General features: G+C 53.5%; 2 protein-coding genes across 4 annotated transcripts in view; one reads left to right on the top strand and one right to left on the bottom strand.

Annotated features, from left to right (window-relative positions):
- Nucleotides 1-18,359: 18,359 nt before the first annotated feature.
- Nucleotides 18,360-43,395, bottom strand: SYNGR1 (synaptogyrin 1). 3 transcript variants are annotated; one of them, XM_080662050.1, is made up of 5 exons: nt 43,196-43,371; nt 27,466-27,703; nt 26,021-26,166; nt 24,674-24,790; nt 22,814-23,465 (listed from the first exon to the last, which is right to left on the bottom strand). In XM_080662050.1, exons 1-4 carry the CDS (start codon nt 43,292-43,294, stop codon nt 24,698-24,700), a joined length of 576 nt encoding a protein of 191 aa, XP_080518176.1. In that variant the 5' UTR covers nt 43,295-43,371; the 3' UTR covers nt 22,814-23,465; nt 24,674-24,697. The 3 variants fall into 3 exon arrangements, with proteins under 3 accessions (XP_080518174.1, XP_080518175.1, XP_080518176.1); XM_080662048.1 differs by lacking the exons at nt 22,814-23,465; nt 24,674-24,790 and adding an exon at nt 18,360-21,815 and having other exon boundaries at nt 43,196-43,362; XM_080662049.1 differs by lacking the exon at nt 24,674-24,790 and having other exon boundaries at nt 22,559-23,465; nt 43,196-43,395.
- A 12,768-nt stretch (nt 43,396-56,163) lies between these two features.
- RPL3 (ribosomal protein L3) overlaps nt 56,164-58,282 on the top strand; it is a 6,584-nt gene continuing 4,465 nt past the window's right edge. The window contains exons 1-3 of the mRNA XM_080661778.1: nt 56,164-56,252; nt 57,186-57,378; nt 58,234-58,282. The exon at nt 58,234-58,282 is cut by the window's right edge and continues 120 nt beyond it. Coding sequence (XP_080517904.1) covers nt 56,250-56,252; nt 57,186-57,378; nt 58,234-58,282 — 245 coding nt within the window. The 5' untranslated portion in view covers nt 56,164-56,249. The remainder of the gene's footprint in view (nt 56,253-57,185; nt 57,379-58,233) is intronic.

Here is a 58,282-nt window from a genome sequence, read left to right as displayed (position 1 = left end):
GTGGGGACGTGTGCGTTCTAGAAGCATCTTCCACCATCCTGCACTTTATGTTAATGAGATGACTGGTGGCTGAAAGCCCCCACATGACTTCAGGGTGGGGGGAGGGGCTGATTGTCAGAGGAACCAACCCTGTGATTAGAGGGTTGGAACTTTCAACCACCAACTCCCACTTCTGGGCAGAAGAGAGGAGCTGGCAATGGAGTTAATCACTGGTGGCCATTGATTTAATCAATCCTGCCTACGTAATGGAACCTCTAAAACAACCCAAGGAAGGGGTTTTGAACGCATCCACATGCCTGGAGGGTGGCACACCCCAAACTCTGCAGGGACAGAAGCTTTTGTACTCTATGGACCCTACCAGATTGTACCCTATTACCCCTTCATCTGACTGTTGGTTTGTGTCCTTTATAATGAACCAAAGTGTTTCCCTGAGTTCTGTGAGCTATTATAGCATACTAGAGGCCCCATGCACAAAAATTCGTGCAAGAGTAGGCCTTCCTTCCCCTGGCTGCCGGCACCGGTTTCCTTCCGGCACCCGGGACCCAGGCACCCAGGACCCAGGCTGCTTCCCTCCTCTGGCCGCCCACAGGCACCCGGGACCCGGGCTGGCTTCCCTCCGGCCCCAGCTTTGTCAGGAAGGATGTCCAGAGTGATGTCTGGAAGATGTCCTGTCTAATGAGCATATTACCCTTTTATTATTATAGATTATGGAATCTGAGGAGGTGGTTGTGGGAACCCCTGATTTGTAGCCAAATTGAACAGAGTGTGGGTAACCTGGGGATCCACTACTTGGGACTGGTGTCTGAAGAGAGGGGCATATGCCCTTAATCTGTGGGGTCTGTACTAACTCTTGGGAGTTAGTGTTAAAATGATTTAAGTTACAGGGCACCAGTAGGTGTCTGCAGAGGACTGAAGAATTGCTTGCTGTGGGAACCCACACATTTGGTGTCAGAAGGGTTTTCTGCCTTGTAGGTAAACACCCCTTAGTTGAAAATTCCCAGGCCTTTCCTGGCAACCCTGGGAGGGAAGCCGACCCTCCAGGCACTTCACCCCTCAGCCTTAGGTTCCCCAAACAGCCACAGTTTCCTGCCTCTGTCTTTGTACCTGTTGTTCCCACACTTGACTACCTGGTGAATGTCTACTCCATCTCCAAGGCTCTTAGCAAATGAAAACCCTTCCCAGAAATTCCTCTTGATTCCCACCCCAAGAATTACTCCCTGTGGGCAGCCGGAGGAGGGAAGCCTGGGTCCCGTTGCCAGAAGGAAGCCGGTGCCAGCAGCCGGGGGAAGGAAGGCCTACTCTTGCACGGATTTTCATGCATCGGGCCTCTAGTGTGCTGTAGTTATGAGCAGCGTCCTCCCCAAGGGCAGGAACTGGGGCAGTCAGCTCTGGTTCTCACAGGCCCCGCGAAGCTGCTCCGCGAATGTGTGTGGCCTCAGATTGGTTGAGAGTCAGGCAGAGGTGAATGGACATGTTGGTAGATGAGGTCAGTTGCAAGGTCCCCAAGTGACTTAAGAGGGGAGCTGGGACTTCAACTTGGGGTTTCCAGACCCCCACCCCTCTTCCCATACCTGATTTCTTAAACAGTGCACTATGGCCAGTCCTTCTTCCAAAATTTCTCAGGTCTCATTTCATTTTTTTCTTTCTTTCTTTTTTTTGTTTGTTTTGTTTGTTGTGAGTCCTCATCTGAGGATATTTTTCCATTGATTTTTAGAGAGAGGAAGGGGGGGGCAGGGAGAGACAGAGAGAAATATCAATGTGAGTGAGGCACATCGATTGATTGTTTTCCCCACACCCCAACCAGGGCCAGGGATCGAGCCTGCAACCGAGGTATGTGCCCTTGACTGGAATCGAACCCGGGACCCTCAGTCTGCAGACCGACACTCTGTCCACTAAGCCAAACTGGCTAGGACTCAGGTCTCATTTTCAAGGTCGTAAGAAGACACTGGGCTCAGCCTGGCACTTGGGAGAACAAGCACTAAGTTGGTGCCTCCTGTTTGCAGGGCACTGAGCTCCCAGGGGATGGGGGTGCATACAAGGAACTGCTGTGGACAGGCCCCCTTCTCCTCTAGGAATAGTGCCTGGGAAACAAGCTGGGAAGTGGATCCTGTTTTCCCAGGACTAGCCCATGGGTCACATGGGTTTGTAATCAATCCAAGACCAGCTTCTGCCAGGGGGACAAAGATACCACAACCATTGACCTTGAAAACCATTTAGAGCTTGAGTGAGCTCCGGGCCCTATCACAGGCGCCCAGATGTGTGAGGTGCACACAAGGCCGGGAACATCAGATAACTCCCTGCCATTGCACCGAGACCTTTCCAAAGCCCAGGCCCCAGAAGAATATACCGCCACGCCGCGTCAGCCACCTTCAGGAAACTGCGAAGGGCTGCAGCCAGGCTTTCTGTGCCTCCAGCCAGCTCCCCCACGGAGCCAGCACATTCCTTCAGTCCTTTGTTCAGCCTCACAGCGGCTGCAGCAACTCTGGTTAGCTACCAACAGCTTGGAAAGATGACGTCAAGGACACGAAAGAATATTCTGAAGGGAGAATAACACATTTGTCCGTCACCCACCATCCTTACTCTCGCCTTCCTTCTTTGCTTTCTCCACTCTGGCCAGAAAGCCAGGCAAGGCTGTGGCAGCCAGTGAGAGCGCAGAGAACACCTTGGACCGGCTCTTGGCCTTTCTGTGTTTTTTCTTGGTCACAAGCATGTTGCCACGTGGCTGTGTGGTCTTCGCGTTGATTCTCTTAGTGGGTGTGTCATAGTCCCTTGACTGGATACATCCTCATTTTCACATGTTAGCTAACAAGCTTGTTTCCAGTTGGGGCTATTATAAATAGCTCTGAGCACACAGTGATTCATGGGTTTAAAAACTACCTACTGAATTTCTTAGCGAAACACGATGAAATACATAGGGGAAAATGACTTGCTTTCCAATGCTTTAGCAAAGAAAAAAATAAAAAGGGGAGAGATGGAACCAATGAGACAAAATCTGTAATGGGGGTGGGGTGGGGAGGGAGGTGGCGGGTGTATGGGGTTTCATGGTGCCGTTCTCTCTCTTTATATGTTTGAAGTTTTTCATAATAAAAAATTAAAATAGAAATGTGAACACAGTCCCTGCCCTCAGGGAGCTCACAGTCCAGTGGGGACACAGAGCAGTGTGACAGGTGCTGGGATGGGGTTAAATGCATAAAATAATATCCATAAGATTACAAAGGAAACCAATGATACTGAAACACATTTATCAAAACATATTTAGCCGAAACCGGTTTGGCTCAGTGGATAGAGCGTCGGCCTGCGGACTGAAGGGTCCCGGGTTCGATTCCGGTCAGGGGCATGTACCCTGGTTGCGGGCACATCCCCAGTGGGAGGTGTGCAGGAGGCAGCTGATGGATGTTTCTCTCTCATCGATGTTTCTAACTCTGTATCCCTCTCCCTTCCTCTCTGTAAAAAATCAATAAAATATATTAAAAAAAAAATCAATGGAAAAAAACATTCTAAAAATTAAAAAAAAAAAACATATTTAAATTGGCCCTAAGAAGGTGTGCGATACATAGAGCAGAGCAGCCCCATGGCCTGGAGCACCCAGCCGCACTCAGCTGAGCCCCACGTCACCCACAGGTGCATGACCATTGCTTCAAGCTGCTGAGTTTTGGAATAGGATGTTCCACACAGAGGCTGTCTCATTCCATGAGGGAGGAGGTCTGCCAACAGAAGCTTACAGTTAAACCTGGAGCAGAAATGGTACTTAAGCACATGAAAAGGTGCTCCACATCCTATGTCATTAGGGAATTGAAATTTAACGAAAATGAGACACCACTGCATACCTATTGGGATGGCTACAATCCCAAGCACTGACACCACCAAGTGCTGGCAAGGATGTGGAGCAGCAGTAGTATATCCATTGCTGGTGGGAATGCCAAATGGTACAGACAATTTGGAAGACTGTTGCTAGTTTCTTAAGAAGCTAAACATAATCTTACTGTATAACCCAGCAGTGGTGCTCCTGAGTTTCCATATGAGTTGCAAATTACATCCACACAAAAACATGCACACAGATGTGTGTAGCCATTTTATTCATAACTGCCACAACCGAAGCAACCAAGATGTCCTTCATAGGTGAATGGGTAAACAACTGTGGTCCATCCAGACATTGGAATATTATCAGAAATAAGAAGAAGTGAGCTATTAAGCCAAAAAGACATGGAGAACCTTAAATGCATAGTACCAAGTGGAAGAAGACCATCTGGAAAGGACACGTACTGCATGACATTCCTGAAAAGGCAAAACTAGAGACATAAAGAATCAGCGATTCCAGGGGTTCAGGAAGAGAGAGGAAGGGATGGATGGGTGAAGTGCAGGGGACTTTTAGGGCAGCGTGATTCTCTGTATGATACTGTAACAGTGGATACGTGAGGTGCGTTTGTCAAAACCCATAGAGCTGGACCACATGAGCGAACCCTGATGTAAACTCTGGACATTACTGGTTTATCAATGGGAACAAAGGTACCACACTCCTGTCGGATGTTAATAAATAGGGTAAACTCTGGGGGCAGGGAGACAGGAAGTATGTGGGAATTCTGTTTATCCTGCTGGATGTTTATGTAAACCTAAAACTGCTCTGAAAAATAAGGTCTATTTTGAAACCAAAAGAATTGGGCTATAGTTATAGACGTGCTTATGAATGCGTTTAACAGCAAGATCTCGTAGCAAGCGGGCTAACGAGGACAGACTTCGCCGTGGTGATGAGTGGCCCAGAGCTCTGCCGTGCCACGGGCATTGCCCATTCTGCTGTGCTTTGCTGCCTTACATTCATGAGCGAGGGAAGAGCTAAATTTCACCGAAAAGAAACATGTAATGTTTTTGTTCCCCATCCAGGCTCACAGATCCTTGTTATACAGTAACCTTTCTTTGACCTTGGGATATATTCCGAGAAATGGTTTTATTGGGTCATAGAGTGTGCATATTTTTTTTCTTTTTTTTTCTTTTTTTTTTTTTGGGTGTGCATATTTTTTAAAATATATTTCTTTATTGATTTCAGAGAGGAAGTGAGAAGGAGAGAGAGATAGAAACATCAATGATGAGAGAGAATCATCGATCGGCTGCCTCCTGCACGCCCCCCACTGGGGATCGAGCCCGCAACCCAGGCATGTGCCCTTGGCCGGAATCGAACCTGGGACCCTTCGGTTCACAGACTGACGCTCTATCCACTGAGCCAAGCCAGCTAGGGCGAGTGTGCATATTTTTAAGGGTTTTGTTAGCAGTTGGAAAGTTGTCATCCAGTTTGGAGCTACAATTTCCACTCACCCAGCAAATAAAAGGGTTTTCCTGTCTCCTACCTGGAGCCAGGGGTCCTCAAATGCTGCACCCCGGGGCCACTCTGCTCTTCCTTTAATACTGACATGCAAACAGCCTGTGTCAGCCCATGAGACCAAAGCCTTCGCAGGTTCACTTCCAAGCAATGCTGCCTGTCCCTTGCTCTGACCAGCCTGCCCGTCACTTCAGCCACCTCCCTTCCTCTGGACAACTGCCGTGCTCCCCAGAAATGAGTCACCTCCTGCCATCTGGTGACATCTCCAGGCTTCAGCTCCCCGGCTGGCTTCTCTGGGCTCAGCGCCCTCCCTGAGTTCCCGGAAGCAGGACTACCACCAGCCTAACTAATCCGCATGCAGGTTTGGGGAGATCAGAAGGTAGATCTACCAGTGAACTGGAGGGCTCCGCTACCAGAGCCCGCAGTCTGAGATTCTCCATCCGGCCGCGCTGGCTGTTTCCTTCTCAGCCCCCATCAGCCTCAGTGCAGACTGGCTGACCTTCCAGTGTGAATGCCCTTGACTGGGTCCTGTTGCAGACCTCCACAGCCCCCACCGCAGGGAGCAGCAATCCGGGCTGCTTCAGCTCCTGATCCTGCCACACTGACTGTGGGAATATTCCTTCTCTTGGGGGAACCCCCACCTTCACCATGGGGCCTGGTAAAGCCAGCTGATCACAGCACATGGCTGCATATTCCAAGGTCAGGCTGGCTCCACCGCCTACAGCCTGACAGCCCAGGGCAGTGGTTCCTTGTTAAACCTGGGCAGATCCCTCCAGGGCCTGCCTCCCTCGGCCATCCCCGTTCGCAGATGGACACACACACACACTTTTCCTGCATAGAGAGGTCCAAAATCCAGATTAGAAAAAAAAGTTCTTCCTTGGCCAGTAGCTCAGTTGGTTAGAGCATCATCCCAATATGCCAAGGTTGTGGGTTTGATCGCCAGTCAGGGCACGGGCCAGAATCAACCAATGAATGCATATATCAGTGGAGCAACAAACTGATGTTCCTCTCTCTCAAATCAATTTTTTTAAAAAGTTCTTTAATCAACAGACCCAGTTTATGTAACTGAATGGAATGGTAGCACCTTAGTCTAAAGCAGCTGGCTTTGGGCGTCCCCAAGAGCAACAGGAGGCTCTTACTTCACAGCTGCCTGACCAAGAGGGCCCCCAAGGTGGTCTTTCCAGAATAATCCAGAACGAGGGGAGGGTCTTCTTTGCAAACAGATTCCCTCTTCTGCCCTGGAATGCAAACGCTGTGTCTAACCGTTAAAATGGCAGTTTCTAGCATCAGCAGTTTTAAGATAGAATCCCATGACATCATCATTTTTTTTTTGAAACGAATGTCTGATGATTTGGCAGATTAAAAATGGTACCTTGCCCTAACCGGTTTGGCTCAGTGGATAGAGCGTCGGCCTGCGGACTCAAGGGTCCCAGGTTCCATTCCGGTCAAGGGCATGTACCTTGGTTGCAGGCACATCCCCAGTGGGAGGTGTGCAGGAGGCAGCTGATCAATGTTTCTCTCTCTCCCTCTCCCTTCCTCTCTGTAAAAAATCAATAAAATGTATTTTTTAAAATGGTACCTCAATTTGATTTATTTGTATTTCTGGGATTACTAGGAAAATTGAACTTCATCCCCCCGTGAGTTGTCTGTTTAGATCGTGAAGCTATATTTCTCTCTGCTAACATGTGGGACATAGTTCCCCCAGTTTTCCATTTTCAATTCACTTCATTTATTTATTTTTGGCATGCTAAGCATTTACGTTTTTACGTAGACAGATCTCTCAGTATTTCCTCTATAGTCTCTGCGCTCTGTGTCATGCAGAGAAAACCCTTCCTGACCCCAGATTCATATAAATATTCATTTAAGTGACTGTATTTACTCCATTTGGAGTTCTAACGCTCTGTAAGGGGTCCAACTTGACTGTTTCCATATACATGGCCAATTTCGTATTAAAGTCTTTTCTTGAATAATCTCTTCTTTCCTCCGATGCTTTGAAATGCTGCCTTTATTAGTTTTGTAAATCTGACGCACCAGTTCCTTTGTTTTTGAAATCCCTACCTCCCAGGCATGTTCTGACGATTAAATGAAGTGGTATTTTCAAAGCCTTTAACACGGGAACATAAGAGTCTGCTCCAGACACGCTGGTCCTCTCCCCTTCTCCTTCTCATTTCCAGACCCATGTCCCACTCCTCTGCCATGCTTCTACCATTTGATTTGACCTTGGGATTCTGGGAACAGATCCAGATCCACAGAAGGTGCTTACTAAGGCCTCACCGTTGGTCTCCCAAACTGCTTTTTGGCCAGTTATTGCCTCAGCCAAGGTGACCTTGCTGGGGGAGCAGCACCCCCCACCCCCAGCCCAAGATGGTAATTACTCAGTGTTGGCAGTCAAGGAAGACTTCACAGGGGAGGTGACCTTGGCGCTGGGTCTAAGAGGGGAGAGGAACTGGGCCGGCAGAAAAGGGAGGAAGGGCATCCCAGGCCAAGGGAACAGCGCGATCAGAGAGCGTGGCGGTGTGGGTGGGAGGCAGAGGCAGGTCCCGTGGGAGCCGTGTAGGCCCTTGTAAAGACTCTGGATTTTTTTTTTTTTAAATATATTTTATTGATTTTTTTACAGTGAGGAAGGGAGAGGGATAGAGAGTTAGAAACATCGATGAGAGAGAGACATCGATCAGCTGCCTCCTGCACACCTCCCACTGGGGATGTGCCCGCAACCAAGGTACATGCCCTTGACTGGAATCGAACCCGGGACCCTTCAGTCCGCAGGCCGACGCTCTATGCACTGAACCAAACCGGTTAGGGCAAGACTCTGGATTTTATGCTGAGAAAGACAGGAACTTTCTGAATAGTTTTGAGCAGAGGAGGACCACGCGCTGACTTGTATTTTAAAAGCTCCGTGGTTAAGAATTCCTTGGTCTTGCCGTAACCGGTTTGGCTCAGTGGATAGAGCGTCGGCCTGCGGACTGAAGGGTCCCGGGTTCGATTCCAGTCAAGGGCATGTACCTTGGTTGCGGGCACATCCCCAGTGGGAGGTGTGCAGGAGGCAGCTGATCGATGTTTCTAACTCTCTATCCTTCTCCCTTCCTCTCTCTAAAATATCAATAAAATATATTAAAAAAAAAAAAAAGAATTCCTTGGTCTTTAGATCCCAATTACACCACTTTCTAGCTGTATGACCTTGGATAAGTTATGGAATTTCTCTGTGCCTCAGTTTCATTAGCTGTAAAATGGGGATCATAATAGTCCTCACTTTGTATGGTTAGTGTAAAGAAGAGTATCTGGCACATCCTACGCACTCGATAGTGGGAGCAGTTGCTATGGTGATAATTATTACCGTGGCTGCTGGTGTCGAGGACACGCTGGACGGGCCAGGGTGGAAGCAGGATGTCACTTGGGAAGCTCCTGCAATGGTCCAGGAGAACGATGAGAGTGGCTTGGACTAGACTGGCCACAGTGGAGGTAGAAAGAACTGCTCAGAATTAGGAAGAGCTGACAGGATTTGCCAATGGATCAGGTGTGAAATATGAGAGAAAGAGGAGCCGGGATGGCTCCAAGGAGATCATATATATATATATATATATATATATATATTTTTTTTTTTCGCCCCACTGATTTCAAAGAGGAAAGGAGAGGGAGAGAGAGATAGAAACATCAATGATGAGAGAGAATCATTGATCGGCTGCCTCCTGCACGCCCCACACCAGGGATCGAGCCCGCAACCTGGGCCTGTGCCCTTGGCCAGAATCGAACCCAGGGCCCTTCAGTCCACAGGCTGACACTCCATCCACTGAGCCAAACCGGCTAGGGCTGGCTCCAAGGATTTTGCCGGGAGTACTTGGAAGATGAAGTTGCCATCTGCTGAGCTGGGAGGCTGGGCGGAGCAGTCGGGGGGAGGAATGTGAGGCGCTCAGCTTTGAGCATGTTACAGGAGAGATGTCAGCTAGGTGGCTCAGTGGGAAGGCAGTTGGATATACAAGTGGCCCAAGCTGGGAATGCAAGGTTGGGAATGGCCAGTACACAGTGAATATTTGAAACCATGAGACCAGATGGCGTCCCCAAGGATGGGCCTGGGAGTCTGCCATGTTGGCAGCGAGTGCTCAACCAGTGCCACCACCCAATTAATGTCACTTTTGACCAGCCTGCAGACTTTTGAAAAAGCTGAAGGACAAGCTTTGGGTTTTGTGGCAGCGCCCTCAAAGGTCGGAGGTAGCATTTCCAGTACATGTAAGAGGGACAGGCTTCGGAAGACACGGAGATGCGTAAGCGCCGAGGAGGATGGGTGGGTAACCAAAGCCGGGGTCTCTGCTGATCCACAGACATGCAGAACCAGGGAATTTTTGCATAAATCAGGCTTTAAGGATATGAGTTTCCAAAACAGTATGACGATACTTTAACAAAAGGCAGTGCAGCAGCTAAGAGCATGGGTTTGGAAGGTGGACGCCCCCAGTGTGACCCTCACTGTACCACTCACTCCTCTCTGGCCCAGCTCCTCGGCTTAGTGCCTCTCCAACAGGTGTTAAAAAAAGGGAACTAGATGATGCTGACAAGCGCTTAGCATAGTGGGCCCTACAAGAAAACACCCTGTTGTCTTGACTATTATTTTCACCAACATTTCTGACACCAGATGTGTGATGTTTCCCCCCATCAACCAGTTCTCGGATACAGGCTGGGTGTCCTACAGTTCAGTTCTGTTCTGACTGTACTTGGAGTTAGTGTTGAGTTCCACAGGTTTAGGGCTCAGTCCCACTAGATGCCCTCACTTCTGATGCTTATCCTGAGTCCTTATTGATCTACCAACTGTCAATCAGGGGTTTCCACGCCCCCTCCCCAGGCTCAATGATTCACTAGAATGGGTCACAGAACCCAGGAAAATGCTTTCTTTATTATTACCTGTTTATTTTCTTTTATTTATTTTTTAAATCCTCACCGAGGATATTTTCCCATTGATTTTTAGGGAGAGTGGAAGAAAGAGGGAAAGACAGAGAAAAATATCGATGTGAGAGAAACACATTGATTGGTTGCCTCCTGCACTCGCCCTGACCAGAGCCCAGGCCAGGGAGGAGCCTACAACCGAGGTATGTGCCCTTGACCTGAATTGAACCCAGGACCTTTCGGTCTGCGGGCCAACGCTCGTCCACTGAGCCTAACTGGCGAGGGCTACCTGTTTATTTTAAAAGGATTTGACTCAGGAAGAGCCAGTGGGAGAAATGCACAGCGCACGGTATGTAGAGGGGACGCAGAGCCTCCCTGTCTTCGCTGGTGCACTGCCCTTCCATCACCCTGATGTGTGCACCAGCCTGGCCGCTCTGTGAGCCCCTTTGGTCAGGATTGTTATGGAGGCTTCATCACACAGGCATGATTGATTAAGTCATTGGCCGTCGGTGCTTGAACTCAGTCACCAGCCTCTCGCCCCTCTCCAGAGGTCACGGGGTAGGGCTAAAAGTTCAGATTCTCTAATTATAAGGGTTGGTTCCCCTGGCAACCAAGCCCCCATCCTTAGGGGCTTTCCAAAAGTCACCTCGTTGCCCTGGCTGGCTTGGCTCAGTCAGTGGATGGAGCATCGGTCCTGGGACTGAAGGGTTGAGGGTTCAATTCTTTTATTAAAAAATATATTTTTATTAATTTTAGAGAGGAAGGGAGAGGGAGAAAGCAAGAGAAACATCAATGATGAGAATCATTGATCTGCTGTCTCCTGCACGCCCCCTACTGGGGAGTGAGCCCTGCAACCCAGGCATGTGCCCTTGACTGGAACCGAACCAAAGACCCTTCAGTCCTCATGCTGATGCTCTATCCACTGAGCCAAACTGGCTAGGGCTCGAGGGTTCAATTCTGGTTAAGGGCTCGTACCTCAGTTGCAGGCTCGATCCCCAGCCTGGGTCTGGGTGTGTGCAGGAGGCAACCAATTGATGTGTCTCTTGCACATCAATGTTTCTCTCCCTTTGTCTCTCCCCATCCGTTCCTCCTTCTCTAAAAATCAATGGAAAAATAACCTCAGGTGAGGATTAACAAAAAAAAAACACAAACAAAAAACAACAAAAGTCACCTCATTAAAATACACTCAGCTGTAGTTTAAAGGGCTTTGTTGTAAGTAACAAAAATGCTCCTCTTAACCCTATCACTCAGAAATTCCAAACATGTTAGGAGCTCTGTGCCAGGAACTGGGACCAGATGAAGACCAAATATATATTTCTTATCATAGCACAACTGGAGGCCCGCTGCATGAATTTGTGCACGTGTGGGGTCCCTCGGGGTGGCCTGTGGGGATTGGGCCGAAACCCACAGTCCAACGCTGCCTGCAGCTCCTACCTGCTGCTCCTGCTCATCCCGGCCCCACTGCACCTGCCACAGGCTTGTGCCCAATCAGTCCCGACTGGGAGAGACTCGAGCCACCGCAGCAATGCTTGCCAGCCATGAGCCCTGCATCTAGCGCCCTCCCGAGGGGAGTGGCCTGCGGGATCGGGATTAAACTGGCTCTCTGACATCCCTCAAGGGGTCCCAGATTGCGAGAGGGTGCAGGCCAGGCTGAGGGACCCCACTGGTGCACGATCGGGGCCGGGGAGGGACCGCAGGAGGTCTCCAGGGTGTGTCTAGCCCATCTCACTCAGTCCCTATTGGCCAGACCCCAGCAGCAAGCTAATCTACCGGTCAGAGCGTCTGCTCCCTGGTGGTCAGTACACATCATTGCAAGCAGTTGAACAGCCTTAGCATATTATTAGCATATTACACTTTGATTGGTTGAACAATCAACTGACCGGACAACCAGAGACTTAGCATATTAGGCTTTTATTATATAGGACTAGAGGCCCAGTGCATGAAATTCATGCATTGGGGGGGGGGTGTCTCTTAGCCCGAACTGCATTCTCTCCAATTCAGGACCCCGTGGGGGATGTCTGACTGCTGGTTTAGGCCTGACTAAACCGGCAGTCAGACATCCCTCTTGCAATCCGGACCACTGGCTCCTAACTGCTCGCCTGCCAGCCTGCCTGATCTCCCCTAACCACCTTTGCCTGCCGACCTGATCACCCCTAACAGCCTCTGCCTGCCGGTGTGATCGCCCCCTAACTGCTCCCCTGCTGGCCTGATTGCCCCCTAACTGCTCCCCCCTGCTGGCCTGATTGCCCCTAACTGCCTCTGCCTCAGCCCCTGCCACTGTGGCTTTGTCCGGAAGGACATCTGGAAGATGTCCAGAAGGTGCCCAGTCTAATTAGCATATTACTCTTTTATTAGTATAGATATTATAGGCCCACAAGTGCAGCTGTCTGATTGACTAGGAGACCAAAAGCAGAGGAAAAAGGCACACAATAGGATAAAGGGGAAATGGGTAGGGGGCTGGAGTCAGTGTTCCAGGCAAGTCTGAGCTCATGGGCATGTGACTGGTGCAATCACACAACACACCGCTCTCAGAATGGACTCAGCTCTGGGTTTAATGCTCTGCCTTCCTGTCTTGAAATACTTAATACTTTGTCTTTGAACTGTGTTTTGTAAGAGAAGCCCAATTCAGCACTAAAGCATGTGTGTGAGCAGAGAAGATACACCAGGTGGCAGCAAACAGGCTCCAGCCAGCAGGAGTGGCGGGGCAGCGGGCAGCATGGGTGCTGAGCAGTTGGCCTGGCCACCCGGCGTGTGCCCACATGGCTGGGCAGTCTGGGACACCGTGGGGCTGCAAGGGGGCAGCCAGGCCAGGATCTGTGCCCAGATTGGCAGTCGCAGCAGATGGCTGCAGTCCTCTGGGGCCGTGGTGAGAGAAGGGACCCCACATGGAAGAGTCTGTCCTATAGCATCTTCACAAATACAAGCCCTGCAGCCTAACTCAGCACTCAGGCGGTAAACCCAGTAAAGTATTACAAAACCAGAGCGTACACGTGGATGTTGCAATAAAGCATATCAGAGAGTTAGAATTCTTCAGTGTTTAGCATCTCTGATCTTGAAAACTGCTGCAACATTGCAAAGCAAAAAAAAAAAAAAAAAAAAATAGTTACAGGCTTTGAAATAAAAATTAAATTTAAAGATCATATTCTAGAGAAAATAATTCTATTTTTATGTGAAGTTTCATTATTAATGAGGAAGGCAATGTTAAATCTAAGTTTTCCTTGTTATCAAAGATACAGCAATCAAATGATAAAGAGGTTATTTAAACTATATACAATTCATGAAGTCACTTTCTTTTTAACAACTTTTAAATTGATTTTTAGAGAGAGAGGGAGGTAGTGAGAGAGAGAGAGATGAGAGAGAAACATCGGTCGGCTGCCTCCTTCATGTGCCCCAACTGGGGATGGAACCCATAACTTGGGTAAGTGCCCTGACTGGGAATCAAACCTGCCACCCTTTGGTGTATGGGATGACACTCCAACCAACTAAGCCACACCGGCCAGACATGAAGTCACTTTCAGTTTCTTGTACCACCTCCACAAGTTACAGAAAACGTTAGAGGAAACGTTACAGTGTCACCATATACACTTACATATAAAATTAAATTCAGATTTATATGAAATTGATTTGTACGGCGAGTTAAATCTATTTATTTATTTATTTATTTATTTATTTTTAAATTCTCACCCAAAGAGTGAGGATATTTTTCCATTGATTTTTAGAGAGAATGAAAGGGAGGGGAGAGGGGGAAAGAAAGAGAGGGGAGAGTGAGGAATATCAATGTGACAGAGACACATCGATTGGTTGTCTCCCACATGCACCCCGATTGAGGACGGGGGTGGGACCTGAAACCCAGTATGTGCCTTTGACCGGGAATCAAACCTGCAACCCTCCGGTGTGCAGGGTGAGAGTTAAATCTTTTTAGAAAAATTGTTCCACAAGAATCATCAGCTAAATTTATATTTTGAAATAATTTATCAGAAATTTCTCCTAATGTGGCAGCCTATGAAATATTCTTAACCACTCCAGTAAGTTGCATCTGCAAAAAGACCCTTCTCCAAGTTAAAAATTATAAGAAATTGCGATCTTGCATTGGCCCGTCATAGCTTTCAATTCCAGGCATACTTCAGAGGCGGTTAGGGGCGATCAGGCCAGCAGGGGAGCAGTTAGAGTGGGCTCGGCTCCAGGCCACTGTAGCAGAGTGACTATTGCAATAAAGTGAGTCATAATCTCTTAATTGGCGGAGGGTCTTGCCTTCAGTTTGTAAGACACACATCTGTGAAGCTCAGTAAAGCAAAGTGCAATGAAATGAGGTAGGCCTGTGTGTCAGCTGAAATGACGTTGGCAAAAGTATACATTTTGATGACCTAATAAGTGAATTCGCAGAAAAATCTAATGTTCAATCAGCTATATTAGTGTATTATTTATTATACTAGAGGTCCGGTGCATGACATTTGTGCACTCGGGAGGTCCCTCAGTCTGGCCTGTGCCCTCTCGCAGTCTGGGAGCCCTCGGGGGATGTCAGTCGGACATCCTTAGTGCTGCTGCGGAGGCGGGAGAGGCTCCTGCCACCGCCCTGCGCTCACCAGCCATGAGCCTGGCTTCTGGCTGAGCGGCGCTCTCCCTGTGGGAGTGCACTGACCACCAGGGGGCAGTTCCTGCATTGAGTGTCTGCCCCCTGGTGGTCAGTGCACGTCATAGCGACCAGTCATTCTACCGTTCGGTCAATTTGCATATTAGCCTTTTATTATATAGGACTAGAGGCCCGGTGCATGAAATTCGTGCATGGTGGGGGGGCGTCCCTCAGCCCGTCCTGCACCCTCTTGTAATCTGGGACCACTAGCTCCTAACCACTCGCCTGCCTACCTGCCTGATTGCCCCTAACTGCTCCCCTGCTGGCCTGATCGCCCCTAACCGCCTCTGCCTCAGCCTCCGCACCCGGGACCCAGGCTTCCCTCCCTCTGGCCAGCCACAGGCACCTGGGACCCAGGCCAGCTTCACCTGGGCCGGCCACAGGCGCCCGGGACCCTGGGCTGCTTTGCTTGGGCCAAGCTTTGTCGGGAAGGGCATCTGGCAGGTCGTCTGGAAGACGTCCAGTCTAATTAGCATATTACCCTTTTATTAGTATAGATTAGGACAAAATATTATTTTGTTGCCATTTTAAGTTTACTATATTACTCATGTCACTATTACCCCATTACATTGTATAAGTAATAAAATATTTTGAAAGGAAAAAGCATTCTATTTTAGTACCTTGAACTGCACTATTTTCTTTTTACTGCTTTTGAATAAGAGGCCCTGCGTTTTCCTTTTGAACGAGGCCCTGCAGATCATGTAGGGCCCCTGATACTGAAAGCTAGTGTTTCTTTGAAAGGGTTTTCATATTTCCCCAAACTTCCTGACTCTGTTAAAACGCTTTTCAGCTATTAATGACTTCCCTCCAGTCCAATGAATGACAATCATGTTGTAAGTTCTGAAGTGATGGCAGTGGGGGTGGCTGGTCCTGTTGGAGGCTGACACTCTCCACTGTGCTGCCTCCCTTTCTGAGAGGCATTCTTCTGAACTGCCCCCACTCCCACCCCCACCTAGTCCTTCAGATGTTGATGTCAAATTTTGTGGGTTTTTTTAAATCCTCACCCGAGGATAATTTTCCATTGATTTCCCCCCCCCATCCCCCCCCCCCCCGCAGGGCCCTGCCTCTCCATTGATTTTTTTTAGAGATTGTGGAAGAGAGAGGGAAAGACAGACAGAATCATTGATGTGAGAGAAACACATCAATCAGTAGCCTCCTGCAGGCGCCCTGACCAGGGCCCAGGCGGGGAGGAGCCTGCAACCCAGGTGCCCTTGACCAGAATCAAACCCGGGACCCTTTGATCCGCAGGCAACACCCTATGCACTGAGCCAAACTGACTAGGGCTGATGTAAAATTTTGAAGTTCTTCTTGGAGGTAACATATGTGACAAGCGCTTCGGTAACGGTGAAGACTGGAGGATATGATAAGGAAGACAGAAGGGGCAATGGAGGGCCACATGACTGTTGTGATCTCCATCCCATTAATCTTCTTGAAGACTGGGGGGAAGGGCTGCTGCAGGTGAGGCCCAGGTGGAGCAGGGGGGAGGCCTGACCCTGTGTTGGGTCTGCTGGGTCCCACCGTGTCCCAGGGGTTTGCTCCTCAGGTGGCAGCAGCCTCAGGGTGGCCCTTCCAAGGTTGGTAGGACTCCTGTTGGTAAGCCTTGCAGCCTTCAGGTTGCCTTACAGCAAAGGGAGTGGAACCGGGTGGCCTGGAACCTGCCGCTCACTCCTCTCTCTCTGAACCCTCACCTCTTCTGGAGTTTCCTCCCTCCTCCCCAAATGCCCAATCCCTCTGCCCCATCATGGAGGGAAGCAATCTGATTGGCTTAATCATGGGGGCCCTCTTGGCACCAAGACATTAGGACCTGTCAGCCTATGAGGGGGCAGCCCATGGATCACGTGTTCACCTCTGTCCAATCAGAGGCCTGGTGGCATTTCCCATGCAGGGTTGAAGGTGGGACTTGCAGATGAGCAGGGACTTGGACACCACCACCACCATGACTGACAGGCCACACAGAGGCCAGAGCTCACCTGCTCCTCCCCACCATCCCCGCTCTGTGGGAGTTCTTACACCCACCTCACCCGCCTTTGCTCAGTCCATCATGTACTGATCCGCTACTTCCTCAAATATATCTTGACTTTTCCTCTTCCCAACGCCATGGCGATCTTCCTGTCTGAGCGATGGGCAGCAACCTCTTGACCACCATTGGGCCACTGGAGTGGCCTTTTAAAAGCTCACACCCAGCTGGCCACTCACCCTTCTGTGGGTTCCCCAATACTTAGTATGAACCAGACCTGCTCGGAGGCCTCAAGGCCCTGAGCGTGGGACCCGAGCACCCTCTGGCCTGCCTCTCCCGCATCACCTCCTGCTGAGCTTTACCCGGGCCGGGGACGTGGTGTCCCCAGCCCGCTTCCTCGCAGGTGAAGCCCTCCTCCTCCCAGAGCTCAGGCTCTGGGTCGCCTGCCCAGAGGAGCTGCGCCCGCGCCCAGGTTTACACAGCATCTGCCCACGTTCGCTCAGCACTTCGCACAGCTGATGTTTTGCTTGCATGTGGGTTTACCATCATCTCCCCGAGACAGCAAGGCTGCCTTGTCCAATGTTGAACTCCTAGGGCCCAGGGCGTGTCGGGCACTTTATAGGGCCTGGGGGCCACTAACTTTAAAAAGTGTCCTGCGGTCCTAACCGGTTTGGCTCAGTGGATAGAGTGTCGGCCTGCGGACTCAGGGGTCCCGGGTTCGATTCCGGTCAAGGGCATATGCCTTGGTTGCGGGCACATCCCCCGTGGGGGGTGTGCAGGAGGCGGCTGATTGATGTTTCTCTCTCATCGATGTTTCTAACTCTCTCACCCTCTCCCTTCCTCTCTGTAAAAAATCAATAAAATATATATTAAAAAAAAAAGTGGTCACAGACAATAGGGGGGTGGGGACATGCGTGGGGAGGGGTTTGGGATGGGAATGGGGGGATGAGGACAAATATGTGATACCTTAATCAATAAAGAAATTAATAAAAAAAAAGTGTCCTGCAGCCTGGTTGGTGTGGCTCAGTGGTTGAGTGTCAACCTATGAACCAGGAGGTCATGGTTTGGTCAGGGCACATGCCTGGGGTTGCGGGCTCGATCCCCAGGAGGAAGTGTGCAGGAGGCAGCCGATCGATGATTCTTTGTCATCATTGATGTTTCTATTTCCCTCTCCCTTCCTCTCTGAAATCAATAAAAATATATTTTTTAAAATAGTGTCCTGAGTGAGACATATGTAATACTTTCAATAATAAAGAATTTTTTTAAAAAACAGTGTCCTGCAAACATATGCAAACACAGAAGCACAGAAATGGTCTGGAAGGAATGAGGTCAAGCTCCTAATCTTGGTTGCGTCGGGAGGTTGGGGAAGGGTCCAGGATAGGTAATGGTAATGTATGTGCATGCACGTGTGTGTGTGCGCGTGTGCACATATGCAAAGTGGGGGGCACTGACTTCAACTGTAATGATTTTACTTTTTACTAAACAAAGATGAACAAAACATGTCCCGGGTCAGGGGAGATGGCGGATGGGCAATCCCAAGCCACTCGAAGAACAAAGAGAACACACGGCCACACGCTGCAACCCGCTGGTGGGTTTGAGTCTTCACTTTATTACTGTCACCGGAAGTCACCACCTTCACTTGGTGCATCACAAATGGACGGATGTCAGAAAGGAGGGGGCCACGGGGCCACGGGATTCACTCTTGAGAGACTTAACCAGGTGGTGGGGGAGTCCAGAGTGGGGCCCAGGAGGGGGACCACCATTCACTGCACACACACACACAGATATATTCGCGGAGCCTTATATTAGACATCTTATATATAGAAAATATATATATTTATACTATACACAGGCAGTAACGCTGCAGGAGGGGCGGGCACCCAGACGAGGGCGTGGGCACCAGGGGACGGGGAGGGTCACATCGAGGCGCAGCGCTGGGAGACGGCCGGACCAGCCCATCCTCCCACAAACTCTTGAGAGGGGAGCACCCCTTCATGTTCCTTAGAGTCAAAAGGGGTCTTGGTTCAAGGTTGGGGGCCCTTAGGGGGTAACAAGTGGGGGTTCTTGGTTACATGGGGGAGGCCTGGGACCCTGTAAAGGTCTTTGAAGATAAAGAATGACCAGGGAAGGTTGGAGGAGGAGGGAATGCCTGTCTCCCGGGAATTAGTCTCCATGTTGCACCCCAGAGTAGACCGAGAGCCACACCCGGGTAGGCGGCCTGGACCCTGAGCCGCTAGCTCTGTGCCTGACTTTGGACAAGGCACTGCCTCCTGGCTGACTCTTGCCTCGAGGGTCCTTGCAACTCTAAACTGGTGTGGAACCAGTTTGCCGGGGCTGTCTGGTGCTCGATGGGAGAAGGAAACCCAAACTCGGCAAGGTCAGGGGCATTTCTCCAAGGAAGGGGGCAACAGGGAGGGAAAGGGGGATACTGCTGGCCTCTCAGCTTGGGCCCCCAGGGGTCCTCAGCCAACAGAAAGAACAGGCTTCCCCAACTTCCCAGTAGGGGAGTCAGGAGCCTTGGGTCCCCTCCACGCCCTGCCCTCTGACATCTCTCGCCCCGTTTCTCAGCTCCACCATGGCCTGGCCCCTACCTGATGGTGGATGTCTGGGCTGTACCCCAAGACCAGTAAGGAAGGCTGAGTGAGAGGAGTCAGTGACCCCACTCCTGCCAGGGGTCTTGTAAACTCTCAGTCCAGGGTGGCAGGGAGTCTGCAATAAACACCCAGGGACTGGGTGAAGCTGAAAGGTACCCTGCCCTCCAGCCCAGCACCACCACAGCTGGGCTCAGGGAGAACAGCTGGGCAGACCCGGGGTCTCCTAGTGCCCGTCAGCAGGGGGTGCTTCTGGTGGGGAGTGAGGACGGGAAGGATTTCTCACTGCCTCCTGCACGGGCTTAGAACTTCTGCCAGAAACACCTCCACCCCACCCACCCCCTTACCTGCTCCGAGACCTCTGGGGAGACAGCCCTTCCTCAGATGCGGAAGCTGGTCAGTGCTGCCCCTGGGGAGGACTTGGTTCCTCTCCCCTCAGTGCTGCCCCGGGGAGGACTTGAACAGACCTGAGTTCGAATCCATGCCCCACTGCTAACTCACACTCCCTGAGCCTCAGTTTCCCCTTCTGTTAAGTGGGGACAATGCTACTTCTCTGGCTAGGAAGTTCCTTCTCCTTCCCTCACCACCGTGCTGACTCCTCCATCCTCAGGACCCTCGTGGGGCCTCAGCCCATCATGCACCCTGGTCCATGGTGGGCCTAGTGCTCCGACTGGCTGTCAGCTCCTGATCCCAGCGCAGGTGCCCCACAGCTGCTATTACCTGCCTCTTAGGGTTCTTCTGTGGGAATCAGGTGCTGGTGGTAAGAACAGCCAACACCTCTCTCCGCTGTTCAAGGCCTCCTTGTCCCTCAAGGCTTAATAAAGAGCCCACCTTGTCCAACAGTCCCCCAATCTTCCTTGTACACTGGGGACACCTGCTACTCTCTCCTCTGCAGCCTGTGGCCTCCCGAGCCTGCCCTGCACCCGGCTCTCACCGTTCCTCTTGGGGCAGTTCAGACCGCGGCAGCCGCTCCTAGGCTGGCCATGGGGGTCCCTGTCCTCTACTCAGCCTCCCACAGGGAGACCGGCCCCTCGAGGGCCTCCTGACGGCCAGGGGCGGGACCTTCCTTCCCTTGGCTACTAGAGCCCCCAGGCCCCTGGCTGACCCCAGAGGAGGGCAAGACGAGACAATGTCCCAGAGCAGTTGTTTCCTGGGAGGTCACAGGGCAGGGAACTGGGCCACCTGCTGGGCGGCTGGGGCCAAGAAACCCAGGCAGCAGGCCCAGCTCTGCCCTCACGCTGTGACCTTGGCCTTGACCAGGTGCGCGCCCCCCCTGGGCCTCCTTTCCACCCGCCATGGGCAGGGTCTTGGCCTCTCCTCGGGCAGGGACACTGGTCAGTCCTTCGGGAGGCCATGGAAAAGGTGCTGAGCTCCCCGCAGGGCACACACAGCAGAGTGGTATGCAGGGGACTCCCACCCTGGGCGGGGCCGGTGGGGACGTGGTGAGGGGCCTGGAGGCAGGGCTGTCCCGTGGGGGAAGAGCAAGGGCGGAATAGGCCCCCAGCTTGCAGCAGAATCGGGGTGTCTCAGGGCTAAGGTCCCGAGGCCTCCCAGAATAACGGGGGCACCAAGCACTGGAGCCCAGGCTGAGGGATGGGGAAGACCAGGACAGGGGACAGCAGGTGCCCTGCCATCAGCAGCCTAGGCTTGGCCCCACCTCCATCACTGGCTGCCTGCGTGACCCTGGACGACTGACCTTGACTTCTCCGGGCCTCAGTTTCTACAACCATAAACGCAGACAGCCCCAGTGCTCCTAGCAGGGCTGTGGTGTCACACCTAGCAGGTGACAGCCCTAGGGTCTTGCGGGTGTTCAGTTACCCTGCAGCCAGACCTGCCCAGCACCACCCGTCTCTCTCACAGTTCCTACCGCTGGCACCAAAAGGCCTCCTCCACATCTCCTCCCCCTCCCCAGACTCCATTTCTCTCACACCCATGCCAAGCATGGGCTCAACACACAGCAGGTGCTCAATGGATGCTCGGTGACACAATGGATGAAGGCAAACACCCCAGGCTCCTGCTGGACACACACATGTAGACATACACCCTGCAACTCCTTACTGCCCTTCCCACCCCAAGCCACCCCGGGCCTCAGTGGAACAGCTGGGAGGCTGACGAGGTGCTGGGCAGGGCAGCCTGGGAGGGAGGGGGCCGGGTGTGGAAGGAGGGGGCAAGGGGCAGTTGGGGCTGGGGCAGGCGGGGACTGGGGGAGGAGGAGGAAGCGGTCACTGCGGCTCAGTAGCCCTGCGACTGGTAGCCCTGGGGCTCGGTGTCGAAGGCGTTGGCTGGCTGCTGGTAGGTGCCGCCCATGCCGGTGGGATCAGGCCCGGCGCTGGGCTCCACGTAGGGGGCGTAAGGCATGCTGGAGTCCTGGCTGGGGTCCATGTAGTCCTGGGAGAAGAGGGCCGAGTCGGCGCCAATCTGGTACCGCTGGAAGGCCAGCACAGCCTGGCCTGCCTGGGGACGAGGGCCGGGGGGGACAAGGACAGGTGGGAGGGGATGGTTAGGGGAGAGACAGACAAGAGCACGGGGTTAGTAGCGGTTAGTTCACCAGACACAGGCAACAGAGGGTTAAATATCCTAAAGCACCAAACACAAACCAAGGTGACCGATGGAAGGAAAGCTGTCCTTGCAGCAGCCCTGGAGAGGCCCAGAACCACATCACCCAGAACTTCAGAAGTCACCTGCCCCGTGTCCCCCAAACCCAGAGGTCGCTCTGGGCCACCAAAAATTCTAGCCTCCACTGCGGAGGGCTAAAATGGCCCAAAGGCCCACAACTTCCTTCTCAGTATGTGTCCTCAGGGCTGTTATGCGGAATGGGGAAAGAAAGTTTCTTGGCGGGACAGAGAACTGTTGCCATCTCCTAACAGCGTCTGCCTCTCTTGCAGCTAGATGCAAGCAAAGAACTAAGTTCTGGCCAAGAGATCACCCCAAGTTCTTTGTTCACCCTTGACCTGATGCCTGGAATGCAGATGTGATGGCTGGGGCTCTAGTTGCTAAAATGGATCATGAGGCCCAGGAGCCAAGGTTCGGGATGAGAGGCCTGGGTCACTAAAGGCCTCTGGAGCCAGCCACCGTGCCAGCCTTGGACCGTCTTCCCAGACTTGGGCTTCGTTTAAGTCACTGTTATTTGCTGCTGAAACTAATTCTAATGGAAACCACTTGGTCCGACGAGTTTGGGAAACTGAGTTAAACAGAGTAAGTTTCAGGAGCAAGGACTTGTCAGAGCCTTGACCATTTAATGTACGCTGGGATTCCCAAGGGGGGATCTACACTCCACATTCACCCACCTTATAGGACCACTGAAGCCCTTTTTTTTTTCAGTTGGCAGCAACTTGTCTCCAGCATCCATGCATCGGTGGGAAATTATTTTTCAGTAAAAGCAACTATATTGTTATTGAGGACAATGACATTGACCACACCAAGCTAGGGAGTAAATTAAATGTCACTGTGAAAGTGGTTTACAGGTTTACTTTGAGAGCTCTCCAGCCAGGTAACCTGCCCGTGATGAGAACCCCACATGCCCATTTCTGAGCTGGGAAGACTGAGGCCTGGAGAAGGGAGCCCTCAAGGCAGGATTAGCGCCAGAACACAGACGTGAGCACAGGCCTTCCCAGGCCACACCTCCTTCTCTTGATCAGCCCCCTGACAAAGCACCAAACCAACCAGGAACCCCAAAGGGCCATCAGGTCTGACGCAGGTGCTTGGTGTTTAATTCCAGAAAGTTCCAGAAGCCCAGTGACTAGGCATTAACTTCCGATTTGTGTCAGTGGAGAAAGCTCCGAGGGGCCGCCCTTTCTGGGAAGTGGCTGTTTAAAGCGAAGTGTCGGGGGCCTGGGAAAGGCAGGCCTGAAGGAGCTGGCTGGGGAAAGCAGGCGGCCCTCTTGTATTTTCTGTGTTGGTGTGAGGTCCTGGCCGCTGGCAGCTCACACGCAGGAGCCTGGAGAAGCAGGGAGGACAGCCCCCCGGGGTAACGCCTGGTCTTCAGCGCCGAGTCTTCGGCAAGCTCGCAGGAGCACGTGGGGAAGGGATGAATGAGTCCCTGGGAGAAACATCTGCAGACCTGGCTCCCCCGGAGCCCCCGGCTGCCCTGTCCAGGCTGCTTTCCTGCAGGGAGACAGAGGGCTGGAGCAACGACCCCTGCGGATCCTTTCAGGGCGGCCTCTGAGCACCGGCACCTACTGCGAACTGTGGGCGCTCCTCTGCCCGCCCTGAGCCAAGGCCCCCAGCCATCCCGTTCAAAGGGCCACCGGCAGGAGCACAGGCGCGCCGTGGCCCCGGCTGGACTGGGTGTGGAGGGGCGGCGGGGGGTTCTGCTCAGAGCCCAGGAAGCTGCTGTCCACGGGCCCTGCTTCTCCAGGTCGGGCGCACGGCTGGCCTCCCCACCGTGCCATAAGCAGCCTGCACTCTGTGTTTCCGGTGTCAGGAGGCTCCCTGTGTGCTCTGCTCTGGGGCCTGCTTGTGCTCCATCACCTCCTCAACTCCTGCAGAGCCTGGAGGGACAGGTGGGTTCCTGCCCAGGCAACGGAGGGTCCCAAGGAGGGAACCTGAGCAGAACTGGAGGCCAAAGTCCTTGAGCAGAACAAGGATTCTCCACATGAGAATCACCCCGAAGTCAAGATTGTGGAAGTGCCCCTGACTCCTTGGACAGAGTGAGTGAGTACATGAATGAGTAAATGATTGAGTGAATGAATGAATGAGGGAACAAATGAAAGAACAAAGAACCTACATTTATTGAGCATCTCTGTGCCAGCCTTTGTTTCACCCATATAATGGCCCTGAGAGATTGGTCCATTATCACTCCTCAGCCCAGGGCATTGGATGGAGGCTCCGGGCGGTGCCTCACACAGGGTCACACAGCACCTGAGAGCAGAGCCAGGACTGGAGTCCTCTGATGTCCGCAGCCAGGCCTCCCTGGGCCGCCTGCCTCCGTTGGGACTGTAAGATCAGCCTTCATGCCACAGCTGTGGCGCAGGCCCTCACACTGTCCACGGCTCAGCACCCCAGCAGCCAACATAGGGAGCCACCTCCCACCCTCTAACAGCCCATGGCAGTCCATTGAGGGAGATTTCGGTTTGGCCGTCTCCCCTTCCCTGCATATGGGCTCCTGGGGCCAGGGACCCCATCTGATTCATCACTAGGCACAAAATAGCTGCTCAATAAATGTTTACTGAATGAATGAACACGTGAAGAGTAAACAAAAGAGGTAACGGATAAGTGGCGGGTCTTAACGGGCCTCTCGAGCCAGCCCTCCACTGCCCTGGATGCCCTGGCATCCTGGCCGTTGCAGGCAGCAGGCTACCCCACACCCTCACCAGGGGGCGGGACGCCGGGCAGGCCTACGGCTGTGCCGAGCTGGGAAACAGTGTGTTGTATTCCTCCTGGAAGGTAAGGTCCTTGAATCTCCGCACGGCCAGGGCTGCGCTCAGGCTCTGCCAGGAGAGAGCAGGGGTGAGGCCAGCCGGGAGGCAGGCTCCAGTGGGCCCCGGGTACCTATCGCCCTCCTCTGCAAGTTCAGTGTCCAATGACCCACTCCTCTGGGAGTGCCCTTCATCTCAGGGCTTGCTGCTCCCTAGCTCTTCCCTGCAGGCCGGACGGCCCCACTTCCAGGGACCTTCTCTGGTCTGAATACCCAGGGTCACCGGGTTTTTCCTCCCAGCCTGGAGGACACAGAGATCTGGAGTGACCATAGCTGGCCTGCTGGGGCCTGAACCACAGGTCTCCCCTTGCAAACTCTAGCTCCCAATATTGTATCAGGGCGAGGGGTCCCTTGAGAAATGAATATCCAGGGGCCCTCCACAAGAGAAAGAAGTCGCCCCAGGGCAGGCCCAGTAGGTTCCTCCGTGCAGAAGGCTCGGCCAAGGGCTGCTCGAAGGCCTGGGGAGAGGGGACCCTTGGGGTGAGAGCGATGCCACCCAGGCGTGTGCAGGAGATGAGAGAAGGGATACACTGAGGTGCCCTGGAGCCTCATTCCAGGGTGGTCTTGCTGTCTCGCTGGTGGCGCTGACGACCACTGGGCTCAGAGCCCACAAGTGCTGCGTCTGGCCAGGCCGCGCAGAGACACGCTCTCCCTGACCCACACGACACTTTTCCTTAACGCGAATACATTGCCAACACACCAAGAGCAGACTCACATAGAAACTCCGATTCCTGGCTTCTCTGGAAAACGGAAGTCCTGGCCTCTGTAGGCCCCCTGCCTACTTCAGAACAGGGCCGAGGAGAGGGTGCCCTGTGGGTCAGGCATGGACATGCAGCCTGGCCTGCCAGGTGGGCACCTGAGTTTGTGACACCCTTCCCCCCAGTCTAACCTCCCGATTTTACAGATGGGAAGACGGAGGCCCGGAAAGTTAGAGGCAGCTCCAGGGTGTGACCCAGGTCTCCTGCCTCCGAGGCCTGGGCTCCTTCCCAGCCTAAAACCTCGGAGCCTCATCTTGCCGCCGTGAAGCTTCGGCGTTGTCTCCTGTTACAGAGGAGAGAGAATACCCACCCAGCTACCGTGGTGGCGCTCTGCACCAAGCAAGGGTCTGCCATCGCCCCGTGACTGTCCTCTCTGGCAATGGTAGCAGTCTCCTTCCTCGGGGGCAGCCCCGCCGGGCGGAGGGCAGAGCAGGATGGAGTCCCTGGCCGCAGCCCGGAGCCTGGCTGGGCGGGTGGTTACTCACCCACGTGAAGATGGAGAAGAAGGAGAAGGCGATGGCGGCCCGGGCTGCGTCCGTCCCTTCGTTAAGTGGGTTGTCCTTGGGCTTGGAGACCTGCCACTGGTTGGCCAGGTAGCAGAAGCCCACGAACCAGAGGAAGGCCCAGAAGGCTGGGGTGTCCACCAGGGTCAGGCAGAACAGTCCACGCGTGGGGAGAGGGGGTAAGTTGGGAGGAAATGGGGACCCAAAGAACAGGGAGAGGTTCAAGAGCACATCTCCCACCCCCGAGGGGGCAGAGGGGGGAACACAGGGAAGGTGGGGCGAGAGAACGGGGAGGTCAGTTAGATGCAGCCGAGAAGTCACGGAAAGGATCCGGCGAAGGCCCAGGAGAGCCAGGACAGGGAGAGGGAGGAGGGAGGGACAGAGAGAGAGAACATCCATCAGCCTGGCCGGCAGTCCTCTAACCTCAGCCAAGCACAGACTTCCCAGCTGTCCCTGACGGGCCCCCGTCCACCCGAGGCCTGCAGCTTTCTGGGAGGAGCGCCCCGACACCCCATCACCCCTGACTGCAGCCTCCCAGAGATCTGGGTAGCGGGGGAGGAGCGGGGGGCTAGGACAAGGGTGTGGCTCAACCCCAGCGGGCCTGAGCCTTGACCTCTAATGTGCTTGCAGCCTCACAAAGTCCCCGAGGTCAGTGAGGGGCCCTCTGGGAGCCAAGGTTCGGGGAGCTCAGCAGGGGAGCCCTGCGGACAAGATCTTCTGTGGTGCCCAGGTCCATCCAGAGAGGCCGAGCTGCTCAGAGAGCATGTGTGCCCCGCGGATGGGCCTCTGGAGCCCAGCTCCGCCCACAGGCACTGCTGGGGCACCCTGAGGCTCTGTGGGACCCAGTTTGAGAACTACTAAATTTGTTCTAGTTCTTTCAGGTTTAAGGGCCCCCAGACCTGCCGCCAGGCTCATCCTGAGTCCCAGGCCCGGAAATGGAGGGAGGTCCCTGCCACAAACCTGAGACCGTGGCCTTAGGCTAGCGAGGCCGATGTCTTTCTACTGACTCTCAACCTAAGCCCCCACCAATCAGATTCTCCAAACTCATGGGACGGAGGTCACGGTACCTCTGCCAAGGCCGTTTCTGAAGGGCAAGAGCAGCAGGTCACCTAGGCTCCCAGCTCCAGGATCTGACCCTCCCAGGGCACCTACTGTGTGCCAGCGCCTTCAGTCACCACGCTGTTTAGTTCTCAGGGGGCCCCCCAGGGCGGTGGCCACCGAGTGGAGATGGCGCCCCTGGATGCTGCAGTCCCTCCTCGCTGTGGAGCTGTGGTCACTGGGTTTGCAGGCCAGCACTGGTCCCACGCTTCCCGGTGGCAGCCCTGTGACCCCCAAGCCTGTCCCTTCACCCGCCTATTAGGTGTGCGTGGGGATCAACGCGACCAGGGCCGGGACAGCCCTCTGCAGACTCTGGGGCGGGGGCTCACCCGAGACACCAATGTCTGACAGGACGGCTTTCTTGCGGTCCTTCACGCTGCTGATCTGTGGGAAGTAGACGTCCAGGGCCAGGTAGAGCAGGCAGGTGATGAAGGTGAGCACGCCCACGGTCACACCGTAGCTGCAGGCATTGGGGTTGCGGTTGTAGATGCAGAACTCCTCACCCTCCAAGGGGGTGTTGAGATAGCCCTCGTTCACGATGGAGCCAAACACCACGATGGAGAACACCTGAAGCGGGCAGGGAGGCATGAGACCCAGGCAGGCCCCACCCAGTTACCAGCCCAGTGTTGGGGGGGAGCTGCCCACCAACACCTCTCAGCCTGATGCCTGCCTTTCTTCACCCCAAATAGCAGGCATTTCAGAGGGAGGCCCAGAGAGGGAGCGCAACTTACTTGGGGTCACACAGCACAGGGCAGGGTCAACTGCTTCCATGCTCAGCCCCAGATCTGAGGACCCTTTCACTGCAGATATGCTCCCCCCTGCCCCGTCCCCCCCCACCCCCGCCGCCCGCCAGCCAGGTCCTGAGAAGGCCTCTCGCGCCCTGACACCAAGGTTCCTCTAGGACTGGACCCGGCCTCCCAGATCCAGTGGTCTCATGTGCTCCTGGGCAGGAAACCTGCCCCGCCTCCACCCCCATCTTGTGCACCCCTTCCCTCCACAGAGGTCTCAGGCCCCACCTGTCTGTCCTCGGTCCCACCCTTCCCTGCTGTCTAGGCCCTGACACGTGGAAGGAACGACGAATGGAAAAATAATCCCTGGCACAATCCTGCTAATTACAGGGGAACCTGCACCACCATGAGTGTGTTACCTGTGGTCCCTCACTTGACCCCCCAACAGGTCTATTTCAGTTTGGCTGGCACCCAGCTAAGATGGCCCCAGGAGCCCACTTCCTGGTATTCACACCCTGGACTGTGGGCCAGGCCAAGTGATTGCTACAGAATATGGATAAAGTAATGGGACATCACTTCTGCGAGGAAGCTACAGACTCTGGCTCTCGGCCCCTCCTGCCTGCTCACTCTGATGTTTTGAGCTCCTCCTGGAAAGGCCTACCTGGTTAGGAACTGAGGGTCAACAGCCAGAAGGGAACTGAGCCTCTCAATCCAACAGCCCACAAAGAAGTGAGTCCTGCCAGCACCATGCAAGTGAACTTGAACATGGAATCTCCCTCAGTCATCAGATGAGCCCACAGCCCTGGCTGACACACCATGGTAGCCTGTGACAGATCTGAGGCAGTGGCACCTTGCTAAGTGGATACCCAGCCACAGGAACTGTGAGATAACAAATGTGTGTTGTTCTAAGTCACTACAGTTTGGGGTCATTCGTTATGCAGCAATAGCTAACTGATACAAAACCAGTGCCATCGGCATTTTGCAGATGAGGCAGCTACGGTGCAGGTACTCGTGAATGTGCCCAGCGTCACACAGTGATGTTTGGTGAGTGGCAGAGCTGGCTTCACACCAGGGACCTGACTCTAAGGTTCACGCTTTTCCCTCCTGCCTCTTGCCTGCCCTGAGACTGTGAGGATGAGCAGGCCCCACGGTCACACATGCAAGAAGGCAGAGCCTCGGCCAGAGGGAGTTTTTATCACCCATTTCCCACTGCTCTTTGCTTTCCAATTGTTCTACAAAAAAACTATAATTTCAATATAAGCCAGACATCTTTTCATACTCAGCTGACACCCCGGATGGCTAGTGACTCCAAGGCAGGTGGGGGGTGGGTGGAAATATGAGCAGTATTATTTTATTTATATTTTTTATCTTATCTTCTTAAGATGTCCACACTTTACATGGGTTTTATAATGTGCTGGATATATGGGCATAGTAGTGACATATATAAAACCAATATGTCTACACTGAACGGGAGGATTGATTTGAAAATGTTTCCTGAAGGAGTGTAGGACACCACTGGTTCATGACTCTGTGTTCAGAAGGATTCTGACCCAAATGTGTGGATGAATGGAGAAGCAAGCGAGAGCCTATCCATACAATGGCGTATTATTCCGCCATAGAGAGGACCACAGTGCTGATATAGGCCACAAACAGATAACCTTACAAGTGGAAAACGACAAAAGCCAGGCACAAAAAGTCGGTATTATATGATTTCTTTTACGTACTATATCTGTAACAGATACAGAAAGTGGACTGAGGTTACCAGGGTATGGGAGTGGGGAGTAATTATTTATTGGGTACAGAGCATTTTATGGGATGATGAAAAAGTGTTGAGCCAAAACCAGTTTGGCTCAGTGGATAGAGCGTCGGCCTGCGGACTGAGGGGTCCCGGGTTTGATTCCGGTCAAGGGCATGTACATTAGTTGCAGGGCACATCCCCAGTGGGAGGTGTGCAGGAGGCAGCTGATCGATGTTTCTCTCTCATCGATGTTTCTAACTCTCTATCCCTCTCCCTTCCTCTCTGTAAAAAAATCAATAAAATATATTTTAAAAAAAAGTGTTGAAACTAGAGAGAGACGGTGGTTACTGTAAATGCACTAAATGCCACTGAACTGTATACTTTAAAATAGTTTATTGTATGTTATGTGAGTTTTTACACAACTAAAAAAAAAAAAAGAAAGGATTATGGGGCTGTGTCCTGGTCCGCCAGGGGCACACGTCAGCCAGTCCTGACTGGGAAGGGACACACGCCCAGTCCTTCAGACCGGCAGTCCTCCGGCTCACAGCTCCGCCCTGTCACAGGTTCTGTGTGTCACGATCATGAACCAGAGGGGACGATTGTACTGCCCTAACTTACACACTAAAACTGAGCTTCAGAAAGCAGTGACACTGCTGCTGGCAGTGCAGGCTGAACCTGAACCCAGCTCTCCGGACTCTCAGTCCTGTGCTCTTGTCCACCTGACCAAGCTGACTCTCAGCCTCAGGAGGGGGGTCCTGCGGAACGAGTGGTCTTTTCTGAGACCTGAGGGTCAGCAAGAAAGCATCAGTGTGACTGGGTCCAGCAGTGAGCGTGGCCGGGTCAGGCAGTGAGCGTGGCCGGGTCCGGCAGTGAGCGTGGCCGGGTCAGGCAGTGAGCGTGGCCGGGTCCGGCAGTGAGCGTGGCCGGGTCCGGCAGTGAGCGTGGCCGGGTCAGGCAGTGAGCGTGGCCGGGTCAGGCAGTGAGCGTGGTCGTGTCAGGCAGTGAGAGTGACCGGGTCCGGCAGTGAGCGTGGCTGGGTCCGGCAGTGAGTGCAAAGGCCCTGGGGCACGAATAAACTTGGTTGTTGAGGAGGTGCATGGAGGCCAGTGTAGCTGGAGCACAGTCAGTGAGGTGAGATGACAGGTAGGCAGGGGCTGGCCCCCAGTGCCTTGAGGGGCAGGGGAATTCAGGAGGCACTTCAGGCTTAAGAGCAGGCCCATGACTTGCGCTGACTTAGGTTTAAAAAGAATCACACTGACTGCGATGCAGACGGGGAAGGAATGTGTTCTGAAAGTAAAGCCACCAGAACCTGCTGACAGGTCTGCTGTGGGAGAGAGGAGGAGCGAAGAGCAGGCTGGGAGGGGTTGGCAATCAGGAACAGGGGCTGCGCATCAGGTCCCCTGCAGGCTGCAGGGCTGGGCTGGACAGGGAACCTCACCTGAACCAGGCCTGAGAGTCTACAGTGGAGAAACTGAGGCTCGGGGAAGGGAATGAACGCTGCCAAAGGCACACGACCAGCCCCTTGTGGTCTCCCAGACGCCCTCCAGGATTCTCAGCCCGAGTGTAACTTCTCCATTAGCTGCCATCTCCCTACGTGGAGTGGGAGGGAGCACCAGGAGCAAGGCATGCACCTCGGTTACTGTCCCTCGGGCCCTGGTGGCCCAGGGCAAGATAAAGAGGGACTCCCTCAGGGCCACTCAGTGACTCTTAATCAACCCCCTGTGGTCCACGTCCTTATTCTCATGTTACAGCTGCTTCCAGGAACCTGCCCAGGTCACACGGCTGGTTAGGGGGAATCCAATCTCAAACCCGAGTCTCTAAATCCAAGCCGGTGCCCTGTGGCCTCCGGAGTGACTTGCTAGGGCCAGATCTGCAGGGCCAGCCAGGAGCACACAGATGCCATGGAGAACCGGAAATTAAGCCAGAATGGAATGGGGCGGTGGCGGCGGCGGCTGGCGGCGAGGGGAACTCATCCTAACACGCGGGTCTGCTGCGGGATGCAGACAGGAGTGCGGAAGCAGGGGAGGGTGCAGGGAGGCTGCGGGTCCCTGGCAGGCATGGGAAACCCCTTCCCTGGCGCTACAGGGAGAAGCTAGAACACACACACAGCAAAACAAACAAGACACTTCCATGGAAAACCAGCCGAGCCAAGACTCTGTTCTTTGCCATCTTTATAACCCAATCCTGGAACTCTTTAAAAATGGATTCCATTTGGCACCTGGAGCAGAGCTGTGCCCAACTCAGAAAAACAAATGGGAAGGAACTGCAGAATCTCAGAATTTCAGGATCTTGGACTCTTGGATTCAGGTACCAACAGAAGCAGAGAACTGCCAGCCCCACCCCGGCCTCCCCTCCCAGCCCCCACTCAGCCATCCCAGGGGGCTGGGGCTGGCACTGCGGGATAATTTGGTACCTGCTGCTCCCACCTCCCCAAATGAATGCTCCTCCCCACCTTTTTCTTTCTTTTCTTTTTTTAAAAATATATTTTATTGATTTTTTACAGAGGAAGGGAGAGGGATAGAGAGTCAGAAACATCGATGAGAGAGTAACATGGATTAGCTGCCTCCTGCACACCCCCCACTGGGGATGTGCCCGCAACCAAGGTATGTGCCCTTGACCGGAATCGAACCTGGGACCTTTCAGTCCGCAGGCCGACGCTCTATCCACTGAGCCAAACCGGCCAGGGCCCCACCTTTTTCAACTTTCAAATAGGAGTGAACTCCTTCTCTCCCTTCAAAACTCTACTGGGAGGTGGTGACTACCCGCCACCTCTGGCACACCCTCCTCCCAGCCACTCTCCCCAACCCTGACCCCGCACACACTCCTGCTTGGGACTCAGTTACCGGTCTGTCTCCCCCATGAGCCCCTGCGACGGCCCACAGCCCCCCACGAGGGCCTGTCATCACTGGGACATTGGTCACCCAGCCTCTCATTTAACCCTCACCAAACCTCTAAAGATAAAATGAAACCTAAAAGCACCCCCACAAAGCAGACTTACGTGGTCCATTTCACAGAGAGGGAAGCTGAGGCTCAGAGGGGCCTGGACTCTGGGGGCCCACAGCAAGTAAACAGGGTGCCGGGCCTCCTGCCCAGGCCTGCCCCAACCCCATACCTAAATGGGAACCAAGCCACGCGAGGAGTGAATTCCAAACTCTAGGATCAGCATGAGATCCAGGAGGGGTCACCTGCTGTCCCGGGCCACCTGCTGTCCGGCACTGTGTCACCACCCCACAGTGGGAGGGACCAGGCCCACCTGACTCCACATCTATCTGTACACAGGGCTGGCAGGCTGTGCGGCCACTGCTGGGCACTGGGCTAACTCCGGTTCCAGGAGGAGCCGGGCCCAGCCAGTGTGGAGGGTGGGGGGAGTGGCAGAGGCCGCTGCCGTTCCCCCAGAACGTCCCAGAGCCCTCGCTTTAAACGTCTTTGGGCATATGCTGCGTTTCCCCCCAGATAAGCTATAGAGAGAGATCTGGGCCCACAGCCCTCTGGGCCTGCCAGCTCCACATGGCACCATCTATCTCGCCCTGCACGGGACATCTGTTCCCAAGCCGAGTGGCTGGGAGGAGTCTCTGCCCTTGCCCCATGCTACCGGCAGCCAGCTAGCTGACCTGCTCACGCCTCTCCACTCTGTAGTCTTGACAGCTGCCCACTTCCAGGTGGCAATGTCGCTTACCTAACCCAGGATGGCCTCCTCTCTCTGTGAAGATGTGGAGTAAGGTGGCTGGCCCCTTCCGCTTGTGGGGTGGTGACACGGTGAGGGACAGTAGGCGTCCTTATCCCCTCCGAGAAGTTCCAGCTCATCAACCCGACTCTCACCAGCCCTCTCCCAGCCTCTCAGGACCTCAAGCCATCCTCACTGGCTCCCACCCAGCTGCTAAGACCCCAAACTGGGCTCATCCTCAAATCCTACCCAGTCTGGCAGCCAGGCCTGTTGCTCCATCCTCCCCAGAATAACTCTCGAATCATCCACGCCTTCCTGCTGGCCCAGGCCAGCATCACCTCTTGCCAGGCGATGACAGCAGCTTCCCAGTTTCTGTGTCCACTCCCGCCCCCTGCACTGTCCCTTTGTGGCAGTTGGAAAGATCTCTTTAAACCCAAATCAGATCCTGTCACCCACCCGCTCCCCATCCCACTATCCACCCCACACTCCCAGTGAACGCCCCCCCCCCCCCCCCCCGCCAGGGCTCAGATGCTCGTTCCCGCCTCAGGACCTTTGCGCTTGGCTGCCCTAGGCCTGGGAGACCTGGAGTTCCCCAGATCGCCCTGCAGGCTCCCACTGGTCCCTTCTCAACACCCAAACCTCAATGTGCGACACCTCCTCCGAGAAGCCCTCCAGACCAGACTCCCAGATCTACAATATTCTCCAACAACTCCATTTATTTTCTTGATAATGCCGTTATGTGACTTTATTCTATATTTTGCTATTTGTTGGTCACTTGTTGGGTGTACATCTCATCCCCGGAGCCAGGGGGCGGGTCAGGAAAGGCTCTGAGGGACGCAGTGAGTAAGCCCGACAGATGAAGAGAGGCACAGGCAGCTGGAAAGCCGGGAGAAAGGAGTACCCTCTCCTCAGCACCCCTGGCTGTGCCCCTCCACTTGCACACCTGTGACCCCGGGGAGCTCCCTCCCTCCCTAACAAGGGGCTGCCGAGGGCAGCTGAACCTCCTTCCCCCAGGGTCCCCGCCCAAGTCCTCCATGCTGCCTCCTGGGCCCGGGGAAAGGCTGAGTGAAGAAAGGAGCCGCCATGCTTTTGAGGAATGAGTCAGGCTGCCAAGGGCCCCCCTTCCCGAGAATGGGGCCCTGCCTCGCCCAGGGTCATGTGAGGAAAAGGGCTGAAGCCATGGCAGGGGCGCGTGACGGGCACTGGACAGCCACTCGGCTTCCTGAAGAGCCTCCTGCAGCGCCGCAGGGCTGAGGCAGGGCGGGTGGGGCACGGGGTCCCTTCTCCTCCCTGCCCGGCACCGCCTGCTGCAGCCTTGGATGTGACCTGCTGGGGATTAAGCTGTAATCTTCCCACAAGCTGTCCCGTCCCCTCTGGTTCTATGCGGTGGGCGGGGAACGGGCTCCTCTGGGCAGGGGCCTTGCAAGCAGTCCTCCCCCAACCCCCCGTCCCCAAAGGGCTGACACTCAGCCTGGGTGACCAGGAGGCTCCCCCTTCCCTCCGTCCTGTCCGCATCCTCACCCTCCTGTGGCTGTGTAACAAGGGGGCCAGTCGCCGCATTGGAGAGGGAGAAACTGAGACCCCGAGAGGAGTCAGGGCTCGTACTTGGTGGCAGAATTATCCGGATGCCCACCCTCACTACAGCCCCGGCCTGGCTGTCTCTGCCCTCTCGGAGGTGGGGAGCAATGCCAGCCCTGAAAAAGGGTGTGACACCAACTGAGCACAGCTGAGCCCTTCCCAGGCAGGACCTCCTGTGCACCCCTGCCTTACAGGGAGGGAAACCGAGGCTCTGTGGGTCCCCCGGCTGGGAAGAAGGGGTCTGCTCTTCCTCGCTGCAGTGCCTGCCTCGGCCGCCGCCCCTGCTTGCCTGCGCTGTTCCCTGCTTCCTCTGTGACAGCCCCAGGTCTTCAGAGAGGGAGTCTGGTCCCAGGCCCTGCCTGGCATTCTATTTTTTTTTAAACTTTTTTTATTGATTTTTTACAGAGAAGAAGGGAGAAGGATAGAGAGTTAGAAACATCGATGAGAGAGAAACATCGATCAGCTGCCTCCTGCACACCTCCTACTGGGGATGTGCCCGCAACCGAGGTACATGCCCTTGACTGGAATCGAACCTGGGACCCTTCAGTCTGCAGGCCGACGCTCTATCCACTGAGCCAAACCGGTTAGGGCCCTGGCATTCTATTTTTTAAAAAAATATGTTTTTACTAATTTTAGAGAGAGAGAAACATTGATGAAAGAGAAACATTGATGATTGTCTCCTGCATGACCTTGACTGGGGACCGACCCCGAAACTGGGCAGGCCGGGACCAGGAATACAACTGGCGACCTTTGGGAGCACAGGCCCCTCAACCACCTGAGCCACGCGGCCAGGGCCCTGCCTCGAGTTCTAGAAGAAAAGGAAGACACAAGGCGGAAAGCCCTCTGCTTTGAGCGTTCTTCCAACCAGTCCCTCGGAGCAGAAGGGAAGGGGGAGGACAAAGTGAGCTGGGAGGGATCCTGGGAGCCTTTAAGGGGGAGCTGATATTCGAGCTGGGCCTTTAAGGCTGGGTGGGAGACTGGAACAGGGATGGTGGGTTGAAGGAGGAAGGCGGAGCAGTGCGCATCACAACGCAGTTCACCCACATGTGGAGTCCTTCCGAGATGCCAGGCACGGTCTGGCGCTGGGGATGTGACAGCGACCTGACAGACACCGTCCCTGGCAGCCTCTCACTGCTCTCCCACGCCTCTGGGCCTTTCCATCTGCCTGGAACTCCTCCCCGCCCCGCCCACCCCGCTGACCCCACCCCCTAACCGTCATCATCATCGCCCACCCCTGACTCTAGGTCTTACGCTCACCTCCATATTCTACCTGGTTTCTCTGCGCCACATCGCCCTCACTGAAGAGCAGGCACCCAGCACGTGCTCAATGTGAACATTACATAGAAGACGCAGGGTGTCTGCGTCCTGCGGTCCTGCGGCGGTTGGGTCCAATGGGAGGACGTATCCCTCACTGCCTGCCAGATGCGGTGAGAGATCGGTTAGTAACAGCCAGCCAAGGGATTTGGCAATGTGAAGGTCACGGGTGACGGGTGACGGAGAGCTGGGGGAGAAAGCCTGGCGAGTGCATGCGCGAGAAAACCGGAGGAGAAGCCCTGGCGGTGGTGACCGTAGACAAACCTGAAGGACCCAGGAACGGCGAGGGCATGGAAATGACACGTGTGTAAGGTGATGGGAGAGAGCCACAGTGGGGAGGGCCAAACTGGGGTGGAGGAGAGGGAGGGAGACAGGAAGATGGGATGGTGACTGAGTCCTCGAGTAGGTGAGGGCGGAGTCCAGTGACAGGGAGGACCACTTGGGGGAGGGCGGCGTGCACAGCAGGAGGGTCAATGGCTCAGAGGTAGGTCCCAGGCCCAAGGACCACTGACTGGGATCAGGGTAGGCGAGGGAGAGGGCTGGGAAGACAGAAGGGTGGGGAGAGAATGGGCAGGCCCAGGGCGCACCTGGAGAGCGGCTGAGGCAGGTGAGGACAAGACTGAGGGAGGAGGGCAGCCAAGGAAGTGAGAGGCCAACACGTAAGGAGGATCGCGGCGGGGGGCACTGCAATGCCCAGGAGTGAAGGCAGAGGCGGCCCTGGAGGGAGCGGCACCAAGTGCAGGCGTCGCGGAGGGAGGGACAGAGACAGTGGCCTGGGCTGGCTTACCGTGAGGGCCTGGCTGACCCCGCACTGGTGTGAGACTCACATCTGGGGAGAAAGGTCCGGAAGCTGCCTCAGGAGCCAGAGGCACCCTGTCCCACCTCCAGGCCCAGCAGAGAAGGGGAAGAACTGCCCCCACTGAGAGGAAGCAGGGTCCTGGGGGGAGGCCCGGTTAACGGTGCAATTTACCATGAGGGACACTCCGAGGGTGGGGACACAGGCCCTGTCCTCGTCCCCCGTGAGTTACTGGAGGAGTTCCGGGTTGTTGGGGTTCCTGGACAATGACCTTCTAAGCAGTCTGGGTCTGAGAGCCTGGAGCTGTCCCCCTCAGTTTCCCCTCCCCAAGTCCTCTTCCCCACCCCCTCCTGCCTGCAGAGAGGAGCTGAACAAAAGTCCATGCCCAGGAGGGGGGGCTCCCCCAGAAACACAGGGGCACGGCTGCCCCACCAGGACCCGCTGACACTGCTCTGCTCACACACATGAGCCTGGGGCCCAGGCCCCCACAAAACATTGGGGGTGAGGGGGCAGAGGTCCTTAACGTCACTTCTTTAAAGATCAAGCACTTTTAAAGTTCCCAACCTACAATCCACTAGCAGCAAGAGTGGGGCTCTCTGAGCATGGGAAAGCTGGGAACCATCAGCCCAATCCGGACCATCCTCTTCCGATCTGACAGGTGGGGAAACTGAGGCCCAGAGAGCCTGGCATCTTGCTCAAGTCAGCGGCCAGTCGGGTGGGAGTGGGTGCAGCAAGTGCCCTGCCCTGCCTCTCCTTCCCCTGGACAGACAGCTGGCTCTTCCTGGGTAGGCAGTGTGGCTCCCTCGCCAGTGCCGCCATCTGCCCTCTCCCTTTCCCCCTCCTCCTCCCGGTTTTAACTCCTCTCTGCCTTTCCTCCCCAGCCTTTGTTCTCTCTCCAGGCTCAGGCCAGCCTGACAGCCTCACAGCTCTGCACAAGCAGAGCGGTGGGGACACCTGGAAGCAGGAAGCAGGGGAGTCAGTGGGGGCTGTGATCCCAGCAACTCCAGTTAACGTCTCCGGACCTCAGCTTTTCACCTAAAGTGGGGGCCACCAAACCCACTTGGACCGGGACAGTATGTGCCCAGGAGGAGTGGATTGTATGACAGGCCCTTTAAACGTTCATTTCTACAAACCTTCCTATCTGCCCCCACACCCAGGCACCACAATCCCCTGTCACAGATGTAACAGAGGCCTGGATTTTCCAAGTCCCGGTCTGGGGATCCGGCTCTTGATGCTAAACTCTCCCAGGCTCCCCGAGCTCCTGCGCTGCCCCTGGACGCAGGAAATGCCAACACACCTGGCACAATCCTATCAGCCAACATCTCCAGGACACCACCTTGCGCTGACCCCACCCTACACCTGCCTGCAGGATGGACCAGCCAAGGCTTAGCCACAGGCAGGTGAAGAGGCGAGAAAGGTTCCCATACTGTTAGCGATAAATGCCAGAGGATCATTGGACCTATCTTTATGGACCTCACTCTCTAAGTAAGTGACAGGGATGTGACGCGCTGGGAGAGGACAGGTTAGATAAGACCACACATTTCCTGCCAGACACCTGCCCCAGAGCCCTCTCCACGACACGCTGGCAGTCACTGGGAGCTTCTGAAACACACCTCTTCTCGGCTTAAAACCCCTCTCAGGGCTCCCCAGGGCCCTCAGATCAAGTCCGGCTTGTGTGCTTGTCACCCAAGGCCCTGCCTGGGCTGTCTACCCCTACTTGCCTTTTGACTCATCACTCTCACTAATATACCGGGGCCCCCAAGAACTCACCATCATTTCTAAAACCCACTCAGACCTTGTGCACCTTCTGTCCCCCCTCCCCACTTCTTTATCAGAATCAGCTCAGGAGTCACCTCCCCCTGGAAGCCCTCCATGCTTCCACCTGCAGAGGTAGCTACACCCCACTGGATCTCCTTGTAGCGTCCCAAGCCTCCTAGATTGTGCTTGTCAACTCAATTCTGTTCTCATTGGACTGAGAGCATCTCCGGTGGGACACAGGCTGGCACTGACAGGGACTTGGCACATGTGGAATAAACGAATGAGGGCCGGAGGCTCTGTCTCCACTGGGACCCCTTCCACACAGTCTTCTGAGGCATGATGACAAGAGCGTGCAAAAGTTGGCAGCTGGGACCAGGGGTCTTGTCTTGAAGCTGCTGCGTTGGCCAAGTGAGGTCAGCTTTTATACGCAGTGTTCACTTGTGATAATTAAGGGGGGGGGTGATGGGAAAAAAAAGGTGTAAAGTCTCCCCCCTGAGCTACCCATTGGTGCCCCTGTGACCCAGACAGGGAAGCCAAGGGCATTGTGTATTGGATGAGGACCCCGGAGACCGGCTTCACACTGCGCCCTGACAGTCGGAGCCTGGAACGGGTAGACACGATGTCTCCACACAGTGCCCAACTTCTGTCTTCTGGGGGGGGAACCACACACACCCCACTTACAGAATCCCCAATGCCCTTAAGAGATCAACCCCGAAAATGGCAAACTCTCAAACATTTTATTTTTTTATTTTGCCAAAACAGGGAATTAACTTAAAACACCCTCTCATCTACCAGCACCAATATTCTTCCCCACAGGTCATTTGAACCCCCTAACAGACTAAGAATTCTAAATAGAAGGTGGTCCCTTACATCAAATCGGCCAGTTCCCTGCTGGAGCTCCCGGAGCAGAGGGGGTGATCGAGGCATAGGGGGTGGGCATAGCAGGGAGTGGCAACAGATCCCCTCCCCGCCCCGCCCCAGCACGGCCCCATCTCCCCACAATCTAGGAGGCTTGGTTCAGAGGCAGCAGCTCTGGGCTTGCCCTAGACACTGTCCCAACTCAGCCCTCCCCTCCTCACCCAGGGCAGGAGCTGCCAGAGGGCCCACCAGCTCTCTCCCCACCTAAACCAACATGGGCACTCCACCGATTCCTGCTGTAATTACCCTGACAGGTGTGTGTGGGGGGTCGGGGGGTGGGGAGGCAGGGGGAGCACAGAGGCAGAGGGGAGCTGAGAAAGCCTCAATCAAGACACAGGGGGTCCTAGGGCCTGCTTCTGCCCCAGCCAGGGCCTGGGGGCTCAGAGGGCTCAGGTTCCAGGGTGGGTCCAGGTTTGGTGAGGCCCTGAGGCTTAGATGGTTTGGGGGCTCTCTTTCAGAAAAAGATTTTCTTACAGATACTACAAAATGACCCACCCACTGCTCACTTCGCCGGCGCCTCCGGAGCTGCAGGAGTCCAGGCAGCACAGGAGTCCTGGACAGCGTGACCAACAGGCTGGGTTTGTCTGAGGCTGGGGGCTCCCGGGACCTGGCACTTACGATGCGAAAGCTGGGAAAGTTCCAGCAAACCAGGAAGAACTGGCCACCCTAGCCCTGGAGCGCAGGCTTCATTAGTGAAGATGACGCTCCCCGCCCAGTGTACTAGGGAGCAGGAGGGGGAAGGGTATGCTCCCCAACACACTAAAATGTCTCAGCATACCACTGTTTGAAAAAGACTGGAAGAAGCCCTGGCCGGTGTGGCTCAGTGGGTTGGGCATCGTCTGGTACACCGAAAAGTTTCCTGTTTGATTCCTGGTCAGGGCACATGCCCCAGTTGCAGGCTAGATCCCCATGGGGGGTGCGTGCAGGAGGCAGCCAATCGATGTTTTGCTCTCACATTAAAGTTTCTCTCTCACTCTCCCTCTCCCTTCCTCTCTCTCGAAAAATCATTTATAAAGGAAAAAGGCTGGAAGGAGACAGCAGCCCTCCCTAAATGGTGGGATTTCACATGATTTCTTTTTTTCCCCAAATTTTTCTTTATCGTGATAAAACACACATAACATAAAACTTACCACCTTAACTATTGTTGTTAAGTGTACAGTTCAGTGATATTAAGTATATTTATACTGCTGTGCAACCATCACAAGTGATTTTTATATTTTCCAATAACTGACAGATTTCACTTTTATGATCAGAAATAAAAAAAAAACAACTATATTTAGGCAGGCCGGTGTGGCTCAGTGGTTGCGGTTGAGTGTCGACCTATGAACCAGGAGGCCACGGTTCTATTCTGGTCAGGTCACATGCCTGGGTTGCGGGCTCCATCCTCAGTATGGAGTGTGCAGGAGGCAGCCGATCCGTGATTCTCTCTCATCATTGATGTTTCTAGCTCTCTCTCCCTCTCCCTTCCTCTCTGAAATCAATAAAGAAATATATTTTTAAAATAATAGTAAAAAAGAAAAAGAAACTATCTTCAAAGGCATCAGGGTTAGGAGGCTGTGGGGGGCAGGAAGATTTGGGTCCCGATTCCCCATCTCCCACTGCCATGCTCAGCCACCATGGCTTCTCTGAGCCCCAGGTTCTCCACGTGTGACACAGGCAGCTGCAGGAACCGCCCCAGGGCCCCCCACACAGCGGCACTCATTCAAAGTTACTTTTTCTTCCTCCTGCCTGGAATGTCTTCCCCGCACCCCAATGTGCACATCTGTAAACCCTCCTCATCCTTCCAGGCCCAAATTAACATCACTTTCTCAATGACATCTCTCTGATTCCCTCGGCAGGCAGGATAACCCCGCTCCTGCTCTCACCCCTCGGCCTGAGGGTGCCTGGCTCACTCCACAGTGAGACTAAGGGCTGCGTCTGAGTCATGCCACCTTTCCTCGGGGCCAGCAGACTCAATCAAGCTTTGCTAAATGAAGCCATCACAGGCAGAAGTGTCCCACGCAGACCAACTGCCCAACCCCCTCACAAAGCCAGTGGCTTTGCCCTCCCAGGCCAGTGGCCCAGGAGCCAGCAATGGGGGGCAAGGCACACAGCCAGCCCACCTGGCCAGGCAGGTGACGCCTCGAGCTCTACCTTTGCCAAAGGCCTGTTGGGTCCCTGGGGAGCTGGAGGCTGGCATAGATGAATGAATTCAGTGCCACAGACCCTCATGGATGTGCCAAGGGTGCCAGGCCTTGTTCCAGCACTGGGGACCCAGAGACTAACAGAACAGGGCTTCCCTGCCCTGAAAGAGCTCCCCATAAGGTAAGCAACTTCCTGTGACACAAAGAGGTTTGAATGGTTTTAGACCAAAAAAAGGTAGCTCCATCGGACCCTAATATGGCCCTGAAAACCCAGGAAATGAGGGAGCTAGAGCACCCGAGGCCTCGCTGGCTTCAGGTATAGCCCCCTGGCGTCACCGACAGTGCCACCGACCAGCATCTCCAATCCAGGACCTTCTGGTCTGGGCGCACAGGAATTGTCCCCAGGCCTGTAGAAGCGAGACCCTCTAGTGAGGGCGTCTGGGCCATGGCCAGCCAACCCTCAGGAGCCCAGGTGCCCCCTTCCCAGACCACGGCAAGCCTTCCTTCCCTGGGGTGCTGCCGCAGCCATGCGAACCCCTCCCTGGGTCCCAGCCTCCTCTCCTCCTTCTCAGGTCTGAACAGGGACCCCACTCAGGCCTCTGTACTGGGGTGTTCCGCCCGCCACCTAGCTGAAGGTCCAAACAGGCCTGTTTTCACTGTGGGGAGGGGACCTTTCCCAGGGTCTCCCAACCCCCAAAGGCATCCAGGTGTATGTTGTGGGGGAGGCGATGTCGGGGATTCCCGAGCTCAAGGAGGCCTCAAGGAGGCTCCTCCCCAAATCGGGAAACTGAGGCTGCGGGAGGAGGTGACTCTCCTACCTCAGAATTTAACTTCTGGTTTCCCGTGAACATTTCTTGGGTGGTTTCCAGCCCAAGGTCACGCTGTGAAGGAGAGGCAGCTCCCTGGTGGTAGCCAGGTATCTGGCTCCCAAGGCATCGCTCCACACCCTCCGGACTAGCCATGGAAACCTTGTCCTCTCCTCTTTGAACGTCCCCCGCAGGCGCGGCGTGCACCCCGCCAGATGTTCCACGCCCTGATCCACCACCCAAAAAAGGCCCCTTGAAACCGGGCTCCGTCCCCACGGCCGCCGGTCCGCCCGGGCGGCCGCGCGCAACCCGAGCCGCGAGCTGCAGGGCCGCGGCCTGGAGGTCACGGCGATGGCGGGGGGGCGGGGGGCGGGAGGGGGGCGAAGCGCACGGACTGGGGTCACCGGGAAACGAGGGCCCCAGGAACGGCGGCGGGCGCTCCCCGCGAGCGTCGAGACCCCCGCCCCCAGGGCCCAGGAAGGAGGAAGGGGCGGGCACCGGTAGCCCATAGGACCTCTCCCCCGGGTGCCGCGGCCCAGCGCAGGGTCCGATGGGGTCGGGGTCCACCCGGGCACGCCGCCCTTACCCGTGCCCCCACCCACCCCCGGCGCGGCCCGGCCACCCAACCGTCCTTACCCAAGACACGACGCGCAGGATGGTGTGCGGCTGCCGGACCAGGGTGAGGGGGTCGAAGGCGCCCCCGGCTTTGCCCGCTCCGTACGCACCCCCTTCCATCGTGCCTGCACCCGCACGGTGCCCCTCGCTCGGCGCGCGCCGTCGGGCCGTGCGCGTGCGCGGCGCCCCCGCCCGGTCCCCGACTCGTTCCGCGCGGCCCGGGCTCCCGCGAGAGGGCGCTGTGTTCGGGGCTGTGGGCGGCCGCGGGCGGGCTGAGCGCGCCCTCGTGCGCCAGGCGCGTCTGCCTCGGAACCTGCGGGGGGCGCGCTCGTGGTGACCTCTTTGCAAGGTTGGGGGTTGGGGAGGAGGTGTGTGCAATAAATGCGGGATGTGTCCCCCCCTTGGGGCTGCGGGTCTACCTGGCCCCCTCCCCCATAACAACCTCCCCCCCCGCCCCGCCCCAGCCTAAGGCTCTGGCTGAAACCATCTCCCTTATTTTTTGGCTTGTTTCCTGTCGCTCTGTCTACCTCCAATTCAGGGAGAGGGCAGGGACGGCGTTCGTCCTCCTCGGAGGGGCTCGGCACACAGTAGGTGCCGCATGAGGATTTCGGGAATGAATGAATGAACTGCGAAGGAATGTCTTCTCTCAGAGCCCCCCAAAGCCCCACTCCACGGAGGACCTGTCCATCTGGCTTTTACCCTGACGTCATGCGGGTCCCTGTGTCTGCGCACCACCCACCCCCAGCCCAGGGGGCCGACGCACCAGGCACAGAGTTGGAGGCTGAGGGAGAGCAATACATTCTCTCTGAGACATCTCCCCAACCCCAGCGCCCTACCCTTTTCCTTAACCCAGTAATTACGTGTGTAATTATTTGTTCTTTGTTGTCCTCCGCTAGCCTGTGAATTTTGTCTTTCTTGCTCCCGGCTGTAGCCATGGGCGTGGCACACAGCAAGTGCTCAGTAAATAGACCCCATTTCCCATCACCCCATCTCAGCCTAGGCTAGAGCTCTAGGTCTCATGGAAACCAAGGCTGGGTGGTGCAGTGCGGGGTGCAGTGGGAAGAACCACCATCCAGGTCTGGCCCTTCGTGGCCTGTAGTCCTCAGGGCCTCTCTCCATGCCTCCAGTTAACCTCCAGGGGTTCCAGGAGCAGGTGGGGCAGGGATATCTGCAGAGGTTTTTGCACCGTGGTGATAACAGGACATCCTGCCTTCTATGATGTCAGGACACCAGAGGAAATGGGTGGTGGGCGTGAGAGCGCCTTATATACATTTTAAAAAATAATCCTCACCCGAGGATATGTCTTTATTGTTTAGAGAGAGAGGAGGGGGGAAGGGAGAGAGAGGTGAGAAACATCCATTGTCTGCCTCCCGAATGAACCCCGATGAGGTACCAAACCTGAAACCTTTTGGTGTACAAGATGACACTCCAACCGACTGAGCTGCTGGCCAGGGCACAACTGGAACGCTTACACATTTCTGGTGAGAATACAAAAATGGTACAGCCACCGAGGAAAACACTTTCTTAGGAAGTTAACTATATATTTACCATATGAGTCTGCAATTGCTCACCTAAGTACTCACCTTAGAGAAATGAAAAGTTAGGTTTACACAAAACTCTGTACAGTAATATTTATAGCAGTTTTTATTTTATTAATAGCCAAAACCTGTAAACAACGCAAATGTCCCTCAACTGGGAAATGTATACACAAACTGTGAACAGCCATATAGTATAGTAGAATACTACTCAGGAATAAGGAACACATGATTGATACAACAACATGGGTGACCCTCAAATGCATTATATTCAGTGAAAGAAGCCACTCAAAAGACTGCAGATTGCATGATTCTCTTTATGTGACATTCAGGCAAATGCAAAAGCATAGGGAGAGAAAACAGGCCAGTAGTTGCCAGGGGCTGGGAGTGGGGCTGACATGATAGGTAGGGGAGGGTGTAGCATTTACTTCTAAGGAGCATGTGAAATTTAGGGGGATGATAGAATCATTTTATATCTTCTCCATGGTGATGATTACATGATTAACTATATATGTTTGTCAAAACTTGCAGAACTGTCCACAAAGAGGGTGATTTTCACTATATGTAAATTATATCTAATTTTTAACAACGTAGAAAAAAAAAGCATGCAAGTGTGATGGGCCAAAGCAGTGAGTAATATTCAGATCAGTGACTAATAGTCACTCATGTATTCATTCAATAAATATTTCTTCGAAGCACACCTCGCACAAGGCTTTGTGCTGGGCATGGGGGCATAAGACTGAAGAATTTAGACACTGTCCCTAATCTGCCAGCACTAAGATTTGATCACACCAATGAATTAAATCTCAAAAAGGGTAGTGTTTAGGAACCTGAGAGTCAAACTCAGATATTCTTGGATGAAAGTCTTGACTTCCCCTCCCCCCACACACACACACACAGTCACTGTGTGACCTTGGGCAAATGGTTTCTCCTCTCTGGACCTGTTTCCTCATCTGAAAAAAATAGAAATAAGCATAGTAGCTACCTTTGAGGATTATTGTCAGGATTAAATGACAGAATGCATAAAATGTGCCTGATACAAAGAAAGACCTTAGTACCCGTTATTAGCCTCCCCATCTCAGCTGATTTTCAACAAGGTATGTACAACAAGATATGGAGGCATCTTCTTAAAAACATGAAGCTATACATGGCGAGTAGGTTTCCAGGCTCCTCCATGAACCCCTACTTTACAGCTACCACTGCAGGTTGTAGAGACATCTCCTCCTTTACCGTCTGCATTTATGTTCTGCGTCAGCGGCCAGGCCAAAGGTGGACGTCAGGCTGTTCTTTGTAGGTCAAGCTTTTGCAAGCCCGGAGCTGCCTGCATCTTGCCGATTGGAATTCCCAGGCCAGGCCAAGCGGCATCCCGCCTTTGCTCCTCTGCTGCCCCCTGGAGGCCGCTTTGGTATAGAAGCTGTTAGGTCTGTGTGAGTGTGAGTTGCCTGGGCAGAGGGGAAATGCATTCGCTGTATTTGAGTGGGTGAGCCACAGCCCAATTACAAATTTAAAAATTTGCCTCAGGCACCTTTTCTTTTTCTTTTTATTTTTGAGATAGAGAGAGAGAGAAAGGAAGGGAGAGGGATAGAGAGATGAAAACATCGATGAGGGAAATATCGATGAGAGAAACATCGATCAGCTGCCTCCTGCACGCCCCCTACTGGAGATTGAGCCCGCAACCTGGGCATATGCCCTGACCCGGAGCGGATCTGGTGACCTGAAGCGCAACATCTTGACATAATAAAACGGCGGTTGTTTTGAGCCACAAAGCTACGGAGTGTTCGTTGCACGGGAATAGATAACAACCATAACCACAGACCAACAGAAACTTCTGCTCCATGCACAGAGCAATGCGAGAGGACTGAAGCCAAGGGCGTTGGGCTCTGGGTCCAAATAGACACCACAGGAGACAGAACCCGAGCCAGGCCTCTGTCTGAAGCCAGCGACAAGGGTGGCCCTCTGCCACGGGGGAGCAAAAAAATAAAATGGCAGGGGTCCCTGCCTGGGACGCTGGCTTAGAGAAAGCGATGGGTGCAGGGAGGGAGGACAGGGATTCAGAGCTTTAGCGTGCACAGCGAATGCTGAAGCAAGCCTCCTGCTGGCTCCTCCCCTGAGGCCGAGTGTGTCCCCAGCGAGTCCCTGAGGAGGAACCCTAAAATGCCACTGTGAGGTCTGCTTCTGGATGGGGGGCTGGGGAACCTGGGTAGAGGCAACAACAACCCAAGCCTGGACAGACCCGGCAAGCACAGAGGGAGAGAGAAAGACAAGGACAGGGGAAAACAAAACCCTGCCCCTCCACCTCCACGTGAGGCTGGAAACCCAAATTCCAGAAGCCTTATTGAAATCCCATAGGCACAGATTCACCACTCACAGCAAGCGGGCCATGAAGCCACTGCAGATGAGATGAAGTTAGAGAAAGATAAGACTTTATCCTATATAATAACAGGCTAATATGCAAATCGACCGAACGGTGGAACCACAGGTCGCTATGACGTGCACTGACCACCAGGGGGCAGACGCTCAATGCAGGAGCTGCCCCCCTGGTGGTCAGTGCGCTCCCACAGTGGGAGTGCTGCTCAGCCAGAAGCCGGCCTCACAGCTGGTGAGCGCGGCAGCAGTGGCGGGAGCCTCTTCTGTCTCCTCGAAAGCACTAAGCATGTCTGACTGCGGGCCTAAGCCGTCAGTCAGACATCCCCCGAGGGCTCCCGGACTGCGAGAGGGCGCAGGCTGGGCTGAGGGGACTCCCCACCCCCGAGTGCACAAATTTCATGCACTGGGCCTCTAGTCTTTAAAATAAGCATCTCTGGAACCCCCAGAGAAAGAATATTAAGAAGAAAAAGAACAGAACCAACAGTATGAAAGTCTAGAAAGCCACAAAAATTAAAATGCTAGGAAAAAAAGAAGAATGGATGGCTAAAGGACCAACAAATGGATGGCTAAAGGAAGGTGTGAACCCAGAGAGGTGAGCTTCCCGGACACTGTCTGCTCCCTGCTGCCCTGAAATGGTAACAGCCTTGAGGTGGAACTGGAGACCAGGGAGGCAGCTGGGCCCACCAAGGTGCAGTCTGATTTGGACCCCACAGAAGGCTTCGATGTCCAGAGGTGCATGCTCTCCGTGGCGGCCTGAGCCAGAGGGCAGAGGGCAAAGAACGCAGGCTGTCTTGGGCTTCACACAGGATAGAGGGGCACCCTGACTTTATCCAGCCTGCCCTCCTGCCCAAATTCACTCTGTCTGCCTACTCTGAAGAATCCCAGATTGAGAATTTAGCTTCAGATGGTGCTGGGTTGGTGACCCGCTCAAGACCCAGGAAAATGCACATCTTCTCAATCCAAGCCTTGGAAAATTCCAGCAGATAAAATTTCCCCAAATAAGAGCTCAAAGATAAAAAAAAAAAAATCACAAAACACACAGATAAACAAGATAGCAAGATAAAATCAGCAGAAATAATAAGTAGCAGAATCAGGCCAGCAAAGGATTCAGATGTCATGATCCTGATATAAAATGGGAATGTTTGACGTACTGAAGAACTAATGAAGGAATCAACAGGTTGAGAAAGGAACTAGAGACCGTCAAAAACAACCCGGCAGAAATTAAAAAGAACCGCCCTGGCTGCTGTGGCTAGATTGGTTGGTGCGTTGTCCATATATCAAATGGTTGCAGATTAGATTCCTGGTCAGGGCACATACCCAGGTTGAGGGTTCAATCCCCGGGCAGGGTGGGAGGCAACTGAGCAATATTTCTCTCTCCCTTCCTCTCTCCCTAAAAAACAAAATTCAGCTGAGGAAATTTGAAGATCTAATTGGCTTTATTAAATGATTCCTAAAATCAGGCAGATCTCATCTAGCAAGTAGCAATTCCCTGAGGAATCATTTAAAATAGAAAGCAGGGTGGGGCATGGAAGTCACTAGCAAAGAAAAAATGAAAGTTCATTGGAGGAAAGTAAGAGTTTAGTGTGAAATAGCTTCTCATTGGCTGAGCTGTGGCATTTTCTTTCTTTCTTTCTTTCTTTCTTTCTTTCTTTCTTTCTTTCTTTCTTTCTTCTTCCCTTCTTTCTTTCTTTTTTTTCTCTCTCTCTCTCTCTCCTCTCTCTCTCTCTCTCTCTCCTCTCTCTCTCTCTCTCTCTCTCTCTGTCTCTCTCTCTCTCTCTCTCTCTCTCTCTCTCTCTCTCTCTCTCTCTCTTAGCTGTGGCATTTTCTATTGTCTGAGCTTATTGCAGGCCAAGAAGAAAGCCTTCCTTCTGGCTGTGGGTAGGGAAGTAAATGCACCTCCCATTTGGAGATGCCAAGTATGTCTCTTCCTGTTTAGGGTAATTGAGAATGAGCAGTAGGACACGGGAGCTCCCCCTACAGGCCTTCCTGGCTGCAATTTTAGTTGCAGTTATTAATTTTCATTATCGCAAATCAAATAGATGCAAAATCTATTCCATTAAAAATTAACAGAACCTTAAGTTATTCTGCAACATAATGAATGTACATACCTCACTCTGAAATCGAAAGATTGGCCCGGCTGGCGTAGCTCAGTGGTTGAGCATTGACCTGTAAACCAGGAGGTCACTGGTTTGATTCCTGGTCAGGACACATGCCCGGGTTGTGGGCTTGATCTCCAGTATGAGACATATAAGAGGCAGCTGATCAATGATTCTCTCTAATCATTGCTGTTTCTATCTCTCCCTCTCCCTTCCTCTCTGAAATCAATAAAAATACTTAAAAAAATAGAAAATACTTAAAACTAAAGAAAATGTAAAATTATAATTTGGGGGATACAGTGAAAGTAGTATGCAGAAGGAATTTTTTAAATCTTAAGTGCTTACACTAGGAAAAAAGCTGAAAATTAATGAGTAAAGCAACCACATTAAGAAATCAGATAAAGATCCACAGAGTGAACCACCCAAAATTAGAAACAAAAAAATTATAAAAATAAAAACATAAATTAATTAATAGAAAATATTATAATAAAGATAATAAAGCCAAAAGTCGGTACTCTGAAAAGACCAAAAACTTGACAAATTTCTTTTTATTTTCAGGTTTTAAAACTTTTAATTTGCCCTGGTGGGTTTGGCTCAGTGGATAGAGCGTCGGCCTGCAGACTGAAGGGTCCCAGGTTCGATTCCAGTCGGGGGCACATGCCTGGGTTGCAGGCTCAGTCCCCAATAGGGGGCATGCAGGAGGCGGCCGATCGGTGATTCTCTCCCATTGTGGATGTTTCTATCTCTCTCTCCCTCTCCCTTCCTCTCTGAAATCAATAAAAAATGTTAAAAAACAAACAAACAAACAAACAAACAAAACTTTTAATTCGCCTATTAAAATTGTGCATTCCAATACTTAAAATCATTTGAACAAAAAAAAATGGCACTCCAATTAAACTGCATTTTACAGCCCGCAGGACGCCTTGGACCAGCTTGGTTTTTACTCTAGACTTTACCCTTGTCCCACCCAGCACGTTCCGTCACCAACATGCAAGTTCCCTCCTTCACCGCCAGCCAGTCAGGCGAGGGGAGCGGCAGGGGCGCCTTCGTTGTCAGTAGTTCTGATGTGAAAAGGGGCAGCGCAGTCACCTAAACTGATCCAACCTCTTTGCATCTTGCAAAGGTAAGCAGCTACAAGAAGTATAATAAGAAGGCAATGCTTGGGGGATGCACAGTGCATATTGGCGGCGCGTGCCTCATTACGTTTCACCTGCTTGCTTCTCCTGTTCAATCTTTTCTTTTGAAGGCGTGGATTTTTCTCTTGCGTTTCTGTCTTCTTCAGTTTCGACTTAGTGAATTTCTCAATCTTAGCCATATCAGGCTTGTCAGACCTGGTTGCAGAGGAAGCCGAGTGAGGTGCGTGAACGAGAGGAGTCCGATCTGCTCAGTGACTGCCGCCGAGTGGACAAACTTCTTGTAAGATTGATATATAAAAAAGAAACCTTGAATAAACAATATTAAGGATGAAAAAGAGTCCATACCTACTGCAGCAGAGATTTAAAATAATAATAATAAAATGATAGCAAGAGAATATTGTGAACAACTTTCTGCCAATAAATTTGAAAATAGACAAAAACTAACAAATTCCTACATATTTATAGGAAAATATAACTTACCAAAACTAATCTATAGTCCTATAATCATTTAAGAAGCTGAAACGATGGTTAAAAATCTAGCCACAAATAAAATATAAGGCCAATGCCAGCTGGGCCCCAAATGATTTTACAAGTGAACTAGAGGCCCAGTGCACTGCTGCCTCCTGCACGCCCCCTACTGGGATTGAGCCAGAAACCCAGGCATGTGCCCTGACCGAGAATCAAACCGTGACCTCCTGGTTCATAAGTTGGTGCTCAACCACTGAGCCACACTAGCCAGGCTGTAATCCTCCTATCTAATAAAGAGGGAATATGCAAAGTGACCATCACACCATCACAAAGCTGACGGCGCCCATAGCCACAAGATGGCAGAGCCCAGTCCCCTCAGCCCTGCCGGAGTACCCCAGGCCTTTCAGCCCCGCAGGGGGGCTGGCGGGGGGGGCAGGTGCACGGTGTGAGCAGACCCACCCTCAGCTCCCCAGCCCCCTAGAGCTGGCCCGAGGCGCAGGCAAGCCTTGGATGGTGGCTGCCCAGCCACCCAGGGCAGCCCGAGGCTCAGGTAACCAGGGCCAGCCGAGGCTTGCACTGCCGGCAGTGGCAGCAGCAGAGGTGTGATGGGGGCATCGCCTTCCCCTGATTGCTGGGTTGCCTCCTGCCCCTGAGGGCTCCCGGACTGTGAGAGGGAGCAGGCTGGGCATGAATTTTCATGCACCGGGCCTCTAGTCTTTAAATAAATAGGATTATAGTATTTGTGTTGTTCCATATTTGCCATCTTTATTGAAAGTCTTTTCATGTTTCTGGATACAGAGCTGCTACTGGCTAACGGGCTGTGCACGATTTCCCTGTGCAGAAACATCATTGAAGGAAACCAGAATATGTCACCCCAAGATATGCCTCTTTGACACAGAACTATTTTGAGGCCACATTCAGAGGTTCTAGGTGGACATATATATGCTCTCCCCACTGGTTTGCAATGTCACCTGTTCATGGACCAAGTTCCCATTTGTAGCTGGCTTATGTCTGCGCTCTGCATTCTAGCCCATTTTTCTGCCTGGTTTTCTGCCTCTACGTGGTTTTATTACTGTGATTTTGTAATATGTCTTAATATTTGGTAGAGCAAGTTCTCTTCTTGGCTCCATTTTTTTTTTCAAAAATGCTTTACATTTGTAAGGACCTTGACTTTTCATATAAATCTTAGAATCAGTTTATGATCATACTCCAGCCAAAATCCCTTGGGATTTTTGTTGAAATCCTTTACATATTAATTTGGAGACAATTGACATTTTAAAGACATTAGGTTAGTCCATCCATGAATTGATTATGCCCCTCCATTTATTCAGGTCTTCTTTTTATGACCTTTAATAGAATATAAAAGTGTCCTTGATAGGGAGGAGCACTCTACAATTTACAATTGGCACATTTTCATACACCCTCTTTCCCCAGAGTCCTATTATCTATACTTACAGAAAAGGAAATTGAGGCTGAGAAAGGTGAAGAATACACCAGGGGACCTCCCCAAGGACACATAGTAGTGACTGAGCTGAGACCAGGTCCCCGGCCCAGCCCCTGGAGTGCGTGTATCTTGCATATTGAGTACCATCCCCCCTTGCCCAGCCCAGTAAAGGCCTAGGGGACAGATCGGATGCTATTCAATCTCTCGCTGACCAAGTAAGCCAGGGACATACCCGAGGCTGGTTCACACTTGATCATTTATTTTAAGATTTGCATGAGGAGCCATGTGGCATAGATATACAGAAGAATGATGAGGACACAGGTCACCTTGACCTGCCGTGCCAGCGCCTGCTTGGATGAAGCCCTGAAGGCCATCTTGCTGGTCCTTTTGCTCTGGAACCTGCTGCTAATGTAACCTTAGTGGTCCCAAAGCTGCAGCCTCCTTTTCCCTTGCTGGCATCCTTGTCCCCAACCACGAGGCATAGGTGGATGGAAGCTGCCAAGAGCCTGCTCAGGGTGGCCGGGTCAGGTCCAGGGAAGCGCTGGCTAAAAGGGACAGTGGGGGCTGGGAGGATGGCGGTAGCAGCATCCAGGTCTTTGGAGGCTGCCCAGCATAGCCTGGCTCATTCCAGGGGTTGAAGGCCACTGCACCGCATGGCCTGGGCCACCCGTCTCAGGGTCCCCCGCAGCTTGTCCAGGCAGCAGACCAGCAGAGACACAGCCACCCGCTGCAGCACAGCTCGTAGCAACTGTTCCAAAGCCTTGCTGTTCTCCTGGCGGAAGCTGACCAGGCTGCAGCAGGCCCACTGGGCCACGGGGAGCAGGGCCAGGCCGGCCTCCCACTGCAGGAGCCTCGGGATGCCACGCCGGGCGCCGAGGACCAGGGTGGTGAGCAGCTGCAGGCCCCAAGCCCAGGTGATGGTCAGCGGCTGCCACAGGCCTGTTGGATGGGTAGCAGCACCTCCATGCACAGCTTCCGGCTCAAGGTGAGGGTGAGCCCCCACCCAGCTGCAGGCTGTTGCACCACAGGATGCAGAGGCCCAGCAAATAGACCGAGAGGCCGCGGGAGGCCGCGTGCACCACAGCCTCCTGCAGCCCCAGCAGGGGCGCGTAGACTCTCACTGGGCTGGGGCCACACGCCAGCAGGAGCAGGGGGAGCAAGAGCAGGAACTGCCAGGTGCCCTTGGGCAGCCGGCTCCCATTCTGAGGGACATCTCTCCGGCAGCTGGCGGTGCAGAGAGCGGGGTCCTTCATGTCCCAGAGGCTCTGTGCCCAGCCTCCTGCCCCGGGGACATGGCGCTGCGCTCATGCCACAAGCTCCTATTAACTGATCCTCCAGCCCCAGTGCACTGTCATCTGGACCAGGCGGTTTTGCAACAATCAATGACAGCACAAAAGATTAGAATGTGAGGGGGGGGGGGGGGCTGTTATTGCTTCAGTGGGTAAGGGAGGCAGCCTGTTCCAGTTGGGGCCTACTGTGCGCATGCCCTCCTCTGACCAATGTGAACCAGAGGCTTCTGTGTCGGGCCCTGCACCGGGGCTGAGCACGCGGGAGGAGGACACGGTCTCTGCGGCATGAAGCTTCCAGTCCGGTGAGGGAGATGAACACGGAAACACCCCTATGACGAAAGTGGCCGCTCTCAGCTCCTCTCTTGCCCTCCTGCCTCCCCATTCTGCTCTTCCCCATGCCCTCCTGCCCTCCGCCCCGTTAGACCGCACCTCGGGTTTTACCTGGCAGCAGAGGGCATCTGCCCTTCAGATATTTGAGCAAAACCTTGGGCCCTTTTCTGCTCCTTCCTAGAAGTTCCCTTTTGAAAACAGTACTGATGGAGGACCATTTGTAAACAAAATCAATCCATTTCTTCCCAGACTCTGTAAACAGCTCCCACAGACCGCATGGGCGTGGGGCCGCGAGTTCACTGAGCGTGACCAGCCATTATGTGCTCACGGTGGGATGGTGTTCAGGGCGTCATCAGTGGCGTCCCACTCTGGCCCCTTTAGGAGAACCTTCTCCCCAGAGAAGTTTGTTTCAGGTTTTATTTCAGGCACAGTGCACTCTGGCCACTGGTTGGTTGGTTGGTTTTTGGTGGGGGGAGGGGGGAGGGAGGGCGGCTTAAATAACAAGAAATTTATTTCTCACGGTTTTGGAGGCCAGGAAGTTTCACACCAGGTGCCAGCATGCTCAGGTTCTGGCGAGGACCTGCTTCTTAGCTTGCAGACTGCTGCATCCTTGCTGTATCTGCACATGGCAATGGCTTCTTTTTTTTTTTTTTTATTTTATTGATATTTTACAGAGAGGAAGGGAGAGGGATAGAGAGTTAGAAACATCGATGAGAGAGAAACATCGATCAGCTGCCTCCTGCACACCTTCTACTGGGGATGTGCCCGCAACCAAGGTACGTGCCCTTGACCGGAATCGAACCTGGGACCTTTCAGTCCGCAGGCCGATGCTCTATCCACTGAGCCAAACTGGTTTCGGCCAATGGCTTCTTTTTAACATGTGGATATTGTAAAGCATGTAACTCCTCGTTGTCATTTTTATATTTGGCCTCACAGAGGCTCAGAACCAAATGGGAGGGCTACTCTGGCGTAAACAGAGTTCTACAATGTGTGTTTGAGCGAGATCCCATCTTATTTCCCTTCATCACTTCCTCACCTTTTTCTTGTAGCCTTAGACATGTTCTTGGAACGAGAAAGGATACAGTTAACCCCATAAATGAATCCAAACCCACATATATAAATTTATCTCACCCTTTAAAAAATAACACTATCTACTTAATATTCCAAAATGGGTATCCTGACTGGGGCCCTTCCTGCTTCCTCTCCCCATCCCTAGCCCCAGTGACTCATATGAGTAGTCTCCAGGTCCCGTCCATCCTAAGTATCTCCTGATTCTGCTCCGTTATGTCCACCTCAGTGCCCCTTTCCAGGTCACCCACCGTGACGGCTTGCACGGAATAGTGAAAGCCCTCTACCTATCCCCACCTCCTAGCTGGCTTCTCCCAGTCCAGTTGTCTCCTTAGAGTCATTCTTAGGCAGAGCAGGCTCAGGACACTTTTGTTAAATGAATGAATAAATCTCTTGTTTGACAGGTGGGGAAACTGAGATGCAAGGCAATATCCCAGTGAGCTACATGGCAGTGCAGGTCTATCGATGCTGTCCTTTCTCTTGACTGCAAAGTTTGCTCAGGATCTTCAGTGGCATTGTTTGTTAAATCTTTTTTTTTTTTTTTCATTAATTTCAGAGATCGAGAGGGAGAGAGAGATAGAAACATCAGAGAATCATTGATCGGCTGCCTCCTGTACGTCCCCTTCTGGGGATCGAGCCCCCAACCCGGGCATGTGCCCTTGACCGGAATCGAACCCGGGATTCTTCAGTCCGCAGGCCGATGTTCTAGCCACTGAGGCAAACCGGCAAGGGCCCAAATTAGGACATACCAAAGGCAAGTGGGTGTGGTGGAAGCGGCTCTCGGTTGGAAGTCAGAAAACCAGGGGTGCAATCTTTTCTCTCCAACTTAGAGCAGTGCAACGCTTTCCAACTGTGTGCCTGCAAAATGCAACAAACCTGATCTACTGAGTGGGACGGAAATGGGTTCCATGCGTGAAATTGTTTTGGGCAGAAGCCCACAGCTGAGTTATTCAATCCCAGAGGTGACTGCATTCAATGTGAAAAGAAGCGACGCGGCCAGCTATCTTCATTCAGCGGAACGGTGTGTCCAAATCTGGCTGCCGCCCACCGCTGTAGGTTTATTGCATCGAAGCCCTTTGCCACATTTCCGCGGCGTTTCACTAAGTTTGAACCCAGCCGCTCGCCGTAGCGTTTCCAACGCCAGCTTCTGAAACTCACGTCTAGCTGGGAACAAACGCTAGGCAAGGACGCGCGTGCGTGGAAAGGGGACTCGGTACTTGCCCCCTGACCCGACGTCCGCCGCGGGTGCGCGCTCGTACGCCGGAAGAGGCGGAGCCAGACGGGGCTTTATATATCGCGCGCCGCGCGCCGACCGCTCTCTACCGGCAGCGTTGGCGGCAGGATGGTACGTACTATCTTAGCGCCTCCCTCCTCGGCCATGGCGGCGTGGCTGAGTCCGCGGCGCATCGGTGCCATCTCGGCTCTCCAGGCGCTGAGGACCTGCTCTGAGAGCACGAGAAGCTCAGTGGGATCCGCAGTCAGGCCTATTTTCGGGAAACACCGAGGCCTGTGGTTGGTCTTGGGCCTATCGCTTGGCTGGCGAGAAGGCCTGAGCTGGGCTAGGGTGCCCGGGTCCGACAATTTTCAAGCCATGGGTTGTTTCTGGGTCTCTCGGCCTTACCAATTTGGTGTTAATCGAGATTGGAGTCCGTGAGCATTTCAGCCAGGAGGACCTAGACGTGGGGGGCTAGGCAACGTAATTCTTGCCAGTTGGGAGTTTAGGAATCAAAGCGCAGTAGGCAGGAGGGGAGACGGTGGAGGGTGTTGAGTCCGCATTCTGAAACTTACGGGACGCTTGCGGGGACAACTTAGGCCTCTAGAGTTCCCAGAAATCACAGATGATGAACCTACTGACGGGCGGACAGAGACTCTGTGCTGATTGTCAAGTTCTGATTTGGCTCTGTGAGTTCTAGTGGCCTATGTATCATCGCGGGCAGAGGAGCCTCTAGTACCATTACCTGCTGCCCATCCGTGTGTCCCACAAGTCTCTTGGTGCTCAGGAACTTTATGACCATAAAGTCACCTGTTAATCTGATTTTAAATCTGGCACGCTTTTGTCTGATTTAGAGAAAAGGGGGATAGTTCATTTTGCTAAATTGTAAAGTGAGGGTTTGAGATGAATGCAGCAGGATGTGTGAACCTACAAAAGGCAAACCCAACTTAGCTGGGTCTCTTTTGGATTCAGCATTGCTGAGACTCCTCATAGGACCATTTGGACAGCTGGGAATCCAGAAGTGAATTACAAGTTCAAGTACTAACGTCGGTCATTGTCTTATAGTCTCACAGGAAGTTTTCCGCTCCCAGGCATGGGTCCCTGGGCTTCTTGCCTCGGAAGCGCAGCAGCCGGCACCGCGGGAAGGTGAAGAGCTTCCCCAAGGATGACTCCTCCAAGCCTGTCCACCTCACAGCATTCCTGGGCTACAAGGCTGGCATGACCCACATCGTGCGGGAGGTCGATAGGCCAGGATCCAGTACGTACATGCTGTGTCGTCCTCCAAGCTGGTGGGGTGGGGGTTTAGGAATTGAGGGTGGTTCTGGACTAGTTGGGGCCAAGCTGTAAGAGGGCAGACTTAAGAAATCAATAGAACATCTCAAATGATGTTCTCAATGTATTTTAGGACTATTAACATTCCCAGGCTGTAAATGGCTGACACTGCCATTTGTAGGTGGAGGGATGTATTGACATCAAGGAGCATGATGTGGATAAATTTGTCAAGAGCCACAGCATAGAGAAGTATGCCGACCTAAAAGGCTTGAAGACTGCCCTGGGCTGTGAGTTTCAAAGTGGAACACTGCCCTGATTACTTAACCATGGTAGCTAATGTCTACCTGACCATAGAGATATTTTGACACCCCATTATACTTAGAGTGCTTGTATTATCCAGGTAATAAGAAATGTGTTGGTCTATAGAGCTTTCTGTGATAGAAAAGAATGGAAACCAAGCTGTTAATTTACCATATTAGGGTCATATATATATTTGATTCCAAAGAGGAAGGGAAAGGGAGAGATACAAATATCAGTGCTGCCTCCTGCACGCCCAATGCTGGGGTTGGACCCTGCAACTGGGGCATGTGCCTTGACGGGGAATCTCCTGCTTCATAGGTTAATGCTCAACCACTGAGCACACTGGGCTGGGCAGGTCCTGTATTTTTTAAGATAAAAGTTGTCAGTATATGCTGGCATGGGCCCTGCTTCTGTAACCTGTGTTACCTTAAGCACGTTGCCCTCCCAGCCTACAGAGCACTTCACAGTTTCTATAAGACACTAATCCTTTCTGGGGATTCTAGTTAAACCGCTGAAGTCTGACTGCCTGCTTTCTCTGCAGAGGTGAACAAGAAGGAAGTTGTGGAGGCTGTGACCATTGTGGAGACCCC

The sequence above is a fragment of the Plecotus auritus genome (assembly GCF_963455305.1).
Source record: "Plecotus auritus genome assembly, chromosome: 3".
Lineage (NCBI taxonomy): Eukaryota > Metazoa > Chordata > Mammalia > Chiroptera > Vespertilionidae > Plecotus > Plecotus auritus.
This window is presented reverse-complemented; position numbering and strand designations above follow the sequence as displayed.

Coding starts and splice junctions, on each gene's coding strand:
- SYNGR1 (XM_080662048.1), bottom strand. CDS start 43,294: ATGGAAGGGGGTGCGTACGGAGCGGGCAAAGCCGGGGGCGCCTTCGAC. Junction 27,704..43,195: donor TCCTGCGCGTCGTGTCTTGG/GTAAGGACGGTT, acceptor TGCCCGCTTCAG/GTGTTCTCCATCGTGGTGTT. Junction 21,816..26,020: donor TCTTCTCCATCTTCACGTGG/GTGAGTAACCAC, acceptor CCTCGTCCCCAG/GCAGGCCAGGCTGTGCTGGC.